Source organism: Sander lucioperca, chromosome 14, assembly GCF_008315115.2.
Source record: "Sander lucioperca isolate FBNREF2018 chromosome 14, SLUC_FBN_1.2, whole genome shotgun sequence".
NCBI classification, from domain to species: domain Eukaryota; kingdom Metazoa; phylum Chordata; class Actinopteri; order Perciformes; family Percidae; genus Sander; species Sander lucioperca.
The window spans coordinates 6705743-6771699 of NC_050186.1; the positions used below are offsets into that span (position 1 = coordinate 6705743).

The 65957-nt window shown below is 41.4% G+C and overlaps 2 protein-coding genes across 2 annotated transcripts; one reads left to right on the forward strand and one right to left on the reverse strand.

The window, feature by feature from the left end:
• Nucleotides 1-3622: 3622 nt before the first annotated feature.
• On the forward strand, nucleotides 3623-19259 carry reep5 (receptor accessory protein 5). The gene is made up of 5 exons (XM_031282161.2): nucleotides 3623-3863; nucleotides 4119-4212; nucleotides 15227-15365; nucleotides 16429-16597; nucleotides 18937-19259. The coding sequence occupies exons 1-5, from the start codon at nucleotides 3746-3748 to the stop codon at nucleotides 18984-18986; spliced, it is 570 nt and encodes a 189-aa protein (XP_031138021.1). The 5' UTR covers nucleotides 3623-3745; the 3' UTR covers nucleotides 18987-19259.
• A 5247-nt stretch (nucleotides 19260-24506) lies between these two features.
• On the reverse strand, nucleotides 24507-58949 carry chd1 (chromodomain helicase DNA binding protein 1). The gene is made up of 35 exons (XM_031282170.2): nucleotides 58897-58949; nucleotides 57715-57922; nucleotides 56133-56243; nucleotides 54883-55079; nucleotides 54436-54710; nucleotides 52732-52957; nucleotides 50896-50996; nucleotides 50606-50784; nucleotides 49677-49801; nucleotides 48288-48504; nucleotides 47282-47371; nucleotides 45998-46188; nucleotides 44548-44736; nucleotides 42388-42550; nucleotides 40254-40406; nucleotides 40009-40080; nucleotides 39766-39915; nucleotides 38862-39010; nucleotides 38139-38235; nucleotides 37580-37675; nucleotides 37291-37467; nucleotides 36206-36366; nucleotides 35785-35826; nucleotides 35564-35697; nucleotides 34067-34205; nucleotides 32150-32300; nucleotides 30880-31002; nucleotides 30066-30209; nucleotides 28707-28955; nucleotides 27311-27436; nucleotides 26702-26880; nucleotides 26339-26438; nucleotides 26191-26242; nucleotides 25856-26102; nucleotides 24507-24756 (listed from the first exon to the last, which is right to left on the reverse strand). The coding sequence occupies exons 1-35, from the start codon at nucleotides 58947-58949 to the stop codon at nucleotides 24507-24509; spliced, it is 5316 nt and encodes a 1771-aa protein (XP_031138030.2).
• Between the last annotated feature and the right edge of the window lie 7008 nt (nucleotides 58950-65957).

Below are 65957 nucleotides of genomic sequence, written 5' to 3' on the forward strand. Positions count from 1 at the left end.
ATCCCTTGGTTTTACACCAGGGCTATGATGACATTTACTCTCTTACTGGGATGTTTTTTGGACCGATTGTGGCAGAATTGCTGTGGACAAAGTAACATTACACGCGGCGATACACTGGTAAGAGCAAATTAGGTTTAACCATGTATCCAGCTAATTTAAATAGCTCACGTTACTGTATTGGGTCAACAGTTAACTTCAAATGTTGTTGCAAATGTTCCACCAGAACAAGTTCCTCCCTGAGACTATTTAGCAGAGCCACCATCGCTGCGTCCGGAGCTTAGCGCCGCCCAAGACCGTTGTGATTGGTTTAAAGAAATGTAAACAACCCAGAGCGTTTTTTTTTCTCCTATCCCAGAATGCATCTGTGGTGTAGCCAGACCTTACTCCACAGCACTGTGGAGATAGAGCTGGCAATGCTAGACCATGAATACCATGGAGCTCTGATGTTGTCCAAAAACTATTAAAAAGGTCCCATATTGTGAAAAGTAAGATTTCCATGTTGTTGTTTTGTTTTTATATAAAGCAGGTTGAGGTGCTATACTGTGAATGTTTCAAAAAGCTCAATCCACTGAGAAATGCCTGTATTTAGAAAATGCTACAGTGCCATTACAGTCATTCCCCGGTTGCAGTGATGGTGCAGAGACTCCGAGAGCGCAGGTGTGGAAGACCTGTAAACACTGACCAATCAGAGCAGACTGGACTTTTTCAGGAAGGGGGCTTAAAGAGACAGAGAGTTTTAGACTGAGGGGGAATAGAACACAGACAGACAGTATAAGAAATGTAAATACGTGTTTTTTGAACATTGAAGCATTTGTTTAGTTTCTTTATTCACACATAACAAAAATTTAAAAGATATATAATATAACAATATATAATTTGCAATGGAATGTTAAGGAGAATTGCCTAAAAACCCTCCAGGGGCTTAAAAAGTGGCCTTTTCCAGGCAGCACATTGCAGGAAATAACCTGTGCAATAACCTGTGTGTGCAATCAATAATTGCACACACATATCAAGAACACTAATTCATACTATATGCATGTAAACGCCATGTGACATGGCCTAAAGTCTTCACCGGACCAAAGGAGAAAATAAACGCACATAAAAAGAAAGAACACCATACAGGCAATAATCATAACAGGCCTTCAAACTTGTATGACAAAGTAAAAAGTGGTTAGTTATATATTCAGTCCATATGGAAAATATTGGTTGGTTATAAGAAGTAATGTCAGGGCTCTTTTAAACTGAAATGTAGACATATTCAAAACATTTAAAAAGGCAGAGAATTCCAGATTTTGGACCCTTGTAGAGTTTACTAAACTCATATTGGAAAGTACAGGAAATGTATGAAGAACATGTATGCAAACATGTCATGAAAAGGAGGAAGGGGTGTGTTCAAGGAACTATGAACAAATAAACCATTCTGGAAATGGTTCACTTAATAAAGCATGTAAACCCAGATATCAGTATGAACCTGAAAATGTAAAATAATATGGGACCCTTAAACCAAAAGTGCTGTCATCAGAATTCTCCTCACCAGAAAAAAACAATGTCAGTGAAAGAAGATGCTACAACCTGCAGCATGTTAAGGTTAAATAATTGCATTTATGCCAGCAGAGTTGTATTTTGCAATGTCATCAATGCAAGTTAGGGCGTGGCTGCAGAGGGCTCAGTGTTCATATGACATCATATGTACCCTAATTTTAGCCTGTCAGGAGATATTCCTCTAAGGTAGGCAGTCAGTTCTTCAGCAGCTCTAACAATCCTTAACCTGACCAAGGTTACCTAACCTCAATAACCCATAACCTGAAGGATTTGATGGGCAGAGTTTTTTTGTGAGAGTACACAGTGTGGGAGAACGTAATGCCTGTAAGACTGAAGTCAGGGCTAAAAAAAAATCCATTTCTCTATAATTATTGTGCACCAGCTGTATCAAGCTAGAAACAATTACTATAGATGTACGAGACCACATTTACTTCCACTAACCTTCACAGTAAATATGCACTGATATTCATGGTGATACTTCTGTGAGAAAGGTGTCGGCATAGGCGTGTGTGTGTGCGTGTGGGCGTGTGTATGTGTGTGTGGGGGGGGGGGAAATAAAGATGTGATTTCAAATGTCATGTCTTTTATGTAGATTTAAACGTAGGAGCTTGTGGCTTTAACAAGGTCTCCTTCTGTAATAGATTTGTTGTTCAGATGCACAGGGTTCCTTAAAAAAACATCCCACAAGTTGGTGATGTTTAGAATATGCAGAAAGTTTTGGACAATAAATACAGGAGAATAATTAAAAATAATGACGACATTTGCACCATAAATTGATGCAGAAAAGGCACAAACTGTTGCATATAAATTCACCAGAATGCAGGAAATGTGTTTGATGCTCACAATTTTCTGGCGGAGGACCCCCAGACACTTCATGATTACTTTTTTATCCCGTTTGAATTGAGCAATGAATTAGGCCTACACATACAGTGCTCAGCATAAGTGAATACACCATGCTAAAGTTGACTAAAAAGAGGAATAAAAAAATCATCTTATGGAAATTGATCTTAATGCCTTAATTAAAAAAACAAATGAGGAAAAAATCCAACCTGTTGGATTATGGTTATTATGGGATACATGGTTTTATTTCAGTTAGCCTAATAGCTGGTTTGATTTGCATTGAGAGATGATTTTATGGAAAGTACCCCATGCCAATCTCTAGGTATGGTGAAGGGTATGTGATGATGTGGGGGTATGGTGAAGGGTATGTGATGATGTGGGGGTATGGTGAAGGGTATGTGATGATGTGGGGGTATGGTGAAGGGTATGTGATGATGTGGGGCTATTTTAATTCCAAAGGCCAAGGGAACTTTATCAGATCACCCGACGTTAGCATCCCATTGACTGCCATTCATTTTGTCACTTTGACAGTGAATAACTTTACATCTGAAGCGTTTAAAGACTCTATTTGTCCATTGTTTATTTCTAAAGAAACACAACAATGTATAAAAGGCTCCATTACCTTGTATCTCATGTTATGGCTCCGTAGCAGACGTTTTTATAAAAATAGGCTAACGATTGGGTCATAACCACGAGACTTACTGTCTCATAGTAGAGGAATTACCGTATAGTACAGGAGAAGCTTGCAGGCAGTTTGGACTTATATTAGCTGTTTAAGTTTAATTACTAATGTTAACTAGCATTTTAGTGAGCAATAATTAGCCTGTGTCTATGTTATCTCCTTACATATACCTACGCTCTCCGTCTCTGCTAGATTGGGAATGATTGAGATTTCTCTTGGCACAGCTACCAGAAGACTTCCAACTTTCAGACAGGTTGCTCACGTCACATCTACGTCGTCTCTCCCAGTTGGAGGCTGCTCAGTAACGCTCAGCCATCACCGAAAAGTACTTCTAATATCCTTCACTGATCTCCGTCCAGAGACACAGGATCTGTTGGTCCAATCTTATATACTGTCTATGCTCACAGCAGATCTCCTCAAACCAATGGGTGACGTCACACACGCTCTGTCCATTAATATTTACAGTCTATGGTTTTAATTGACTAAGTGATTTTCAGTAAAATTCACAACATTAAATAGACCTCGTGCTTTTATTTTGAAACTCTGCAGTTGGGAGGCTGTATTGTACATCCGGTCTGACTCGACGCCTCAGAGCCTAGCGGTATATTGGGTTGCAGGCTTGTCGCAGTTTGACTCTGAACTAATTTCGCAAGCAGCCTCGCTAAAGAAGGAAGTGCAGCCATGGCGCAGGGGCTCAAAGACAGATTTAATAAGTTCCTCCATGAAAAGAATCTCATGACAGATGGGCTGGCAAAAGTCGAGGCGAGAACCGGAGTAAGCAGGACGTACATCGCTCTGGGTGAGTGTTGACAGGGGCGGGGATGGAAAAATAGATGAAACAGCGAGAGAACAAACGCACCTCAGAGGCAGGAGTCGGCTTCATTTACATTTCGTCATAACCCAACTAGAGAAATTAAACATGGTTCTTGATTTGGTCAGTAATAGCTCTTCATACACAGTCTATGAGTAATAGTAGAAGTTATTTATTTGAACTGGGCAGTAGGCTGTAATATATATTTGTGGGGTGATAAACATCTGGTGTGATTTGTTCCAGCTATCGTCGTCATCATCGCAGTGTACCTGGTCATTGGTTACGGAGCCTCCCTGCTGTGTAACCTCATCGGCTTCCTTTACCCAGCATACATATCGTAAGTGTCTTATTCTTAGCACTTCTGTCAAGGAGGGGCCCCACACACACACGCACACACACACACACACACAAATCCATTTTAAACTTTAAATGAGTTTAAAACCATTTTAAACTCATTTAAAATGTATTGCTTGGTTAAGGAAACTTAAATCTGTCCACTAAGTAGAGCTGCAAAGATGAATCAATCAACTGTTAAAGTGATCATATTATGCTTTTTGGCTTTTTCCCTTTCCTTTATTGTGTTATGTATCTTTTTTGTGCATGTAATAGGTTTACAAAAGTGAAAAAGCCCAAAGTCCACCCCCCAAAGGGACTTACCATCTCCAACAGAAAACACTGTTCACAAACTGCTCCAAACAGCTCTATTGTAGTCCAGCCTTTACTTCAGAGACAAACGTGGTCACTTTGGAACACACGTTATAATGCTCGCCTAGCTGCTAGCATGGCACGCCCTCATACTCTGCTTCTGACTGGCTAGTAGTCCTTACCTAGGTACTGTCAGGGCACGCCCTCATACTCTGCTTCTGACTGGCTAGTAGTCCTTACCTAGGTACTGTCAGGGCACGCCCTCATACTCTGCTTCTGACTGGCTAGTAGTCCTTACCTAGCTACTGTCAGGGCACGCCCTCATACTCTGCTTCTGACTGGCTAGTAGTCCTTAAAGAAAAGAGGAGCTGCAGCAATGTGCAGTACAACAGACAGAAATATGGTGTTTTTTATAAATTAAACCATGTAAACCTATTCTGATATAACCTCTAAATACAATAATGAACCTGAAAATGAGCATAATATGAGCACTTTAAATTAATCGGTTTGAGTAATTTTTTTAATGAAAAATATCGGAATACTTTATTGATCCCATCAGGGAAATTATAGTTATATATATAGTTGCAGTTGCTCACAGTCAAATTCAAGGTAAAATAAGAGTAATAAAAGAGCAAGTCAATAATGATTATGTGCTTATTATGCTTCATCGAGTGCTTCCGGGATGACGTACATTTGTCGTCCAACTCGGAAGATAGCATCATCCTGGTTCCCTTGACAAATAGCCAGTGGGATTTTGGATTACTGCAGAAAATAAGCTCTGTGGCCAACCAAAGTTCATGCTACTCCAGAGTTTTGTCCAGCAAGATAATCTTCACAAATGAACTCCACTTCTATGATTTCAGAAGTGTAAACGCAATCACCAGAAGCGAAGAGCTAACATTAGGTTATAAAACTACACCACAGTAGCATGACAACGCCACCACCCAAGGGAGTAGGTTTAGTTTCAACATGGGGGTGCCTATTATAACCGGGGGCTCTGGGGATTGTCCCCCAGAAAAGTTTCAGCATCAAACACTTTATTTCCTACACTCTAAGAAATAAATCCGTAAAATAACAGAAAGGTTCTGGCAGCTTGTTACCTGGACTTTGCCTCGGAAGTAAAAATGAGAAGAATATGTGTACCTACAGTTAAAATACGCAACATTTTCTGTTAGGCCTTTATAAAATTCTCTCATTCAAAGCTGCTCAGTTAGTAAACTTCTGAAAACGTAAAAAAAAAAAAAAAAAACTTCAGAAATGCTGAAAAAAAGCAACAAAAACATTGGAAAAAGTGCACAAAGGTCCAAAAAAAAGCGACAAACGTCAACAAAAGAAGTGACAATGTGGACATAAGCTCCACTTCAAGACAATCATATTTTTGAGGGGGACAACGTATCCCTTTGCATCCACCCTGAAATCTATGCCCATGCCGACACCTCTAGCTTCCAGCTGATTTCACGTGTTCGCCATGATGGCGTTTGTAGTCTCATTTAACCCCTTGCTAGCAGCCGCCTTTTTTAAGACACGTACAACCTTTAAAATTCAAGAGTTGGTACTGACATGATTCATGTCGTAGAACAAAGTGGTAAACTCTCCTAAGCTTGTGTTAACCACAGACCTTATTTCCGCCATGTGACCAAAAACTCATGGGCTTTGAGACGAGGGAACTGGAAGTGCAAAAATGCTGACTCATTGACGACTCATTCCTGCAGCGCTCTATTGGCATGAGTGTAACAAAGACAGTATTTCCCCAGCGTAAAATAAAAAAGAAATAAAGAGTCGGGGCGGCCGTTAGATCACCTGGTAGAGCGTGCGCCCCGTGTAGGCTCAGTCCTTGCCAGTGGCCCGGGTTAGAGTCTGACCCGATGCGCTTTGCTGCATGTCATCCCCCTCTCTCTCCACCATTTCCTGTCTCTCTTCAGCTGTTCTAAATAAAGAAAAAACATGTATATTTATAATATTACTTTATAATTATTTATTTATTACTTTATAATTATATTAATAATAAATAAAAAAGGAAGGGAACCAAAACCAAGAAAACAGCAGAAAACAATGAACACTTGCTCTGTGTTTGTTAATGTGTGTGTGTGTGTGTGTGTGTGTGTGTGTGTGTGTGTGTGTGTGTGTGTGTGTGTGTGTGTGTTCAGGCCGGACTTAAACATTGCTTTCCTAACTTTGTAAAACAAAATGTAACCAATCAAACAAATATACATTTAATGAATTGTTATTAATCATTACAATAAGACTGCACCAGCAACTTGGGGGGGTGGGGGAGTATCTTCAAAATTAACAGGAATCACAATTCAACTGTAAACTTTTTAAATGCAGCAACACATTGGTCAAAACTTAAACAGGAATTTAAATTCCAGCATAGATTATGATTGGACCTATCAGGACTGTGTGGGCGTGGTCAGACTGATTGATGGACATCTTCCCAAGTCTCATTTGCTTTGTTGCATCTGTTAGGGCGGGACAAATGACACCTCTGCCATTCTTATTGGTAGAGGATTTGTGACCTAATACATTTCCATCCAAGCTCCGGCCCACCTTCAACCTGTGCAGAGTTTAATCAGCCAGAAGAACTGAAAACACCTGTGTGGGTGTTCAGAGGCTTTGAAGGCTCAGATAGTGAACAAGTTTGAACCTGAGTAGGTGTATTGAATACAGCCCTGCCCTTTGATGTTACATCACTAAAGACTCCAGAGTAAGACCAACCCTGCTGGGCAGTTGTGTGCAAGGTTCCCAGATAATAGGCTTGTTGGAGATGAGCGTCGCCTCGCCTGTAAAGTGGAAGAGAGCAGGCGGCAGCAGCCGGGGCGGGGACAACAAGCCGCGGTACAGTCTGACAGTTTCCAGCTGTTTCCAGCAGCCTTCAGGCTGAACAGGAAGTCACAGAAACACTCACATCCTGTTAGGTCCTATTCCGATTTAATAAAATGTTATCAGACCCATATATCAGCCTGTACACAGTCTCCAGTTGTTTTTATTATGACAGAGTAGCTCTCAAAATGCTCTACATGTGATCTGTTACTGATAATAACAGACTGGAGATGATCTGTCATCTGATCAGATTTAGTCTCTCTGACTTCTAAATGTCACTATCAGCCACACTACATGTGTTCTTATAGAATAAGCCTTTAAATCAGACAAAAAGCAATTAAAATCCCTCTGATTCAAAACCAATAAAAAGTTGATATAAAACGTCATCATGTTGAGTCGATTCTGAACCAATCAGCTGTTAGATCAGCTGAGAGCCAGGCGTTTCCCATCATGCCCTGGGTCTTGCAGTGGGTGGAGAGCAACTGTGGCGCCTGGCTCTATAACCTGCGGCCGCCTTGATCTCGTGAGTTATCGTTTCCCATGTGCATGACGTCAGACCAAGTCGGGATCAAGTCGGACACAGATCTACCCAGCATGCATTGGACGCTGATTGCCAATGATCGATTCTGCGCAGGCCTGGCTCATCTCCATCGAACTTTCTAACATGTGAAGCAAACTGTTTTTTGTCATCTTTTCTTATCATCTCTTACTGGATCCTCTGATTGATATTGGGTTGGAATGACAAACTGCCCTGTCCCTAAAACAATTACCATTATTCAGGAAATTAAGACTACATCTACACTACTACGTTTTGGTTTAAAAAGGAATATCTTCTGCTACGTTTCCCCCTCTCATTCCCCCTGCTCTGGCGTTTCCCCCTCTCATTCCCCCTGCTCTGGCGTTTCCCCCTCTCATTCCCCCTGCTCTGGCGTTTCCCCATCTCATTCACCTTTGACAACACCGACACTGATGCCAACGTTTCTCCTCCTGATTGGGTCTTATCGGTCACGACGTCTCGTTCTCTGAGACTAAAGCTACTAATGTTACCATGGCAACTACCAGCAGTGGGCGGAGTCTACACGCTGCCTACTGTTTATGTCCAGTATACCAGAATGTTGATGAGATATGAGGTTTGGGCGTGTTAGTTTAAACAGAGATCAGTTCTTCTACTGGAGATAAAAACACTTGGTGCACGGAGATCACTTTTGGATCAAAACTCAAAAAAACAACCAAAAACGTAGAAATGTAAATGTAGCCTAAGTGTCTCTTGATTTGTGCATAGGGCCGCTGGCAAGGTGTCCCTTATTTTTGCACATTGAAGGTGGCGACCATAGTAACCACACTGCTGTGAAACTAGAGACCTTAGTATTTCTTCACTGTTCACATGCTCCAACATCTTTTCCTGACTGATATATAACTTGTGGCACCCAGACAGCCTAACCTTTCCCTCCGGGGCCGGTACGCCGAGTTTTGAAGGCAACAGACGGGAGTGTTGAGAGGATCTTGCGGACAGTTGAGCCGTTTGTCAGTTCTGGTAGTTGGACTATTAAAGCTGGCAGTGTGCTGTACTTAAACACCATGGGAGCCTGTGACTGAAACAGAGAGGAGCTTTTATACGGCGACACACAGGCCTCAGGGAGAATAGAAATGCATGATAAAAAGACTGCTATTAGAAACAAACTTCAAGCGAAAAACTAAATACTGCTTACTGATAACCATTATTTTAATAATGCCGCTGTGTTTTTGACAAGAGGGAAGGTTAACCATAACCAACAGGAACTAGAGAACAGGAAACCAGCGTGTGTCTCTGTAACTCTGTATGTTGTATACTTGTAACTATTAATATGGGCTCTGTTGAAACAGCACACTTGGTGTTTTAAATAGCCGTGTTAAGAAGAACAACCTTTGTAAGGAATTTAGGGACTTATTTTAGCAAAATAACAAATGGCACAAAAACATTGGCCTATAAAAAGTCAGAAAAAATTCAACCCTTTTTATTATCGTACACTTACTCAAAGTAGATGTAAATACTCTAATAATAATGACGAGAATAATGAAATGGATATTTGTACATGTCTACAGTTGGCATACTAGTTATGTCCATCATATAATTGAGTCTAAATATAATTAATAGTCACAGTGATGGTACAAAAGTATAATGTGTCTGATGCAATAAGACATGTTCTGCTTGTCTGCTTCCACTGTTACACATCGCTGTCCTGTTACATAACTGTCTAATCGCAATATTTTTAGGTCATAGCGTTTTTTTTCTTTAGTCGCAATGAACACTAACATTACCTAAGGTTTGACTGTTTATGATAGATATGCCAAATTGTAATTATATAAGTGATTATTGGTCGGACTGTTGAGCCCACCATTACCACCCACCACCTTTTTTTCAGAGGACTATATCATTTTATTATTATGTAAATTGTTAGGTGTTGACACGCAACACAAATGAAAAAATCATAAGTAAAGAAACAGTGATGACCATTTTGCCACGTAGTTTTGCCAATAGGGATGACTATTTTTTTCCGCTTTAAAACGCCTCGTTCTGCAAAACGTTACGTTATCTGGTCATATAACAGTGATATAGAACCAAAAGATGTATCCTGGGATTCACTCAGAACTTTTAAAAACAAAGTAATAAATAAATACATATTTGTAAATTTGACTGAAAGAGACTATATTGTTAATCGAAATTATTTCTGAGACAGTTAATGTACAGCAACATTTGGAATTGTTCCAGCTCTAGCGGCGCTTTCTTATAGTACGTGTCCAAATACACGTTTTCACGGATGGGATTGTCCCGCTTCCCAGCATTGCACGCTATTGAGCTCGCCACCATTTTCTCTTCACTGACCACTGACAAGCAAAGAAAACAGATTCCGCCCTCCTACAACTGCGATGCCTGCACCTGATTGGACGAACGCGTCACGTGGGGCTGGCTGCTCCCGAATTTCAAAACCGACCATAATGGCGGCTCGTTCAGAATGCGATCTCTTATTTTACGAAAATAGTTCACTGAAACGTGTTTCTGAAAACATTTTAAGCGAGAAATAGGCCATGCAGTTGCTGAATCTGTCTTCATGTCAGATCGACAAACACAGGACTTTCACCCAGGAGACCGGGGTCCCGTTTGAAAAGAAAAGGAAACTTTTGGGAACAAACGGAGCTACGTCACGTGGTAACCTTCAGGAAGGGAAGTGACGTCTGATTGGAACCCAAACCTCCATCTTTTTATCAACTTAACTCAGTAGTTTTGGTGTCTAAACCTAACCAAACTGGGACCGTTTCGCAACGTTAACCACGTGTTTAAAACCGCCACCGTTACCTTCTCTGGTGTAGATATGAGGTCATATTTCCTGCCACCACTAGGGCCGCTAATTTATGAAACGCTCCTGTGGGTCGTATTAGAGAGGAGGAACAAACGACCGATATGGTTGTATGGTTTGGAGGGGGGGGTTGTGCCTTCAAATGGCTGCAGGGAGTTAAAGGGCAACTCCAATTACACACTTTATGCTCCGTTTCATGGATACTACTCGGCCCAAGCAAACAGTGCTATAATGTCTTCTGTGGCTCCGGGAAGCTTGGTAAATTCTGAGAAAATAACCCTGATGATGTCATAGTGATGTCATGTCAAGATTGAGCGTGGAGACACATAATAGGAAGCCTGTGTTACAACCTGGAGATACACACGCACACAGCCTGAAAGATGATGGGTAATGTGGTCAGCTTTCACTTCACCCACATCTCAAAAGGAGTTTTTAATCAGTAACTATCAAGGTCATAGTTAACGCTGAGTCACCCGCGGTCCCTTGTCAGTCTGCAAACTGTGCGGTAGTGCTGTGGAGTACACCTTTATTTACCTTTCAGAAACATCCCAGGAATGTTTAGTTCAGCACAGCGTGTCACTGAAATTGGTACTGCAATGGAAATGAACATTTGATGCTGCCCTAAATGTGTCAACTGGTTCGAGAGCTTTTTTAATCTTTTACTTCAGTCATTTATTAATATGACATTATACAGCATGATACCATGATCGCAAAACCAAATTATGATCAGATAATTCATCACATGATTCCCTCATTCAATCATCTCATGATCAGATAAGGGAAGTTACTGTCAGGAGCAAACCAACTTGTCTTTGCACTGCCTTATTTTAAGAAAGAAGCTCTTTCTTAATCTTCCTCTATGAGGAAAATCTATTTCTTTGCCAGCAGTGTAATGTGATGTGCTTTGGCTGTTAAATGTGCCACTGCAGATGCTTACAGTTTCCAGTTTGCTGGGGACATAATGTATTACAGAAACTTCTTAAGTCTGGAGTTAAGACAAGAAGAGTCTCAGTTAGGATTTTTCCCAATTTGGTATTACAGAAACAAATCCTAGCTAACTTTAGGAATCCCATCTTATCTCAGGTTAGAAAATCCTAAATACTCGATCCAACATCGCTTATCAACTTACAGCGTATGTAAACGTTACGTAGCAACTCATGCCACTACTAACATCTCGCCGAGCTAAACTTTTCAATTGTAACTGTGTTTGCCATTGAAGCATAAATTCAAACTAGGGATGCCAATTTAGGTTTTTATTTCTTAACGATAGCTGACCCTCTTTGACCGATCATCTGTTAACCAACAGTCAGCTGACAGCTTGTTGGTCGCAGGTTTGGACATACTTTCTGCGCGTCTGTGGACAGCTGTGGACTGGTACTGGTCACGCAGCCACATTGTTGCGTGTATGCATTTTTGTGGACACATGCAGCCGCTTTCCCAGAATGCATCCACTTTCACTTCGGCACGGCCGGTTCAAATCCGCAGCTGTCCGGATGCTGAATGTATGTTGGAGCCTTTCTCCTCCCCATCCACCGACGTGGGCGCAAGTGACACAAACTTAGCAGGAAAAAAATGTAAAGACAGCTCAACAGTTATCTTAAAGTTCGGAGAGTTAAAGATTCTGGGAAGTTGTTTAATGCACTTTTCCTATTTTTAGTTAGGATCGACTTAGGAACTGTTTACCTGTTATGGCTTTTTTCCTAAATCAGGTCTTAACCCCTTATTACCATGGATACCAAACAGTTAAGATAGGAGCTGCAAGATAAGAAAAAAGAATCTGTAGTACGGCCCCAGGACTCACACAGGATGTTGATGGTTTCAGCTGAATGTTCTTAGTGAGATGAGGGTAACCAGTGTTTGGTTGTTGTGTACTATAAGCATGCACGCAATATTGTGTATCCACAGTAAAGAGAGTGGATTCTTTCTTTGAACAGACCTACATGCAGATGCAGAGGCACAGGTGTGGATGATAAATAACTTGCCAGTGCTGTGACTCGAGGTCTTGTTCACAGTAGAAGAGTAGAGAGGGAGGGGGCCGAGGCTGGAAGCTGCTCTAGTTTAGTTTGTGCAGAGGATCAGTGTTACAGTATATGCCTCTGTTTGACCACAGCAGTGAGACTTTAAAGCAGGCAGGGTTCAACCAACAGCTGAATGTGCAGCTGTTATGAAAGTCATATCATAGTTTGTGTAGATGTTTCTGAGAGTCTGTCTAAAAAACGGTGGCAGCCTGTTAAGCCCAATGTGTGGTCCTGCGGTAAATAGACGCCGTAGGTACGTGGAGACACGGACCCTAGCCTGACGTGCACCTCTCGCAAAATGTAACTACACGCACGTCGCTCGGCCATGGCTTGGTAGCGTAGCATTTCCCCCCCGACTCATTTCCTGGTTCTCCTTCTCCATCAACAACATGAAATCAAGGAGAGGGTTAACTTCTCCTGCTCCAGATTTCCCACCGTGGTCAGAAAGAACAGGGGAGACACTGTGTTTCTCTCACTATGACTCTAGAGTCACTACTCACTCTGAAGATAAAAAAAAACACACACACACGTTTCACTATCTTTGTGGGGACCAGTCATTGACATAATGCATTCCCTAGCCCCTTACCCTAACCTTAACCATCACAACTAAATGCCTAACCTAAACCCTAACCATAACCTAATTCTAACCCTAATCCTAAAACCAAGTCTTAACCCTCAAACAGCCCTTTAAAGTTGTGGGGTCCAGCATTTTGGCCCCACAAAGCTGTCCGGACCCCACAAGTATACTGTATTCCCGGTTTTTGGAACCCACAAATATAGTTAAACACGAACACACATACACACACACACACGTCGGCCATCTGGTACTCAAACCTGTGAGACTGACATACTGCAATTTACAGTTGACATGAGAGGAACGATGCTGAGGTTCAATTTAAACCAGGAGAATGTCACAGTTTGGAGAATTGCAGGTTAGGACTCCAGTGAAATATTGAGGAAAAAATAAACTCACAGTCAGTTCATTCCAAAAAAGCAGGAAAAAAACAGGGACACTAGGAAACAGGCAGAGCTTCTTGGCACCAAGTGACGACGAACTGACAGCAGACAGAGGGAGCACACAGACTGAATTCACAAGGCAACGAGGGAGGAAACGACAGACAGGTGGCAGGAGGGCTGATGAACAGGTGAAACGCATCAGGGCGGGACATGCCAATCACAAAGGGAAAACGCACAAGACAGGAAGTGAAACAAGACACGACACAATGGGAAATGAACCTACAAAATAAAACAGGAAACTAAACAAAACCCAGGATGTACAGGCATAGATAGCATGGGAAAAAATCTGTGATAATAACACATAATAAACTTACAAATACACAATCACTTCTGTACAAATGTATACAAATCTGTAGGAGGCAGACAGACTAAACTAACTCAGTCAGGAGTTCTGTTCTGTCAAAGAAGAAGAGTCCTTGCTACAGATGAAACATTGGAAGAACTTTCATTTCAGAAAAGATTGATTCTTTGGATGTCTGCGAAGGGCAGTTGTCCTGTAAACATCGTAGAGAAGAAGTGTCCTGAGCAGAAAAGCGGCAGCATTGGCTCATTGAGTTGCATGATGTTGGGGAGGGCTCGTCGGTTAGTAACAGCTGTATGTTGTAAGGGTTTGACTGCGGCAGCGGAGATTGTGTTCTGCTTCCCATCTCTCACCAACAGTCATTTAGTTAGTCTTTCATCACTTCAGAGGTGACAGATGAGTTCAACTTCAATTCAGTCTCATTTTGAAAAATCTTTCTTTCTTTCTGGTCTACATATCCCTGCCTCTGCTGAATTATTTTTATCCCGGGTGGGGAGAAAATGTACCCCCCTCAAAGTGATTAATGCTACTTCACCAATAGACCATATAAATACCTAAAATAGAAGTATTTTAAACTAAGTAAAGGGCTGTCTATGGTGCCATAGAAAGATCAAATCGGAGCAGCAGTTGCTGGTTGTATTTAGCCTCTACAGAGCTCCAGGACCCCGCCAACAGGTGACTGTGAGCCGGCTACAGGCACCGCCAGATGATGGTGCTTTCAGGGGCCGTGGTAGTGGAGTTTAGACAGAAAAAGTGAGCATCATGCGGCCATGACAGTTAAGTTTAGGCACCAAAACGACCCGTTAAGTTTAGGAAAAAGATCTGGGTTTGGATTAAAACTCCCGAGGAACGAATGAGAGTTTGCTGGGTGAAAGTATTTTGTTTTCACTGTGAAGTGAACTCTGCTCTCCGACTTAAAAGCGCTGTGTTTCACGTTGACACCACGTTGTGTTATTTCATTCTGAGATTATTTTCCGTTGGATATTGAAGTTCATAAATAAGTGTTTTGGCATGGCTGGTCGAGTGGCTCTATATCCATGGTGGTATTAGAAGGGGGATTTCATTCTTGCATGTTTTGTTTTGTTGAATGATCAAAAAACATCCCCCCCTCTGCTTTTTTCACAAATGGCACCCTGTGGACGACCACATGCTGGGCGACATTTTCAAGAGTGTGGTTAATGTTGACTTGACCATGTTGTTCTTCTCTCTTTCCAGGATTAAGGCCATTGAGAGTGCCACCAAAGAAGATGATACCAAATGGCTGACCTACTGGGTGGTGTATGGACTCTTCAGCGTGGCAGAGTTTTTTGCTGATATCTTCCTCTCCTGGTTCCCGTTCTACTATATGGGAAAGGTAATCCAGCCGGTGTATTTTCTGTGTTTCAGTCAATGTGTTGTGCTGACAAATTGATTCATAAAACTACTGATACATGGAGTTGAGTGGGCAGCATTCCCCTGTTGATCCTGATATCCTACCTGGGAGCCGGAGCCGGAACCACTCACTGCAGTGTTCATGTTAAACAAAAACGTCTATCTCTGTAGCGCAGCTAAGTGTGCCTGGAGTCTGACAATGGACTCTGACCATATTGAGCACCGCTTCACACTGTGTGTGTGTGTGTGTGTGTGTGTGTGTGTGTGTAACTATGTTCGTGGGGTCCAAAAACTGGGAATACAGTGTACTTGCGGACAGCTTTGTGGGGCCAAAATACTGGACCTCACAACTTTAAAAGGCTGTTTGAGGGTTAAGACTTGGTTTTAGGATTAGGGTTAGAATTAGGTTATGGTTAGGGTGAGGGTAAGGGTTAAGGTTAGGCATTTAGTTGTGATGGTTAAGGTTAGGGTAAGGGGCTAGGGAATGCATTATGTCAATGACGGGTCCCCACAAAGATAGTGAGACGCACTGTGTGTGTGTGTGTGTGTGTGTGTGTGTGTGTGTGTGTGTGTGTGTGTGTGTGTGTTTTCTCTCAGTTCTTAGCAGAGAAAACTAATCAACATGTGGAGGGCGGAGCACCCTGAGCCTGTGTTTGCTTTCAGGGACGGGCCATGTATGTGATAATCAGAGAGAGAGAGAGAGAGAGAGAGAGAGAGAGAGAGAGAGAGAGAGAGAGAGAGAGAGAGAGAGAGAGAGAGAGAGAGAGAGAGAATGTGAATGATTCAGATTGCAATCTGGCCTGAAAAGGCAAACCTCTCTCCATCATGGTTTCATTTTTTGTGTGTAAAATACTCAATAGCAATCCACAGCAAAATGATATGCTTATATATATATTCCGTTGTTACCCTTCACAATACAATAACAGCCCAGCTTAAATTCACTCAGCATTTTGCTAATCAGCAACTCAACAAAATCTAAACTAGTTTGACCTGTAATGTAACTGTGATGTCCCGTTTTGATGAGAGACTCTTGTCTTCTTTCCCAGGGCGCCTTCCTGGTGTGGTGCATGGCTCCGACTGCCGCCAACGGATCAGTCGTGATTTATAACCGGGTCATTAGACCATTTTTCCTCAAGAACGAAGCCAAGATTGACGACGTGGTGAAGAACCTGAAGGACAAGGCATCAGAAGCTGCTGACAAGTTCAAAGATGAGGGTGTGTGAAGCGACACGTTGTGTAGTGTTTACTGTAACTACTGGAGTTTTAAGTGTAAGGGGAACAAAAATGGATCACAAAAAAGTCAAACAACTGTATATGAAAATATAACATTAACAGTAGAATAGAAAGAGAAACAAGAGTGTGTAATAACCCACGGGTTAAACACTTTGGGACTTCCTGTACATTCTGCTCTTTGCACAAATCTGCAAATCTCAGAACTCAGTTTTTGGCTGACAGACCGAAACCTTCAGTGCGTTTACATCATGGATGTATTAAGAAAAGGTTTACGTGCACAGCAGTAACTGTTCAATGAATAACCGGGTTCTGCCGGTTCTCCCCGTATCCATGAGCGGGGAAGAATGGGAAGAACAACAGGAGTAACTCTACCTCCGGTACAGTAGGTGGCGCTCTGCCAACGCACAACTGGCTTTTTCTGCCGGTTGACTTATGTCAAAATTACACTGACCGGCCACTAAATTAGTAAAATGTAACAACTTAATGTTTCATTCACACACACTCTTGTCACAGCGTAGGAAAGCACAGTGCTCTCGCAGGACGACTGACAACTTGTTCGGCTCATTATATCTGTAACCCTCCCGGCCCAGCCCCAGAGATGGACAATCTGTTTAGCCATCTCCCGGTTTCCGCTGCTGCCTCAGCGGGGAGTAAAACAGACGGCCCGCTGATACTTTTGTTTTATAGTATCATAGCAATGACTACAACTACTACAACTACGAGAAGGGAGGGGCAGTTGAAACGTGCATACACTTAACCAGACCATGCTCCATTTAAGGTGTAAACATGCAGGAATCCCCCGGTTACTGAAGGAGTTCTCTAGGTCTGTTAACCGGGTTATGAGAACTCTGATTTTAACCGGGGTAAGGTGTTAACATGGCGTTTGAAAAATCTGTGTTTTGTATTACCTTAAAGGTGCACTATGAGTTCCTGCATGGTTTCAGCGCGATTTCATTTTTGTCTCAAATAGTAGGCATCTCTCCTTGATCTGCTAGCTGCCTGGCCCCTGAATACACTGTGAAAAAGCCCAGAGACAACACAGGGGTCGTAAACATCAAACAGACACTAGAGGCACAGGCTGTGCACCAAAATACAACAAACCACGTTCCAGCCAATCATCGACAAGATGGTTGGGGGAGGGGATGGGGGTTAGTGACAGTTAAGGCAGCTACACACAGAGCTGACGGCCGACCGTCGGCAGAAAAGCCAGTGTGACTGATCACTCTCCCCGAGTTGGTCCAAAAAGTGCCTCGGAACACACCGAAGAGACGAGACGTAATACGTCTCCATAACAGCAGGCGGCGCTAATCTGTATTGCCCAAAAAATTTAAACTGGCAGCTGATTGGACGAACGCGTCACGTCGGTCTACTTCCGGATTTTGGATTTTTCAACCGGCCATTACTGCTGACTCATATCGTACTAAAATAGTTCACCAAAACGTGTTTCTGAAAACATTTTAAGAGAGAAATAGGCCGTGCAGTTGCTGAATCTGTCTTCATTTCAGATCAACAAAGGTCAGTTTGAAAGATTTACGTCAGATTTTGAGAGGCTTAGGCTCACGGTCATCCCGCTCACCATTTCCGGGTGAGTACCGACTGCCCTGTCTCTGACTGAGCATGTCAGATCAGCCCAAACGAAGGCCGACAGCTCCTCGACTGACGACGGCACGGAACACACCGAACAGACTCGAGTCACTGACCTCACCAGACTGTCAGACGGACGATTATCGGCCCGGTGTGTAGCTGCCTTCAGTCAGTTAGTCATGACAGTTAGGGAAACATGGGGGGAGGGGCGAGCCTGCTCTGTTTTGTTTGGAATTTACTTGGAACGTCAACAGAAGTGACGTCATGCAGGAACTCATAGTGCACCTTTAACCCAAATATAATCGTTTTATTATAGTAGTAGTAGTAGTAGTAGTAGTAGTAGTAGTAGTAGTATTTAACTGCATGTAAACGCACTGACTGACGAATACAAAGAGTTGAATTTAAGACATTTTTATATTTATTTCATCTACAGTTTAGCTGATGTCAAGAAACTCAACATTTCCTGCGCCGATATTTCACATTAATTCAATTCAATTTTATTTATAGTATCAAATCATAACAAGAGTTATCTCGAGACACTTTCCAGATAGAGTAGGTCTAGACCACACTAAACAGTAGCTTAGCATCAAACAAAAAGGCCTCAAAGTAGAAGATCAGGGTGTTGGTAGCTATCCGACTCTACATAACAAACAAGCCATCTGACTTGTGTGTGTGTGTGTGTGTGTGTGTGTGTGTGTGTGTGTGTGTGTGTGTGTGTGTGTGTAATTTGTCCACAGCCAAGAAAGCCACAGCAAACATCATCTTTGAGGAGAAGAAGAGCTCCTAAGGCGGAGGCTTCCTGTCCCCAGCGTCTCTGGAGCCCACTCGGTTGCAGAGAGAAATGTTGCCTTGAAAATGTTTGTTTTGTATGCAATCTTAATCATCATCCAACCTGTATTAGATGTTATACATGTCACGTGGATCAATTGAAGCCATTTCCCAGCTCAATTTACTTATTTAACTTTGCCTTGTTGGATGGCTTTCAGAGAACTGTCTGCTGGCCCTGACGCGCTTTAGGAACCAAATAAAAAACAACTCAAGTGGTTCTTTGATTCTTTCACTCTCTCGTGTGTGATTAAACTGAAGAAAAGACTTGCTGTGAATAGTGTGCAGCATATTTACCCCAACACCTTCTTATAGACCAGGGGTGTCAAACTCATTTTAGTGAATGGGGCACATCTCCCATCTCCAGTGGGCCAGACCAGTAGACCTCTCCAGACAGATCAGAAACTTGATCTGCCAGAGTTTCTTGTCAGCTTGATGTTGAGAAACACTAGTTGCTTCTGCTCCGACAGCGTTCTAAGGCCGCTGTTGGAAAATAATCATGTTACGGACCTGGGAGAGAGGGGTAATATTTAGAGAAAAAAACTTTCTAAGATTACATTTGTAAATTTACAGAAAAAGAACTTGTATATTCTCTGAAACTAAAATGGTAAATTTGGAATTGGAATGAATTACTTCTACTGCAATTTTCACACTTTGCAAAGTCATCCAGGGCCGGTTCTGGCCCACGGGCCGTATGTTTGACACCCCTGTTATAGACATTTTCATTTACAGACATTCTAAAGTTTTTGTTTATTACTAAAAAAGTAGGTTAAGAAAGGTTGTTGCATTTCAGACTTTTGGAGTTGGGGCCTACTGTAAACGGCATTTACAATTTAAAGCCAAAAGACATTCTAGAAACATGCTGCATCTCTTAATGCTGAGAGGACAACAGAGACGGCTAATACGAGGTTCCACTGTAGAACAGACAACATCACTAAGGACATGTTGAGGGCTCCTATGTCAAATTCAGACAACAAATTAAGACTGCCACAAGCACATTAAGTTTTTCTCTGTTACTTTGGCACCATCTGCAAATGGCAATCAGTTTTCAGAAGCGTGTGAAATTCTCACGTCTATTCCCCATTTTCTCCTAATCCATGCATTTCGTGCTGCTGTCACACAGATTTCAAAGGTGTAATACAATTATCGTCAGTGATGCATCGAGTTAGCAAAATGGATCACACTGATTTTCTATTGAACCTTACTCTCAGACGTGTTCATTAACAATCTGTGTAAATGCTCATATGCAAAATACTGCAGCCGACATGACTTTGCAAACACAAATGTTGGCAACATCCTCAGAAATCTGTGCAGTTCATCACAAATATAGTGTACAAGTGCAGGTGCACTCCTTACAGGAGTTTTAGGTCGATACCACATGAACTTAGTCTGGATCAACGGAAGTACATTTCCAGGATAAAGCCTGATGTCCACTCTCTCTGTGTGTTGCCATTCTCAAAATCCCACCACCACGGAAAACAACAACAAACTTCAAGATACACGCTGAAAATGTCAAGTTTTAAGGAAAATTTGGATTGTGCAACAGGATGCGGGGTGCAAATGTTCCATCAAAACAAGTTCCTTCCTGAGACTATGTTGCAGAGCCAGAGTCAGTCTACGAAAAGTCTGTTCACTCCCTATTAAGCCCCATTGTACCGAATGTGGTTGCAGTTCCACCAGAGTTCCACTGGGGGTGATCACGGTCCAGTGCAAAATGAATAATGAATGGGAGTCTATGGAGCTAGACGGCTAAATGAATGGGAGTCTATGGAGCTAGACGGCTACATTTGTCTCTTTCGCCTGATTGTCTTTGAGAAATCTCAGATTTGATTGTAGTTTTTGCAAGTTCAACATGGATTATAGGTCGAAAGTTGAATGAACGAGTACTTATGTCCTTTTGATTTGTTACAGGTTGAGTCGTTGTTGCCCATAACACGCTAGCATTCTGCTAATGAATGCTGATTGGTCAGTGAAGGACAGTGTGTATTTTCTTAGCCTCCCCTTTCGAATGCAACATTTAAATTACTAGACAAAAAATGATATCCTGAGAAAAGTGGATTTTAAGGGGTATAGCTCCATAGAGTCCCATTCATTCTGCACACCTGTGAGCACCCCCATATGGAACCAGAGTGGAACTGCAACCAGTTCAGAAGCCTTATTAGACATTCTCTGGCAGAGCAACCGTCGCCCAAGACGATTGTGAAAGAAATGCAAACAACCCAGAGCGTTTTTTTCTCCTATCCCAGAATGCATCTGTGGTGTAGCCAGACCTTACTTCACAGCGCTGTGGAGATAGAGCTGGCAATGCGAGACTAACGTATACTGGACATGGAGCAGACAGATGTTTCAGTAAACTGGATGTATTGGTTCGGACAGGGACATGCTGCACAGCTGGATCGATGAGTGGAGAGCATTTCTCCACTTCAGCCCTCTGAAGCCAAAAAGCTATCTCCCGATTCATTCACTCAAATGTCATGACAGTGACATACAGCAAGTAACAATCTAATGTAGATCTTTAACAGGGGGGTCTGGGGCCCTCCAAATTATTGTTAATTTTTGAATGTTTTTTTCAAAAATTAAGATGTCTCAACATTAATCCAACATATTAGCAAATATAAATCCCCACTGATGATAGGCATACTGTAGGTAAGGTAGTCAAGGTAGCCATGCACAGATCCTGCTCATCCTAAAGATTCACTGTGTTACATGTATGTTTAACATTAAAACATAATTTAGAAAATCATGCAATTATTTTTAATAGCTTAGTATTCTATGCACTAAAAAGGTATGTGTAAAGGCTATCGGCTACCCTACACGTTATTGTAGGCCCGGTTTAATATGCAACTTTATTTATACAATATTAGTAGTAGGGGGTCCCTGCTCCGTCTCTCATTCACTTACTAAAAGGGTAACTACAGTTTTTTTCAACTTGGACCCTATTTTCCTATGTTTTAGTGTCTAAATATAAATATATAATAATATGTCTAAATGACATTATATTGACATAAGAGATCGCTGCAGTCTGCAGCAGAAAAACAAGCTACAATATAATTCAATTCAATTCAGTTATTCAATATAAGTTAATAGAACAATTGTCCATCTTGGATGTACGTTCACAAAATGGCTCGTTTTGCCACTGAGATTAATATTGTGTCTGACAACATTATGGGAAGGATTTCTGAGGAAGTCGACCTTCCTGGTAAAAAGTAAGATCCTTTTTTTAAACATAACATCCGCGAAATTAGGTTCGCTAAACCCACCAGACTCCATGTAAATAAACAGTAATTTTAGCATCGTAAAATACACTTCATTCAAAGTCGACAGAAACAAAATAAAACTGTGAAAAGCCGTTTTGGGTCGTCTTTCCACTTTTTCAACCATCACAACTCCAGTTTTGGTTGAAATAAACACATAGTTTACAGATTTACATGTGTAATATATTATATATGCTGGCTCTATACACGCTAAAAGTACTGTTTTTTTAAATGGAGTCTGGTTGGTTTAGCGCTAGCGACTTCAGAGCTGTTTCTGGTTAAACAGAAATGTCTTAAAGAGGTTTTAAAAGGTCTATCTCTGTAGGGATCCTTTCCATAATGTTGTCAGACAAAACAGAACTGTTAGTGGACCAAACTGATGCTGAACATTAGTCCATAGGGTTACATTGCAGTCTGTGGCTGCCGTTAATACTGGACCAATTTCAAAGATTGTTGTTCCATCAGTCAGTTACACTACCCACAAAAACATAGAAACATAGGGTCCAGGTTGAAAAAAAACAAACAAACAACTAACTTCCCCTATAAGGGGTCCTTGGTTTAAAAATCATTAAAGATCTCTGATCTCATGGAAAGTTCTATGCAGCGATTGGATCTTAACAGGTGTTGGTGATAGCGTAATAGACCTTTTTCACGACAGCACAGGTGTATTCAAAACCATTCATGATGGCTGCATTCCACTTAGGAGAGGTCCTGGTATTGTGCATGCTGACTCACTGAAATAGCTCACTGGGACACTTGATGGAATTGAGCCATCTTTTTAAGGTTATCAATTTCAGCTGTGCTTTTCCTACTATGACAAGTCAACATGTCTGCTGTGAAGAAGGTCCATGAGCATCGTCCACACACGCCTGACTGCTGGCACAATCAAAAACGTGACACTGTGTTGAAGAGAGTTGGTACGAGTGAGTACAGTGATTGATTTTTAATGGCTTCATAAACAACTATATAAAACAGTTCATAAAAATTCATGCACTTTCAGTGTAAATTCATTTTGAAATATAGAGGAAATCTATGTACAACAGTGTGAACCGTAACAGTGACTTCATTCAGTTGGGTGGTTCACCACAAATATACTTGGCTGCATAGAAACATTGACATTATTGCCTACGTAGAAAAGAAAACTGAAAGGTCAAGAAGAAAAAAAAAATGATGTAAAAAGTCAAATTTATTTAAGATCTAACAGGTGCTTCTATTGAAAGACAGACTGATTTCAAAAGTCAGTTCCTTCCAACTTGCTGATTTTCAACACCGAGGCAAAAGAACTAAGCACTAGTGAATAAAACTGAGTATCATTAAAGAACTTTCCCTTTACCAAAAGTTACATTCTGAAGCATTATCATGAAAGAACTATTATACAGAAACTGACTCGTAGAACGACAAAAAAGCCTGAGTTGATGGGGGGGAAGTAGAGTCATAACAAATCCAAAAAAGCCTGAGGAAAAAGACCACTGATTTACTATTTTACAAAATTTACAACAGTATTATTAAAGGGAAAAAAAAAAAAAAACATGATACACCTCGCTCTCCAAAAAAACCCCAATCCAGGTTATTTTTTTTTTACAGCTAAGATATGTTATTAAATAATTCACGCCTGGTGGAAGAAAAAGAAAACCTGCTGAGGAAAATGAGAAACGCTGTGAATGAGGTACTTCAGGAGGTGAGCCTGAGCCCGGACACCTTTACATCGACGTGATTTGTGTGACAACCGACTTCTCATCGAGTTAACACTTAAATAAGGTAGATAATCACAGTAAGCATGATAGAGAGACAGAGACGCACGGACAAACATAGACAACAGTCATATACAGGATCCAGTGTCATTGGTTGGTGGGGAATATGAGGCAGCACTCAGGGTCAAACTGTGTCAGTTTTTCCAGAATTTAAAAAAAAGTTTTTTTTTTTTATAAAAATAAGAAAACAAAAAACAAACAAAAAAAAAACAACTCCGCGTTCTGTGGAACACAACGATGCAGCTTTAAACTCTTTGATAGAAAAATATGCTTTGATTTATTCTGAATCTGCTGCCTGTTTGAGCTGCTCCCTGGCGTTCATCTCCCAGGTTCCCGAGATGAAGGTGAAGCTGAAAGCGAGGAGATGCCAGCCATGCTGAACTGACTGAGGCTTCCGGTTGGAGTCCACCGTCCCTGTAAGGCATCTGCTGTGTGCTGGAGTCTATGGCTGCTACTAGCAGGCCCGGGCAGCAGCCGTTATGTCTTGCGGCTGCTCCAGATCTGCTCCGGTGTGCTCTTGTGGTCCGACGAGTAGTCGAAAGGCGAGCGGTGTCCCAGGGGCGAGCGCGAGTCGTAGGGCGAGCGCTGGTCCCGGGGTGAGCGGGGCCCGCTGGCCGAGGCCTGCCAGTCTGAGTGGTAGCGGTAGGACGAGCGGTGGTCCGAGTGGGAATGGTCTCTGCTGGAGCGGAACTCTTCCAGCTTCCTGTGCTTACCGTCATTGTAGTATCTGCGCACACACACACACACACACACACACACACACAACAGGGCAACAATGAAACTTAAACATTCAGAGCCATGGGCCTAAATTTCATCTAACATCAAATTTCTTGGGAGCAATTATTGAAGGGGACACAGATAGATTAGCATAGGAAAGCAAATTTACATACTGTTTTTTATTGGATTATTAGTTTTTAATAATTTAATAAGCACAAAATATTAAGGTGTTTAAGAAGAAGTTTTTAAATGTTCCACTGAATCCGTGTTATGAATACAAAACTGCATGAAGTCAGTGATGTTGAATATACAGTGGTGGTGTAACGGACCGGCCCTACTGTTCGGCACGCATGCGAACGGCGGATAAATTGCAAAGTATAACCATCATAGTGTGAAATAGAGTTTAACTGCTACACATGATCAGAGGTAAAACCGTGCGGTAGGGCGCAGGGCAGAGAGGCAGAGCTGGTATACGCCATCATTGCTTCGGTTGCTCCTTTAAAAGATCAACGGCAGTTGAAATAATTTAAACTTTGAGTGCAACGCACGGCAGCAAATCTGAGTGGTGCGCGAGCGTCCCAAGTTGTCTCCACCACTCTCCACATAAAAAAAACAACGGCACAGCCAGCACACAGCGGTTATACCGCGGAGCATGTATAGGCTGCTCTATGTGAACGGTGTGCAGCAGCCTCTGTAGCTTATTCAGTTAGCGGGGATTACAATGTTGATAAAGCGGTCACAACTGTGGTTAGACTTTTCAAAAGCCCTCGCAGACGCAGCTTGCGGCAGTATAATAGAATGATGAGCCCAAAGCTGACGCAGTTTTCATATCTTGTGCTCAGATAACAAAGACAACACTTGTGGTCAAGTGTAGTCGGATGCGAAAGCCCCCTTACTGCATTATATTCCATTATATTTTACCTGCACCAGAATTTGGGGTTTTCCTTGACATAAATTAAGACATTTCAAAAACATAAAATGTATCAGAATGCAGGAAATGAAGTCTTTCCTGGTAGAAGACCCCCAGACCCCACGCTTTATATGTGTCATCGTCTCCCCCCCCCCCCAAAATGCCCATTCTGTTCCTGAGAGCAGCATGTGTCCCTCACCTGTCCTGTCTGTCTCTGTCTCTGTCCCTGTCCCTGCTGTCTGGTCTGTAGTGGTCTCTGTCTCGGTGGTCTTTGCCGTTGCTGAAGGAGTACGGCCGTTTCCGGGACTCCCCTCCTGTGGTCTTCCTGTGGGACTCCGAGCTGTGTCTCTCCTTGCTGCCGCTGCTCTCATGGTATCGCCGGTCCGAGCTGTAGCTGTCCCTGCTGCTGTCGTCCTGGTGAGAGTTGTCCTTCAGCCTTTCAATATCTGAGGACCGAGCCCGCAAACAAATCAGTACACAGTGACAACTTGCTCATCTTGTTCTCTATGTACAACAGAGGGAGGCTGAATGTACCTGCATGCTTATAGCCGTGGGGGTTTATACTTCTTGTGTTCTGCTCCATCGCCTGAGGAAAGAATCGTCGTCATGATGGATTTCTAATGTCAGGAAAGGATGTCATACTGTAATCCAAATGAAGAATGACCATAGGGCCTTCACATACCTGGGCGTTCTCTTGTCTTTTCTTGATTGCATGCTTATAGAGTTTATGTAGTTTCCTGGCGTCAAACTCAGTGAATTTGGAAACAAATATCCACAGGTTTCTGTAAAAGACAAGCACGGTCTTAAACACGGTAAATGGATTTATAAAGCGCTTTTCTAGTCTTATCGACCACTCAAGCCACACACACACGAACAGCCAACGGCTTCGACATGGAGACTACTGTAATTCAATATCATTTAAAAAATTCCAATACCGGTACCGTGAATTCGATACCAGTTTCTAAACTATACTTTGACACCAATTTTATAAAAGTAAAAGAAGTTCCAACATTACGGCACATATCTTATTCATGTGTGTACTAACTTTCTCCACTGTTTGATCTGTTCAGGGTTTGAATACTCCTTCAGACACTCGGTGATGTGGTCTCCGATCTTTATGAGACACTGTCTGGTGTGTTCCAGCTGCTCGCGCTCCGACAGCCCTTTCTCCGGCCTGTCCAGCTGCTTCAGGGCTGCTTTCACCGGCCGCATCCTCTCTTTACACTGCAACGTTCAAACAAAGGTAAACTCCAGCAACTCTAAACCACAACTTTATTAAACCATTTGGATGCATGTTGAGCCTGACACGGACAACCTCTTGTTGGGTGCTACATGTGAGAAAAAGCAACTCTGGACAATGTCTGCACCGGATTCTCTGCATATCCTTCCAGTTTGATATCATGTGAGAAAGACACTTAGAATAATAATCTGAGTCTGTCAGCGGCAAAACCAGTACCGTTAGTGGACGCTAACTGACGCTGAACATTTGTCCTGTAGTGTTACATTGCAGCCTGGTTCATGGCTGGCGGTTACAGCGTTTAATACGCTATACAACATACAATACATACTTACAACTGTTTGCTGTTTTGCCATAAGCTGAATATTTAACTAAATAGATTTTCTATCTGAAGATTTGGTTATCAGTGAAACATACCACACTGAAGGTCCTCTGGTCCAGTTCCTCAGACTCCTCAGATAATGGCACATTCTCTCCACTTGCTGTAATATGGACCGGCACATCAGAGACTTTCTTGGTTCGTACCTCAGTCTTTACTTCATTCTGATGAGAAGGATTTGAAAATTAATTCCTAACCAAACCACTGTCTTTTTTCCGTAACTTACTTACGCCAGGAACACACCGCACGCTGAAGCTCAGTGAATAGCTGTGAAGTGTAGATTCATGCCTGATCGCGCACCTGGCTGTTCACACCAGACGTGCAGTTCTCCGCGCCGGTCACAAAGCGATCCTTCTCTCCACTCTACAAAACGTCTCTCTCTCTCTGTCTCTCTCCCTCTCAGTGAGTGTGTGTGTGTGTGTGTGTGTCACTTTATCTCTCTCCATGTGCCTGATTGCGTGTCTCGCTGGAGACAGCTGAGAAGTCAAGACATCCAAAATCACCATAAACTGGGGAGTTCTCTTTCCATCTGTGTGCACCCTTGTCCCAGAAATGCTTGTTACTAACCTAGCTCTGGGGAGTTTACTCCCTGGAGTCCTTATGTTTTTTCACCCAGCATATTTTCTTGGATTAGGATGGCACCAAAATCTTGGTTGCAGCTGTCGCCGTGGTCCTGCTACACTACCTGCTACGCTCTGTGGTGCCCTGCAGTGTCCTGCTGAACCCTGCTGCGTCCTGCTATGCTCTGCTGTGCCATGCTACATCCTGTAATGCCCTGCTGTGCCCTGCTATGACATGAACTACTACGACTACCATTTGTAGTCACTGATCCATTATCTTTGTGACCATTATTGCCACTGTTCATCACACCCCCAACCGGCACCGTCAGACACCGCCTACCAAGAGCCTGGGCCTGCCGAGGTTTCTTCCTAAAAGGGAGTTTTTCCTCGCCACTGTCGCACTAAATGCATGCTCTTGGGGGAATTACTGGAATTGTTGGGGCTTGGTTAACTATAGAGTGTGGTCTCGACCTACTCTATCTGTAAAGTATCTCGAGATAACTCCTGTTATGACTTGATACTATAAATAAATTGAATTTTATTTATTTTGTAAAGCATCCCGCTGCACTGTGGCCTTCCTGTATGAGATTATCTGCCTGGCTTGACACATTTTGGAGCAAATAGAGGAGACGATGATCGACAAATGATTGCTGCAGCGCGTGGGCCGGCACGGCCGCTCTGTGCCTGATCGCAGCCGGTGTGGCCAACAGATTGAATAACATGAAAATAGCTCCACTTCTTGGCTATTCAGCGTGTGGTGTGTTTCTGGCGTCACACTGTCAGGCTTTAACACAATTAGCAATTCATTTAATGAATCACAACTATGGTCCATAGCAGTAAAGCAACATATCACATTAGACATTTATTATTTCACCTTTTCCATGCTCTCGTCCTGTTTATGTACTGCTTCCAGAGGCTTTGTTTCTTTTTTCTCTTTTGTCTCCTTTGTTTCTTTGATATCCCAACTTTCCTCTTTCTCTTTTTTGATCTCTTTTTCTTTAATCTCCCCCTCCCCTGATGAAGAAACTTCCTCCTGCTCAGGCTCCTCGTCTTCGTCCTCCTCCTTCAGCGCCGCCCTGTCCGCTCGGCCCCGTCTGCTCGCTGTCTTCACCGGCACCGCCTCCTGAAAGGGTCCAAACACGTCACACACACTTTCCCAATCTCTATTCCAGAGATCTTCAACAGGGGGTCCTCAGAGTTACTGCAGGAGGGCCGCGAAATTATTGTTAAAAGTTTTTGGTAAAATTAATATGTCTTAACATGAATCCAATATATTATTAGCAAATATAAATCAGCTTATTTGTGAAAAAAAAACAAAAAAAACATGATTGATACTGCCCTATAGGTAAGGTAGTCACTAAGGTAGCCATCCAAAGACACAGTTTACACAGGATTCACTGTGCCACATGTAGGGCTGGGCGATAATTCAATATGATAATTTATCGTCTTTCAATCGTCTATTGTGATGAAATCATATGGAGATATCGTGATTTACAATTATGTTGTCTAAATTGGTGATAACAAGCACACACTAACTCAATGTTCTCAATGTTTGTCCTCCAAATCCTGCCATATTTTTAATTTTAATAGCTTAGTATTCTATGCACTAAAAAGGCTTTAGGCCGCCCTACACGTTATAGTAGGCCCAGTTTAATATGCAACTTCATTTTAAATAATATATGTAGTGGGGGGTCCCTGCTCCGTCTCTCTTTCAGTTAAGGGGTCCTTGGCTTAAAAACCAATAAGGACCCCTGTTCCAGTCAATTTAGAGAAGCACTCTCCTTCTCTCCCTGTTTTACATTAGTTCGCTGTAATTTCATTTTCAGTCACATTGTTATGTTCTTTTTTATGTACCTTTTCTCTTACTTGCCTGTTTCGGACTTTATTTTGGGATTATTGTCAGTTATTTATGTATTTACATTCTGTTCCCCCATTATTTTACTTAGCTATTTAACCTGACTTCCAGCATGTGTCTCCTTTTTTGTGTGTGTACTCCAGACTTTGTGTGTGTTGAAGTACCAGCTGTTAGATGAGGTTTGGGGGAGGGATATACGGGCATGGTCATTTTTCATAGCATCTTCTCTGTTACTTGTGTAATGAAATAACTAAAATAAAAAATATTTGAGAAAGAGAAAAAAAAAAAGCACGCTACACATCCACTCCAAACTGACAAAAGGAAGCATTCATGTCATGCTAGGCAAACAAAAGCAGTACGAGTGGCATCTAAATGTACCTTTTCCTCCTCAATTTCGTCTTCATCGTCTGACCTCTTGTCCGATGGGGGATCGGAGGACGTGCTCTTCAGCACCTCTTCGGTCTTCGCTGGCTTCAGAGTTTTGCTCTTTTTACTTCTTGGTTTCCTCTTCCGTGAGTTGGCCTACATACATACAGAGTGGGCATGGTAGATTCTGGTCGACATACATTCTAATATATCTATATTATAGATTACATCAGGGTTCCTGCAGGTTTCACCAAGTCAAATTTAAGACTTTTTACGACCTTTATGAATGAAAATTAAGACCTATATCACAACATAAAAGTACGACAAAATGCAGAGTCACAAAAGTACCTGCAAGGTAAATAAATGTATTCAAATTGAATAAAAGCCACACAGAGTCATAATAATCTATCTATCTATCTATCTATCTATCTATCTATCTATCTATCTATCTATCTATCTATCTATCTATCTATCTATCTATCTATCTATCTATATATATATATATATATATATATATATATATATATATATATATATATATATATATATATACACACACACAGCAGATTATATTTGGACGAGCATAAGAACACCACCACCACAGAATTTGAAAAAAAAAAAAAAAAGCATTTCAATGAGCATTAGAGGTAGCGTTACACTGACGTAGGAAAATGTAGACCTGTTTAAAATGATTTAAGACCTAGAACACAATACTTCAGCAAATGTAAGACTACTGAGATATTTTTTAAAACCCCGCAGAAACCCTGATTATAGATGACGTTACATTGTGGTTAGAGATGCAGAGGGAGTTGTGGTGTAGACTTACTGTCCCTGCTTGTTTCTGTGCTTCTTTTTTGGCCAGGTCCTTGCTTAGCAACTTGATGAGGTAGTCTGCTCGGGTCTGGAGCTGTTTGGCTTGGGGCTTCTTGTCTGGGTCGTCTGGTAGGAGCTGATCAACAGTGGACACGGTGAACAGTTTAGAAATGGCTGCATACAAACACATCCAGGGTTCAAAATTCACTTTTTCGTTCACCAGCCAAGTGGCTAGTGAAGGTTTAAATCTTACCAGCCACTCAGTACTGTAGATTACCGTTGTTTTTGGTCTGGTGAGTGAAACAAATCTACCCGCCACTTGCAAATTTTACCAGCATTTGGCTAATAGATGGTGCTAATTCTGAACCCTGAACACATCACACTCTTACGTTAGTTTTCACTGGCTTCTGTACTGACATTTGAGAGGAAAACATTATTACAAAAAATGAATTAAACATTTTTGGGCAGGGGCAAATATATTTGGCTGACCTGCCCAAGGTGAATATGGGAAACACATATTTATGTATAGTACAACTCTGTTAACTAAAACAATAAAACTGCAGAACCTGAAGCCTCACAAATAAAGTTCTCCACAGTATATAGTGTTTATGTAATATTTAAAACGAGACAATAGGATAGGACTGGACGAAATTCAGAACCTCTAATCGACTCAATCTTTCTATGTCATTTCACTTTTTTTAATCCTGTTAATACTTCCCCACTGTGTGTTCATGTACTTCAGTCACTAATTCGGCCCCATCCAGTCTGCAGCATGGAAGCAATGCGGAGGAGAAGCCTGCATTCACACACTGTTACGTGTGTCTCTGCTGTGTGCGTCCTGTTGCATCCTGCCAGTAGGCATTTGACTGTGTAAAGGCTTTGCTGACTCATGCCCCGGTCCTGGCTGCGCCTGCATTCAACCGTCCGTTAAAACTATTTGTTGATGCGAGTGATGCAGAGGCGGGTGCTGTCCGTCTTCAAAATGGAGATTATGGCGTGGAGCACCCGGTCTCATATTTCTCCAAGAAATGTAACCAGCATCAACGTGTGTATTTCACAATTGAAAAGGAGGCTCTCTCGCTTATTTTTGCTTATCTATTATAAACGATTTAGAAGACAAGAATTTTGACATGATGATGATTATGATTAATTGTAATCAAGGTAAAATGTTCAATTAATTGAACTTGATTTTAGGTAATATCGTCCAGTCCTACAATAAGCTAGTACCCATGATCCTCTATGATCACACAAAAAGATTAGAAAAGTAGTGTGTCTGAACTGACCTTGTGAGTGAGGTTGAGGTCTGGATCCATCTTGATCATCTCCCAGCTGCCGTAACCGTACTCATAGATTCCTATGAGGAGGCTGGAGTCGTCCTCCTTCCCCCACTCAATGTCAAAGTGTGCTGCCTTCGAGTGGCATGGAATCATATACCTATTCAAATACACACAATTCAAATCTAGACACTCAAATAGATTTGGTCATGTCATGTTTAGCAACAAGGCTGCTTTATATACAGTACCAGTCAAAGGTTTGGACATGCTTTCTCATTCACTTGACTGGGAAGGCGTGTCCAAATTTTTGACTGGTACTGTAGAAAACATATTGGGATATACACAGACGAGGGCTGCTGCTGGACAGGGATTTCCCCTGCGGTAATTTAGGGTGGCTCCACAGCGCTGTATTATTGCAAATACATTTTTCCTGTTAGTGCTATATAAATAAGCTTTATTGTTAGGCTATTATTATGTATTGTGTTGCCTTCAAAACCTAGTATATGGCGGGACTGTGTATGGTCTATATGCTTTATTTTGGCCAAATTCTTAGAGGGATAGTCAGCAGTGGTGTCTATAATGTGAATATAGATATTACATCTTCATGTGTATTAGTGATGATGACAGTATTTTTATTATCATTGCGATATGTGTGATCACAAAAGGCCGTCTGATACCCGATGAAAACAGAAAATAATTTTTTTAGGGATGGGTACCGAAACCACCTCTTTCAGGGTATATATGCTAAATCAGATCCGCTAGACTTGTCAAGGTCAAAGGACGTGCCTCGTGGCCGGCCTAATTCTGCCTCTGACTGGCTTACCCTGGAATTCCTACCCTAACCAATCCCCGCTCACCATGCCTAAAGCTACCTACGTCGACCGTTCTAGCAGATCTGATTTAGGATCTATCCTTGTTTAGCGGTAAATCCACATGGCTAATTATTATGCAATGAGGTCATCGGCCCTCAGCAGAGGAAGGAGGACAGGAGAAATGACTGATGCTGACTGATGTCTGATTCTTCATTCTTTCTAACCTTCCCTCATTACGACTTTATATAGGGACTTTGCTGTTGTAAACATTACTGCAGCTGCTTTACAAACAACATTTAGTTTCAACTGGAAAGTGAAAGTCAAACTTAAGTCCCATTGGCATCCTTGCAATACTTTGACGGTTCCATTTTAAAGAACACACTCCTTTTAGTTATTAGAGTAGTTTATCTTTCAGTGGGTTTACACCGGCCGCTGCCTGCTTCCTTCTTCCATGTTGAACAATTGTGCTGTTGCAGCAGTCGTTGATTTTTTTTCTGCGAGGTGCTTGCATGAAACCCCACTGATAATCTATTAGAACGATATATTATACGATAAAATTATCCGATCCTGATAAATGATCAAGTATGCTTCCCGTTTACCAACCCTTTTGAGTTTCCTGCCTGCTGTTCTCCTGGAGTTTTAATTCCACCAATTTTTACATGATGAAATATCAAAACCTGCCCATATACTATATTTATTTAGAAATAGCCTCGTGTCACTGCTGTGTGCGATTGTTTTTTTTCTAAATTACATAGGCCTACTTGTTTCACACATTCATTTGCGTCTGAAGAGAGCGACAGCCTCTTTTTCCTTATGCAACAGTTATTTTGTATGTATATATTTTTCTTTATTTATTGTTTATTTCATTTCAATGTTTAATAGGTTTGTTCATGTATGCACCATTCACCAAGGCAAATTTTACACACAGAGTTTTGAGGTTATAGGCGGGAACATTGCGGTTGTGGAGATTGCTGCTATGCCCTGCGGTCGGCGTGATAATAGTGCAGTATTTTAATATTGCCGTTACCGCGACAGCCCTAACACAAACCAATACAAAATAAGCTGTGATGGCCAAACCTGTCCAACAGAAATGATGCAGTGTCAGGAAGCTTACTTCTTTCTCTCCTCTGGGTCAGCAGGAATAGCCTTGTGGAGTGGGGCCAGCTCTTCCTCATGGGAGATAACCAGCTTGGCGTTCACCTGAACTCCAGAGATCCTGAACGTGGGGCCCTTTACCTTCCCTCTTCTTCCCCCTGATCATCAAAGTGGAAAAACAACAGTGCAGTTTCATCAAGTATCACGCATTTAATCTTGTGAAAGAAAGGCAGTTTAAGAATACTTTCACATTTTGAAGGGGGGTTGGGGGGCAATGTCAATGTACAAAGCCGATTTAGGGTGTCATGGTTCGATTCTCAATTTAAAAAAAAATTCAGCACTGAACTATGCCATTGTTAGACTTAGGAGTCTTAAATTTGTAAAGATAAACAGATCATCTGTGTGTTATCAAATTCTTCTTTAAAGGGGTGGTTCAGAATTTTGGACATAGGACCTCATTTCTAAGTTAGCCAGTGTGTTATTTATCAGTGGAGACCGTTTAACACGTTTCATCCAGTCCTTCCAGTTGCAGAGTTAGCTGGTGCTAGGCTAGTGCAAGTCAACAGTATCTGCTAGCCTGACACTAAAAACAGTCTGACCCACTCCACAGTACACCCGAGGCAAATACATTATAACGCCAGACTATCGATGTAAATGTCTGTTGATAGAATAATGTTAGGAATAAAACTATCCTTGTATCGCATTACAGTAGTTATACTTTGTTCCCTGTAGTTGGTAGTAGGAAAAAGGCTACAGCAGCAGCGGACTGATATTACCTAGGCTACCGAGGAAGCCGGTTTCCATGACAATCACGCAGGTTTATTTACCTGCCACTGTCACTCATTGCTACAGAAGCAGAGTACATTGCACGAAGGAATCAACAAGATTCAAGAAGACTTTTCTGTCAGCAATTACCTAAAGTTAGCGGTTAGCCCAACCAGGTATCTACCAAGAGTGTAGCTATACCGTTAGCTAACGTCGCCACTCTCCACAATGCATTGAACTGTAACTGCAGGCAAAAACATCATTTTTTCATGCACTGGTCAATTTTGAGGTTATGGTCCATTTTTCTTTTATAACATCTCTTCTTTGAGACTAGTGTGGGGGGGGGGGGAGGAGTCCTAAATACACATTTAGATGTTTATTTTACTACACTTTGTAGATTTCTCCTAAATTCCCCAAAAGTTAGCAGTTAACAGATTTTCTGAGAAAATTCAGCAAGTATGGGCTTGTTATTATCAATTCAGACGATGTAATTATATATCACAATATCTCGATGTATGATTTCATCACGATAGGATTCCATAGAAAGACAATACATTTTCATATTTAATTATTTCCCTACTTAACAGACGTCGTCTCCCTCCCACCTTCATTCCAACCCCGAATCATCAGTGGAGAAACTCCCCTGAGTCCAATCACTGCCCCATTTTGTTCTAATACAAAATATACATGTACAACATTCTCATCAGGGGCTGATGGAATCTTTAAGCAATAAAAAGATGGGTTTGGTTACCTGACGTTTTCTCTGGTCCGCAGGGGTTTTCTCGTAGTGTTCTCACACAGCCGTTGTGAACCGTCTCTGCCAGGCGTTTCAGGTCATGTTCAGACTTATCCACGAGTTCGGCATCACGCGCAATAGCGTCCAACCTGAGTGACGAATAGACGTTGAGCAGATGTGTGGCATGTTGTTTTGTTAAACTGTTAAAAACGATAACAAAATCTGATGCAGCTTACCTTTCAAGTGGTCCTCCAAATTTTTTGTAACTCTTGACAAACCTGTAAGTAGTTCACAGAGATGTTAACAGGAATATGTGAGGAGGATAGATAGCCACATTATTATGCGTATTGTCTGATGTGTATTTTTTTTAAGATAGTTTTTTGGGCTTTTACGGCCTTTAATTGACAGAATAGCTTGAAGACATGAAAGGACGACATGCAGCAAAGTGTTATGTGTACTTTAATGTATTTCCATATTTGTAGTGTATTGTGGTTTTGTGATACTGGAAGCTGTATATTTTAATTACATTGTACATGAAATGCCCAACTAAGGACAAGAGTTGAAAATTAGCAATAGCTATAAACTCTCATCAGTTTCATACTCCGTATTGGAACTGTGGAAAATTGCATTGTCTCTATAAAATAAAATTGTATTAACCTCCGGATCTCAGCATCGCTGAAGCCCTTGATATTTTCCCGCGGAATAGTCCGAGGCCGTCCTCGTTTCTTTGGCCTTTTCCGGTCTGAGGGGGAGTCGCTCTCAGACCCAGAGTACCTCCTGTTCCTGCTCTGCCGGCCCTGACTGGCGTTAAAGCTGATCTGGTAACAAAAAGCAAGAAACTTGCCAGGAAGTTCAAAAACCCAAAGTGCGAATAGCACACAAATGATGTTATTCTTTTCCCAGAAAAACCTAAATCATGAGTCCTTAGTATACAGCGGCACTCCCATGCTAAAATTGATTAAAAAAATCATCTTTTTGAAATTGATCTTAATGCCTAAATTTAAAAAAATTACCATACCTAGAGATTGGCATGGTTTTATTTCAGTTAGTCTAATAGCTGGTTTGATTTGCATTGAGAGATGATTTTATGGAAAGTACCCCATGCCAATCTCTAGGTATGGTGAAGGGTATGTGATGATGTGGGGGTATGGTGAAGGGTATGTGATGATGTGGGGGTATGGTGAAGGTTATGTGATGATGTGGGGCTATTTTAATTCCAAAGGCCAAGGGAACTTTATCAGGATGCATAGTATCCTGGATCCATGAAATAACTGGCCTTTAAAAATAAAAATCTGCCTGGCTCTATGGGAATTTAACATAGGGGTGTACTTACTTATGCCCCCTGTATTTTAAGGAAGAACATTTAGTTATTTACAATACATTATTCATTCACAAAGAATACTGGTGTCCTTAAAGTTTGGATTTTTCCACAGTGCCACTGTAAACTAGCCTCGGGAAGGAACATGTTTTGGTGGAACATGCGTACGTTCAAAAGTAGCTTTAGTAGTTTTAGCAACAGAAAACTCAGATTGGACAGATAGTCTAGCTAGCTGTCTGGATTTACCCTGCAGAGATCTGAGGAGCAGTTAACCATAGTCCTCACAAATCCACCAGAGGTTAGAACGCCAACACAAAGAAAGAAGAAGGTGTGGGACATCTGGTGGAACCTCTGGCGGCACCGGAACTATTCCGTAAATTAAACGTTGTTTATATAGACTATATTTGGCATGACTGTTGTGTACCTGTTTGGCACAATTCCTCATGCGTGGCAGCAAGTAGATTTCCTCTAGCTCCTTCTGTTTCTCCTCCTCCTCCATCCTCTTCCTCTGCTCCTCAGGAATGATGTCGTCCCAACTCCGCAGACTACGCTCCGAGTCAATGTCTATTTCCTCCTCATCCATCATAGAGAAGTTGGCTACCTGCACAATTCAGGTCATAAACAACTGTACATGTTAAATTGCTGAAGAACAAGAGCATCATACATTTAGATATTGTTCCCAAAAGAAAGAAAAATATTTCTTGTTTGTATACCTTGAACTGAGACAGCAGTTCTTCCCCCACTGTGGAGGGTCCAGGGTCATTCTCCCTGGTCTCAGCTCTTTTGAGGATCTCATCAATATCCATTTCCTACAGAGAAGAAAAGACCATGACATGCTTCTCCAATGTATTTCAGAGAAAATGTGTAATTATGTACATACATAATTTAGTAGTAGTATAGAGCTGGGCGATATGGAGAAAATCAAATACCACAATATTTTTGACCAAATACATACCGATACTGCAGCAATATTGTAGGGTTGACTATTGGTGCTTTCACAAAATATTAACACAGTGAGTTTTGATAAATAATCACCAATTATGTAGATATAATGACTAAGTGGGTAAAGACAAATAACAGCCAGAACAGTCTGGTAAGTTCAGACAATGACATCACTTTACTGTAATGCAGCCTTTTAAACCAGGAAAAGACAACAATTGTGTGAAATCACAATATCCAAAATTTAAGACAATATCTAGCCTCATATAGTATATCAATGTCCATATAAAATCGATATATTGCCCAGCCCTAGTTCAGTATTTAACTACATACCTGAGGCTCCTGCTCCTCGCCCTCTGGCTCTTTAAAAAGCTCCTCGGCACCAAACTTGAGGATGGAAGACAGCTCCTCCTTGTTGAATGGTGCTGAACTGTATGCAATAAAACACACTGAAGTGAGATGACAGCAATGTGTAGCAGCAACCTTTAAAGGGGGAACAAGCACTACAGATGAAATCTCTTGATTTGATTTTTTTGGGTGGAAAAACGACAAACTCATCAGTCAATAACAAGGTGGTCAATAGGGTTGGGCATCGTTTTGATTTTAACATTTCTGATTCCAATCCTGATTCGTCCTTTCAATTCCGGTTCTTATCAGTTCTCAATTCTTTGAGGGCTGGAGTTGAAACGGGTCATATGCTTATTTTACAAATAAGAGGAACATTTGATTTTGGGCTTTTTCTACATAAAATAAAGCCAGACTAGAGCGCCGCTTACTGAGCTCCATGGCTGCAACACAATAAGCGCCTGGAAGTACGGCGGCTGCTACGGAAACCAAAACTTGCGAATCTTAAATTTGGAACCGCTGATTGGATTCAATACCAAATTTTTCCAATACTCATTTTTTCCAATCAATTACAATAACAAACAAAAAAAAAAGATCCCTAATTTGGAACAGGTTTTCGATGCCCAATCCTAGTGGTCAACAAGCACAGACAGTTTAGTTCAAGAGGGGCCAAACGGAGGAAAGCAGCAGAATGCGGCATGCGTTGCTTGCCTGGAAGGAGCAGAACCCGTATGGAGGACAGTTTTCCCTGTAGTGTCCATCCTCTGAATGACAAGGTGGTCCAGCACCATTTTCTTTTTGGCCCTCTCAATGATTTCCTCCTCCACTGAGCTCTTTGTCACCAGACGGTAGATATTCACCTGCCAACCACAAGGAAACAGTGCCATATATAGTATACTTTGTATATCAGGAATAAAATTTGAACACATTCTGGCAGTGAATTTAGATAAGGTAGATCATTTACTAGGGATGATATATTTTCACCAAAAGAACGTGTACACGCATCTGCATTGGCAGAACAGCCAATAGAAACGCTCTCTCCATCTCTGAAATGACCTGTGATTGGCCAAAGTCTCCTGAGACGACTACATTTATTAAAGCCTGAAAAATAGAGGCAAGGAGGAGGTAAAGAAGTCTAGCTTTCTCTCAGACAACTTGAATTATGTGCTGAAAGAATTTTATGGACAAAGATAAATGCCTCCCCCAGCCTAAAGTAAAGTATCTAAGGACTGTTTTTTCCTCTAAAATAGTATCCTACCGTGGGATTAGTCTCATCACAGTCATTAACGTATTTTTCCGCAATCTTGAACAAACAATTTCATCAGTAGCTAGGCAACACTAATGGTAACAATCTCAGTTTTCTCTGCCAAGTGGAGCTGCAGTTTTTAGCAATGCCAAATAACATTTCCTGCCACTGCTTCCCTATTTCCGTGTTCCACTGGCTAACTATGCTAAGGCTTTTATTGTGAAGCAGCTACAGCTTCCTGTAGCCACAGTCAACATGGTGTTACTAATTGCCAGTTCCATGGTGCGTGGATGTAGGTGACAGTTGGCATACAGCCGCAAAATACAGCGAAGCAAAGATGGACAGAGGTTTGTGACAGTTGTTGCCTACCTGTCTTTTCTGTCCGATCCTGTGGGCTCTGGCCTGGGCCTGGAGATCATTCTGGGGGTTCCAGTCCGAGTCAAAGATGACTACTGTGTCAGCTGATGCCAGATTGATACCCAGACCGCCCGCACGCGTCGATAACAAGAAGCAGAAATCCTGGGCGCAAATGGAGGTTCACTATGTTACAGTCCTTACTTATTCAAACGAAACACAAACAGCATTTACTGGATACATATAGGTACAACTTACCTCTGAGCCCTCGGCATTAAAATGATCCAACGCCTGCTTCCTCATCTCCCCTTTGATGGAGCCATCTAATCTCTGCACAAACGTATAGCATTTAGAATTCAGGAATTTATAACAGAAATATGTAGATGGGATTTCATATTTCTCTAGTTAGCTGGAGCTAAATTCCAGAGAGCTTTTATGAAGCATATTTGTGTATGTGTGTACAGTATATGTCTGATGGTTAAATGAGAACAGTGTGGAGCTACCTGAAAGAGGAACTGTCGGCCCTTCAGGTAATCGGCCAGGATATCCAGCATCCGTACCATCTGGGAGAAGATGAGAACTCTGTGGCCTCGCTCCTTTAAACGCACCAGCAGTTTGTCCAAAAGAACTAGCTTCCCACTGCAGCGGACCAGTTGCTGTGGGAGGAAAAGTGTTAACAGGTACTGGTCTGTCCTCTCCAAGTGACATTATGAAATCAATATACACTTAACTGTGTTTATTTGGAATGCAAGAATCACGCTCATCTTCTGCAGGTACAGATTTTAAGCCTTCCCCCACATCCCAACATACACTACCGGTCAAAAGTTTGGGGTCACTTAGAAATGTCCATTCCACTCCATTACAGACAGAATACCAGCTGAGATCAGTTGCATTGTTTTTTTTAATCAGGGCAGCAGTTTTCAGATTACATTATGTGCTTACATAATTGCAAAAGGGTTCTCCAATGTTTTGTCAGTTAGCCTTTTAAAATGATATCAGATTAGTAAACAGAATGTGCCTTTGGAACATTGGATGAATGGTTGCTGATAATGGGCAATGTAGATATTGCATTAAAGATCAGCCACTCACTCAGATCAGCTGGTATTCTGTCTATAATGGAGTGGAATGGAAATATGTAAGTGAGCCCAAACTTTTGACCGGTAGTGTACACCCACATAACACAAACACAACCTTGCTGTGACCTCCTGCATAGAATGAATTTACAATTTTGAAATTAAAGCAGCTAAGTGATCAAGCTATGATCAAGGTGATGATTTGTTAATGTCTTGACAACTTGTTTCTGCTGCCCCAAGTGGCCAAACGAATACAAAATCAGTTATTGCAGGTTTAATACAAATGTAACAGCACAACTACAACTGAATGAAGACCACCCGACTAAAGAAAAGACATTTTTATGAAACATTCGGATTCAGGGAAAACAAGCAGAGGCACTAAATCACACAGCACAGGCCACATATTTAATAGAGGTGGGGAAAAAACGGTTCGTCGATGCATCATGATTCTCTCTTGAAAGAGTATGTCTCGATGCAGAAAAGCCAAATACCAGAAATGTAAGCCACTGACTCCAGTCCTGAGCAATCACAGCTAATTACAGCCAACTACTGACATAAGCGATGGATTACATTCTAGGAAGCTGGTTCTGTTTTTTTTTTTTCTTTAAAGTTAATATATTTTTTATCTACACTCATCTAACCGATTTCACTATTAACCGTGCCAGCCGACATTTGCATTTACAGTAAGTGAGCTGACGATAATGTTATTTTAAGAGTCTCTGCAACAGCTCAAATAATGTCAGTGCTGTTACTACTTAATGTGACTTTCTCTTCTTCATCCCCCTATAAGGCTGCAGAGTTCTCTTCGTCCCATTTGGTCCTTGGCAACATGCTGCGCCATCTCCCCATGACATGATGCATTTTGTCCAGCAGCTTTTAGACACACCAGCTAGCAGGGCCGTTTCTAGCTTTTTGATAGGGCCAACTTCTTCTTAAGGCCCAGACGCACAGAGCCGACGGCCAAACGTCGGCAGAAAAGGCAATTGGGCTGATCAGTGGTCTCCCCAAATTGGTCAAAAAAGTGCCTCGGAACATACCAAAGCAACGAGACGTAAAATGTCTCCATAACAGCAGGCGGCGCTAATCTGTATTGTCACTGTTGTTGCCATCTTGGCCTTTGTTTGTGGTGTGATACCAGTTTTATAAAATAGAAAGAAATGACAACATTACGGCACAAATCTATGTATTTATTTCTCAGTGCCTACTACGTGAGCCGTCTCTGTGTAACAGAGTTTTCCTGCGTGTCTCTACGACGTGTAACGTTAGACAGCCAATCACAGACATTATTAGATCTTGGTAGAAGCATGCTGCATGCTGATTGGCTCACTGACGCTGATGAGATTAACTCCTTAGGTATTTAAATTGGGTATTGAATGACGAGGCATTTTTCGATACTGGATACTTTAGAGGCAACTCGGTCGGTGCCTACGAAGTATTGAATTCGGTACCCAGCCCTAGCCTACACTCATCTCATACATGGCCTCTCTGGAACCCAGCAGACGGAAATCCGTCGTAGCGACGCACAACTTGAATTCCTGAACACAGTAAGATAAAGTAAACAGACCTGCAAGGCTTCTGCTCTGCTGAAGAACTCGTTGTCCTCTGGGGGCTTGATAAGGTAACAGTGGTTACAACACTTCTTCAGCTCCATCATGATGTTCAGGAAGCCCGACGTGCTGCCTTTGGTACCTTTGCTCAGAGCCTTGTAGTTCCTGGTCAGGATCCATCTGGTCACAAACACAAGACACACACACATTACTGTACTATTCTATAAATGATGCCCAAATGTCTAGCAGTAGAAGTAGATTCACTAGAAATGTCCGCATCCTTAATAGACTATAAAATATAGACGTAGCCTCCGTGATGTCACCCATAGGTTTCTGAAGAGCCAAAATGAAGCTCAAAGTGGGTGGCTCTCCGCGGCCCTCGCCATCTTGGCAGTGCCTGACTTCGGCTAATCCAGAAATGGGCAGAGAGGTGGAGCGTGGATGGAGCTGAGGCAGGCTGAATGAAGCCTACAGTCTATGTTCGCTCCCTGTGACGGCAGCCACCTGTCACCCAAAGCCTGAATACAATTTAAAAGGGTGAGTTATAAAAATAAATTCACCACCGCCCACAGTTGGAACATGAAGGATCAACTTGGCTAAGGAAACCAAAACCGTTTTTTTGTACCAGACTGTAAACATGTTTAATTCTGCTGTAACGTTGGGCATTATAACATGGGGATCTATGGGGATCAGAGCCAGCCTCAAGTGGCCACTCAAACTACAGTTTTTGGCACTTCCCCATTGGCTTCATTTTTCAGCACTGGACTGATAATGAATATGATGTTTATCTAGCCATCTATCTAATAAAGCGGTGTGTGTGTGTGTGTGTGTGTGTGTGTGTGTGTGTGTGTGTGTGTCTGTGTGTCTGTGTCTTTGAGGGGAAGGTAACCTGCACGTCACAGGCAGACGCCACCTGCAGAACGCTTCCAACGTTACATGATTGCTGGATATACCAAACTAACTTTTCTTCACTTTCCTGGAGCACGAGCGGATAGCATACAGGAACATCGCAACTGTTGTGTAAGTTTGCCTCTAACTTTCACCACTTCTAACTTATTACGTTAATACCGCTGTTAAAAAAAAGCTAATCATACGCCTATTACCAGGGTACCTGTAACTTTACGCCTATAATGCATATTTTCCTCACAAAACCCGAAAACCTGGCAAATATATTTATTACAGCCAATAGATTACTACAATCACAATAAAGTACTCGACGGGGCAACAAACTTCGACACAACACCGAATACTTTAATGTATTTAACAGTCTTTCCCAACGGCTTTGACTTTGATAGTTTTGCGGCATTTTTACTGGATATAACGTTAACAACCAAACTTTTCTTCGCCTTCCCGGAGCAACAGCTGATTGCTTACATGGACATCGCACGAGAGACAAGACAACGCCGCCGTCATTAAACTGTGGCGATATCATGCAATATCGTTGACGAAAAAGACAACACTACAATGTTTTCTCTGGAGCTAAATGTGAGATTGTCTCTGTAGGCTACTCGCTCCGGTTCTGGTGGTTGATTAACGCAGATATGTGCTGATTAGCTCTCATAACGGGCCAGTTGGGTAGCACACTGCCATGAGTCCATGACGCTAATGTCTGGTTACTCCACATTACATTGTCATTGTGATATTTTCTGATTACATTCTGAATCTGCAACGTTCTGTCAGGTAAATACAATGTCTTCCTCTGATGTAGAAGTAGTCTACACAGTAAGTCAGTAGTAGGCTATACAGTGGAGTTGCATATTAAGTGGTTTGGGGTCCTTCTGTAAGTAATGTTGGGGTACAATTTGGTTTTGATGAATTCTACAAGCAGCAATACCATAGGCCAAGTAATCGGCCCGTTCCAAACAGGCACGTTTTCAACGGGCACTTGATTAGTTTCTTTTCTTTGTGTTCATTTCTAGAATTGGTTGACAATACAATACATGCATTTATAATGTATATTATTGTCAAATATTCTTCGATAGTTATTCTTATCCACATACATAAGGTCTATTTTCATTGCAGCTCCAAAATTCACTATATCGGCCGCAATATCGGTAATCGGTGACTCTTTCCCCTCTCAAATCTGCATTGGTCTTCAAAAGCCCATATCAGGCCCTAAAGACAAGAAATCAGTGTTTTTTTTGTTTTTGATTTAAAGGGCAGTGTCCAGCTCTTACTTGTAATACTGTTTCTGGATAGCACTCATCTCCACTCTGAGGATCTGCTCCACTTTGGCAGGAAGAGATTTCTCCACATCCTTCTTGACTCGGCGCAGTAAAAAAGGTTCCAGCTCTTTGTGCAGGCTGGCGTAGCCTGAGTCCCTGCCTTTACCATGTGCCTCCTCAAACAGCTCCCAAGAGTGAAACCTTAAGAAGCAAGACAAACAACACACATTAATGGTGGTGTAGCAATACAGTCAACTCATGGCACACGATAATGGACTAAAATTCCTTATTAATTTCCCCCAAGAAGCAAAATGTGCAAAAACTAATTAGGTTTCATCATTCTTATTTTGTACAAGGTGCTTCATAGGTTTGTTTGTATCATAAATAATATCATGATATACATGTTTGGAAAAAAGATGTTAAAACAGTAGTTGCAAACATTTAGCCAGTGACCCCTTAAAATGAAGTTTCCTTGTAACCCAGGTCTCACGTTGCATGTGTCTATGAATTTCTCCATCTCTTTTGTCAGATTCTCATTTGAATAATTGAGGCTTAAAGAGTAAAAACTGTCCAGTATTTTACAGGAGAAAAATCAAAGATAAGAAAAGAGGTAAAACAAAAAGAATACAAATCTGTGTAGGAGAGCTATTAATTCTTCTTAGTTAAAAAGTCTAAAAATTGAAGCAGCAGAACCAGACATATTGTCTCTTTTATTCCACGAATAATTCTTCCTTGCCAAAAAAAATATTATGCCTGCCTTACCCATACCTGCAAACTCAGAAGGGCTGAAAAAGGTGAAGAAGACCGCAGTAGGTTTTTGAAACTCCCGAAATTGTAGGGCTCGGCTAACTTGATGGGGATTAAATTATTTCATTGTTTCCAAATGTTGACCGAATGGATCAAATTCTGATAGTTAAACAAGTCATTTCACGGGGGTTGTGACGCTCAAAAAAATGTATTTACTGATTTACAGACGCCGCTTGCCATCTAAGTCTATGGGACAGAGTCTTTTTGGGCTCCATGGCATCATGTGACGCACACGGAAGTTGTAATTGCCCTGTTAGGGCAGCCGTCACTCTGTTTGTCGCTGTTAGTAGAGAATCCAGTCTGCTGTGTAGTTGATAGACTTCACTGATAAACTACAGAATTGCACAATAACAATCGGCTTCATGATCATAGACAGTTTTTGTATCACGTCTCACTTCAGTTTTTTGTTTGTTTCTCTCTTTTAAAAAAAAAAATGGAGGCCTGCAAAACCAATCAAGACGTTCCTCTGGTTGGTTTGTGTCACGTTGAAGATGATGTCACAGCAGTTTCAAGTGGCATCGCTATGACGATCAGCTAATTGAGGGGGTACTATCTGCAGTGGAAATGAAATCGAGAAAAGCGAGTCAAGTTGCACTGAGCCATACAGTACCATGCAGTGAGTTAGTATTTGAGTATAACAATTGATATGGCCTACTTCTCGGGCATAATGAAGTGCAGCAAGGACCAGAGCTCTTTCAGGGAGTTCTGCAGTGGCGTTCCTGTGATCAGAAGCCTGTGATTGGACTTGAAGTCCATCATGGTCTTGTAGAGGAGGGAGTCATCATTCTTCAGTCGGTGCGCCTCATCCACACCAATGAAGGCCCAGTTAACACTGCCTAAAAATGACTGTAGACACACGTTACAAGTTTTACATGTACTAATATTATACTACACAGTTTTAGAACAGACCTTCACCATTTAATGTGTGTCATAAATAAAATGTGATTAATTATAAATGAGTAGGGTTGGGTACCAAAATTGGAACCGGTTCCTAAACGCAAGGTATCTACCGGACCGAATGACAGCGCAGATTTCAGCGCCACTTAAATGCCTGTGCTGTTCTCTGGTGCTCTGAAATGGACGTTACAGGCAACAGAAGCATCGCTGCATGTGACACTAGTAAACACTACACTTGGCAGCCGGTAATGTTAGCCTACCGTTAGCTAGTAGCTGGCCTAGACATGTTTAAAATGCTGACAGCTAAACGCTGTAACATGTGGGTTTATTTCACTGGAATAAATTTTCCACTGCTGCAGTCAGAGAAACAACAACGACGGGACTTAATGGTGCGTTCAATTGCACCTCTTAAACTCATGGTGCATTCAATGTTGTTGTAATGTACCCATCTGCCATCTTGGTTCTTTGACTGGTGAAATAGGTTATTGTTATTACATTTCTTTTTTTTTAAATAGATTATTTAAAATTTGACCATATGGCCTTAGCAATAAACAAGTTGTTCTTTGCTAATCCTTTTCTTTAAAGTATCGGTCCAGGCACCGGAAAAAAAACAGGGCTGCACGAAATGAGGAAGATATGCGATAACGTTGTTAAATATTGCGATCATGATATTACCTGCGATAAGTAAACAGATATTAAAATGTACTCAGTTCTGCCTTTTTGCTGCTTTCAGTATTCTGCTAAAATACAACAAATTGCTTGTTGAATTTAAAACAAATGAAAGGAAATAATTTCCAACAAATTGAAAACACTGAATTGAATATAAAAGCCAACACTAAAAAAGAACGAAAGTTAAATTTTAAAGTGCAGTCTAGTGTCTATTGAGATATGTCGCAGTCCTGCGATGTGTTCATTGCGCAAGTTGATAACGCGATGACGATAAAAAAATGTGCAGTCCAAGAAAAAACCCAAACAATACCCAACCCTAGTGATAAACAGCAGCACAGCCCACAGCCCATGATAAAGTCAAGTAGCTGCTGACCTTGTCTTTGAGAAGAATCTCATATGTTGTGAGGATGATGTTAAGTTTCAGTCTCTTGTTGTGGACATGCATCCACTCGTGTGTCCTGATCTATTAAAAGAAAACAGGTAAAAAGGAAAAAATGTTGAGACCGTCGTTAACAAACTGATGCCTGTGCTGCTGTATGTAGAGCTGGAACAATTCCAAATGTTGCTGTACAATTGTCTCAGAAATAATTGTGTATGTATGTATGTATGTATGTATGTATGTATGTATATATATATATATACACACATATATACATACACACACACACAGTGCTGCTCATAAGTATTCATACCCATGCTAAAGTTGACTAAAAAGAGGAATAAAAAAATCAGCACTGTATATATATATATATATATATATATATATATATATATATATATCATGTGACCCAAACCTTGCAGTTAAAGAAACAAAAAAAGAAAAGACAATTAGACATTTACAGTGGTGCTTATAAGTTTACATACCCATGCCAAAGTTGACTAAAACGGAATAAAAACATAATCTTTTGGAAATTGATCTCAATGCCTTAATTAAAAAAATTAATTAATAAATCCAACCTTTAAGGACACCAGTTTTCTTTGTGAATGAATAATGTATCGTAAATAAATAAATGTTCTTCCTTAAAATACAGGGGGCATAAGTCAGTACACCCCTATGTTAAATTCCCATAGAGGCAGGCAGATTATTATTTTGAAAGGCCAGTTATTTCATGGATCCAGGATACTATGCATCCTGATAAAGTTCCCTTGGCCTTTGGAATTAAAATAGCCCCACATCATCACATACCCTTCACCATACCTAGAGATTGGCATGGGGTACTTTCCATAAAATCATCTCTCAATGCAATTCAAACCAGCTATTAGGCTAACTGAAATAAAACCACTTTAGCATGGGTTCATAAACTTTGAGCACCACTGTATGTAATAATTGTTACAGGCCCGTCTGTATGTATGTGTAACAGGTGTTGGAAGCACCATACCATGTTCCTGCTGCTGATGTCTCCCAGGTAGACCACAACATTCATCAGAGGGGCCCAGAGCTGGATTTCTCTCTGCCAGGAGGTTAGTGTAGAGAGAGGCACAACCAGCAAGAAGGGTCCATACAGTTGGTGCTCATGAAACAGGTAGTTGAGGAAGCTAATTGTCTGGATGGTCTTCCCTAAACCCATCTCGTCAGCGAGGATGCAACTGTTGCCTCTATGAATGAAAACAGAGCGGAAGAGAGAAGTCGCATAAGATCAGCTTTTGGGCCTGCTACACACTACTAAACGATGGATCATGCAGCATATGACCATCGGAAAAATGCAGGGTTCAAAATTAGCACCATCTACTAGCCAAATATGCAAGTGGCTGGTAGATTTGTTTCACTAACCAGCCAAAAAAATAATGGTGATCTAGCTCAGTGGTGCCCGACCTTTTTTCCTTGGCGCCCCCCCTACTCATGTCTAAGAAAAACTGAAGTTGAGGTAACTCTCGAGATAGATCCTTACTTTCTTTTTTGATACAGAGTAGTTATCAGCACTTTTACGTTTCTCCGCCATGTTTCATTCATAAAATAGTGATGCCGTGGCGGCAGGAAAAACGAGGATTATAGCAGCTAGCAGCTGACCTGATGACAGCAAGGGTCACAGGTTAAGAGGTCTAGGAGGATTGGCCTACTAAGTAGCCTGCCTACAATTTCCTCAAACCAGATAAAGACTTGCGCACCCCCTGTGATCTTTGCCGCCTCCCTGAGGGGTGCCCGGACCCCAGGTTGGGAACCACTGATCTAGCTGGTCAAATTTGAACATTCACTAGCCATTTGGCTGGTGGACAAAAAAGTTCATTTTGAACCCTGGATATATTACATTTATATATTAGGTGCCACTATGAGGGTTCCCACACCATCTTAAACATCAAATCAAGGACTTTAAAAAAATGACTTTCCAGGCTAAATTCCCTCGAATTGAAGGACCCAACATGGTATAGTTTCAGACATGATTGCATGGTACAACACCGATATTTTTTATGAGAACTAGCAGGCTTCACAAAAGCTCACAGACAAGAATTTCACCTCTTTCTGTTATGGCAGACTATCTGGCCTATTGCCTTCTCTAACACAGCAGTGCAGAACAACACATTATTATTTACTAACGTTAAGTAAAGAAAGATATCAAAAAGAACTCCAATTTCTATTCTTGCACAAAATATATAAATTCAAGCACTTTCAAGGCCATGATTTCCCCCCCCTCAAAGACAAAAAACTTTCAAGGATTTTAAGGACCCATAGGAACCATGCACTATTGCTTGGCTGGGATCCTGCAAAACCCTGATTACTATGGTAGTTTTTTTCCAGTTGAGAATTAAGGATTGCTTAAGTCAAGTCATACTTGCACCAGGAGTGGGCCATCCAGTTCAAACTGTCCAACTGGTAGTCTCGGAGCTCCAGTCCATCCCCTCCTATGTACGCTGGCTGCTTCTTCATAGGCACAAACCTGGGTCTCTGTTTGAGCACCTACAGGAAAGAACAGCAGTTGGTGAGAGCAGTGTTTAAGTCAAAAATAACGGTTCAGTTTATTTAAGACTGGAAACTCCACAGCGCTGCGGAGGAGGGTCTGGCCACACAGCACTCTTGGATGGGAGAAAAACGTGCTCTGGTTTATTGGCATTTCTTTAAACCAATCACAATCATCTTGGGCAGCGCTAAGCACCGGATGCAGCGACGGTGGCTCTGCTAAATAGTCTCAGGAAGGAACTTGTTTTCTTGGAACATTTGCACCCCGCAAAAGAAAGCACCCCATACAATATTAAATTAAGTTAACTGTTGACAATACAGTAACGTGAGCTATTTAAATTAGCAGATATATGGTTAAACCCATTGGCTCTTACCAGTGTATCGCCGTGTGTATTTTGTCCAACGAATCCAACCAATTAGTCCCAAAAACATCCCAGTTAGAGAGGAAATGCCGTAAACATAGTCTTTGTAAATCTTTAAATCATTCTCCGAACAAACAAAGCTGGCCTGCCTTATTGCACCATCCAAAGTTTCCTTAAAACTGGCCATTTTCAGTGTGTAACGTTGCTCAGAGGTTCCGGTTAATGTTGCTCGATCTGACCGAACTTTAAAGTAAACACAAAGAAAGCGGAAATTGAGATACATCCGGCAAAACTTTCGGGCGGCACCGGAACTGTCCCGTAAATGAACCGTAGTCGATAAAGACTACACCAAGCTTGACTAAATTAAAAACTATCACTCTCCGAGGGTATAACGCATTACCAACGTACTGCCACTGCCAATGGAGACTTGGCATTGTATTACCTTGCAGTCTCTGGATGGAATGGTCTTGGACTGGTTTCTGCACATGTAGTCGTCGATGCATTTCTGGAACTTTTTGCCGATCAGAGCACCATCTTCCCAGCTACACTCTGAGTATGGCAGACCCTGCCACTTGCACAGGTAGTCTGGGTAACCAGCAGCTGACTTCTGATTCGAATGTCCTGTTCAAATGAATTCAGACCCATATTTAGTCAAACAAATATAGCATCAAATGTATTCAGAGTAAAATGCTTCATACACAAAACAAGTGATGCATCCTGTAGAAAAGGTACCTATGATTCGCTCAACAAGCTGGTACTGAGAGTGCAGGTCATCCATCATTTCTTGCTGACAGTTGAAATACTCTATATCCTCTGGTGAGGCCGCCTTTAACCTGGGGAGAGGACAAAAAGCATTTCAAAATAAGCAATGGTCTGCATTCCATTTCTAATCTGAGTCCAACAACAACTATTTTTCAGAGGGTACTAAATCAAATTTTACATTTGACAAATTGTTATTTTTATCATAAAAAATGACCGGTTTAGTTCCCTGAAGAGACTAGAATATTGTTCAGCGTTGCGGCAAAAAAACAGGGTAACCCTTTATGTTTTTATACCAACTAAATGGTCCCGCTGAAATAAATGACGCATCTGTTTTTTTCATTGCTCAGGAGACACTGCAGTGACTTAAATGTGATTAAAATCTTAACCAATGAAAGTGGACAAAATTGTCACATGGGGCAGAGGGTCCCTGAGGGCTATTGAAGAGGTTTCATGGGGTCTTGTGCATGACAGTAATGTCAGTGGCTTACACTGCCAGTCATAATGATTGAATACAGGTTCAACTGGATGACATGTGTGTTTATGTACACGTAGCTATTCTGAGACATTACTTGAACTATTTTTTAGTAGGTATGTTAAGGCTCAAATGAACAAAATCAGTCTAGAATAGTTAGTAGTAATAGTTTTTTTTAATGTCTTACTTCTTATATACAGTACCAGTCAAAGGTTTGGACACACATTCAAGTGAAAGGGAAAGTGTGTCCAAACCTTTTGACAGGTACTGTTTATGTATGCATATGGATATAAATGGTTAGGTTTAGGTATGGTTTAGGATTAGGATAGACTTTGATTACTTGCGTTTGTCACGTTGTTGTCATGTATTGTCCTAGTAGTCATTCCTGCTGCTCAGTGATAGGGCTGCACAATTAATCAAATATCACAATTGCAATTTTGGCTTCCCACAATTACATGAACATAATCGACTGCGATATTGATGACGCAAAGTGAAGTGTGTGCTCCGCTCATAGAAAACTCTGCTGCATATCAAATCAAACGCTTCCTAAACTAACAGCATACCTCTGGAAGGACTCGGCCAGTCGGTGTAGCGCTAGCAGCAGCAGCATTCACTGTTGAATGGCCTGAAAACAACACCAGGCTGCTACAGTATAACAACAAAGATCTCTACAAACATCAGACCGTTTGGTTATAACTTGACTTGACTCAGCCAGACATTTCTCCGTTCTCGATTGAGGTGGTTGGCATAGCGTCGCAGTGTTTCAGAGTTTACACTGTATAAATTAGCCCGCGGCTAGTGGATGCTTTGCTAGCGGCTAGCTTAATCCCGCTTAAACGTGATGAACTTTTCTGTTTAACATTGCTGAAACAGAGCAGCTAATATTGGTAGTGAGAGAGTGAGTGAGTGTGTGTGTGTGTGTGTGTGTGTGTGTGTGTGTGTGTGTGAGAGAGAGGAGAGAAATGCGACGGTAAATGACACACTGAGCTGTAACATGAGTCTCCGATTTAATGGAAGGCTTTTACTATTTAATGGTTCTTGTTAAAATCAGATGTCACCATATTCTTCTGTCATGATGTGCTTCTTTATGAAAATATCTTCACAATTAGATTTTAGATATAATCATGGCTAAAGGCAAATAATAGAACAGCTAAGAGAAAGTGACATCACTTTACTGTAACGCAACCTTTAAAACCAGGAAAAGACTAATCTTAAGACATATTTACGATATCTTAAATCTACAACGATATCTAGTCTCATGTCACACTATCGATATATTGCCCAGGCCTATGTGTAGGACTGTGATCAAATTTAATAAAGCAGGAAGCTCTCACCATCTCTTTTTCTCCGATTCCTTCTTCTTGAAATTATCCAGTTTCTTCATGCCCTTGACGTTCTGTAACTTAAGTGTCTCCTCTGTCTCCCAAGTGTTGTGGATATGGGCCCAGTTCTTCCACTTTATCAGATACTGGATATCACCAGCCTCTTTGTTGGGATTGAAGTTGACATTGGGGTCCCCGTCTGCTTCTACAGCGTATACAGTGGTTATACTTCCTGTTGCTGTTAGGAAGAAATAAAAGAATATTGTGTAACATATTTATTTTTTCATCCTTAGAACTGGGCTAAAAGAAGGTGAACAGGATGTTCAATCTGTTTTTGTCACACCAAAGCAGAGATGTGGACTTGAGACTTGGACTCGAGTCACTGTTTTGATGACTTGCGACTTGACAAAAAAATAAATGACTGGAGAATTGACTTGGACTTGGTAAGTTAATGGCTCGACGCCATGACTTGACGCATGATGACTCCAATGACTTGCGTGTATGCATAAGTTTGAATGTCATCTGTTAAATATAAAATGTAATGTCTCTTTCGGTCTAACTATCAAGTACGCTATGCAGCTACAGCAGAGCAAACTGTGAACCGTGAATGGACGATTCAAAAAGCTCCTCGATATGTAACTTGATGTCATGACTGGATGACTGGCTGTCAGTCAAACTCGTTGCTATGGCAACACGTACCATCAAAGACCCCTGATGAAGCCTCATTAGTCGGACCAGACCAGCACAATGGCTGCGTCTGTGCCACGAGTAAACGCTTTGGGATGTAAACATTTCATGCAAGAAGAAAAAAGCAAACTGCTGAATGCAAGACCTGATCATTAAACATTTCAGAGAGCCAGACTACAACCTCAAACTTTGACCCCAAAAAAATAACTCAAGACTTGCTTGCGACTTGGACCAAATTACTTTAGACTTACTTGGGACTTCAGCAAAGATGACTTGGTCACAACACTGCACTAAACGATCTTCCTGGTATCGCCTGACTTCCCCTAAAAGAATGGTCTAATCCCTAGGGGCGTTGAAATTAATCACTGCATTGGACGATTCTGCATGGATGCAGTGACAGACCATAATCGATTATTGACAGGCAACATTTTTCCAGTTTTCAACTGTCCAATTTTGGTGAGCTCGTGCAATTGTAGGCTCATTTTCTCATTTTATTTTTAGTGGGGATGAGTGGTACCCGGTGGGGTCTTCTGCTGGTGTAGCCCATCCACCTCAAGGTTGTGCGTGTTGTGGCTTCACAAATGCTTGGCTGCATACCTCGGTTGTAACGAGTGGTTATTTGAGTCAAAGTTTATCTTCTATCAGCTTGATCACTCGGCCCATTCTCCTCTGACCTCTAGCATCAACAAGGCATTTTCGCCCCCCCAGGACTACAGCATACTGGATGTTTTTCCTTTTTCAGACCATTCTTTGTAAACCCTAGAAATGGTTGTGTGTGAAAATCCCAGTAACTGAGCAGATTGTGAAAATACTCAGACCAGCCCGTCTGGCACCAACAACCATGCCACGCTCAAAGTTGCTTAGATCACCTTTCTTTCCCATTCTGACATTCAGTTTGGAGTTCAGGAGATTGTCTAGACCTGGACAACACCCCTAAATGCATTGAAGGAGCTGCCATGTGATTGGTTGATTAGATAATTGCATTAACGAGAAATTTTAAATCATCAATCTGAGCCCCGTGTTCCTTACCTCTTTTCCTTCCTATCCTGCAGTCCATCACTCTCTCCAGTGTTTCAAACTCATCTTCCTCAGGCTGCGGGACATCTTCACCCAGGACCTCCACCAGGTCGTCTGAATCCGTCTTCAGCTCCTCGTCCTCCTTGTAGCTGACGTTGACGGTGGCCTGCCGCCGTGGCCCCGCAGACGCCGCCTTCTTGTAGTTCTCATCCTCATCATCAGAAGAGGAACACTTCTGGGATTTCTTCTTCTGGTTGCTGCTTTTCTTCCCATTCCGAAAATTCATCCTGAGACATGACAAGAGGTGAAAAATGATAATACACGTGCCGAGTTAAACTCGCGCCACTCTGTGTTCCTTTAAAAGATCATAGGTCATGTGATCAATACCTTTACAGCTGAGGTGAGAATAATGTAACCCTGTGTACCCAGGCAGCCATCAAACAGCTACTGTCCACTTACTTGGTTGGAGGCTTTCTGCTTTTGATTTTGTGACTAGGCTCGTAGTCTGATGCCGTTTCGTCACTGTTGTCCTCCGCTGAGGAGTCTGATCCAGAACCACTCCCAGATCCAGAGCCCGACCCAGAGTCAGAGGAGCCTGAATTTCTTCTCTTTTTGGATCCACTTGATGAGTCGGATCCATCGCTACTTGACGAGTCCTAGAGTAGATTATTATCAAAGAGATACAGTTCATGTATAAGCAGATAGCACCTATTCATTGTGCAACTCCAGTTACAGATGTCACAGTTATGTAAACTCAGGATTTACGCCAGTGCATTGTAACTGCTTGATATATTTTCTCGAGGGAGAGATTATTTTATTAGATATTTGTTTATATAATGAATCAATCTTAATATTGTGTTAATTTTCATAGTTTGTATATATAGTAAAGTTGTCTTACTAAGATGTCTTAGAATCTAATTTAGTTTATTGTTTTTTGTGTTTCCTTCATATTGCTTAATAACTTTTGTTTTCATATTTGCCGTACAAATAGATTTATATAATTAATATAAATCATTATAATATTGCATTAATGTTCATTTAACTGTTTGTGTTTTGTCCAAATATTTGGACAGATTGTATGTTGACGCTTTGGCAATATTGTTATTGAAACTTTCATGCCAATAAAGCCCCTTTGAATTGGATTGAATTAAGAGAGAGAGAGAGAGAGAGAGAGAGAGAGAGAGAGAGAGAGAGAGAGAGAGAGACAGAGAGAGAGAGAGAGAGAGAGAGAGAGAGACAGAGAGAGAGAGAGAGAGAGAGAGAGAGAGAGACAGAGAGAGAGAGAGAGAGAGAGAGAGAGAGAGAGAGAGAGAGAGAGAGAGAGAGAGAGAGAGAGAGAGAGAAAGAGAGAGTCTGAAGTTTGCAGTACAGTGTGTGTACAGTTTAGACTATTAGTCGGTAGTAAATGCTTCAACTCCTATAGACCCAAGCTAAGTTTCCTTGTGTGTGTCTTGCTTGCCACCTGTTGATTACAGTGAAGGGGGTTGGCCCCTAAGTTAGGCCCAGGCCCAGGCTTACTTAAGGTGGACTGACCTTTAAGTAGGACTAGCTATTCTCATGTTAGCGACAAGCCGTTCCTCAGAGTTTTGCTCAGCACCGGGCCTTACAACTTCTCGGGGGGGAAAGCCTGAAACTAATGACATCGCTAACGGGTGTTGATTAGTTCCCAGTCAAACAGCACAGAAAAAAAGTGATCATTTTAAACAAACCTCATCCGATCCACTATTTGAGGAGCTTTGTCTCTTTTGCTGCAGCTGCTGCTGTTTCCTGAGCATAGCAGATCTTTGCACTGCAAGGATACTTGGGTTGGACTTCCAGAACTGCAGTGAAAGAGTGTAGCGGTTAGCCAAGAATATGTCAACAGGTTAAAAAGTCTTTCACATGACTAGAGTCGACCACTGTGTTAAAGGACAATTCCGGCGCACCCACTCTGTCGCTCTCTGGGACATGTTTTCATGCTCATCAAATTAGTTTTTAGCTTGCAAGACGCTAGCATGGACAGCCGATTAGCTTACAACGCTAGTATTCGGGGCACAGGGAACGTAAAAACAAAACGCTATTTATACCACTAAAAAGGCTCAAAATATCACCAAACTTCAAACGGTAGCATAATGAGGGTGTCAAAATGCAACTGAAGCATTGAGAACTTTGTAAGTGTACAGACAGTTTATTGAACGAAGAGCTGCGGGAGCTCCGTGAAAGGGCTACGAGAGAGAGAGAGCTACCGGTAGTCAATGCCGCAACACAGCCTCGTACTTGGGGAAACTGGTGGTGTACCTGTGGACATTGTGAAGCTATGGCCACCCAACAGGAGTGTCTGTGTTGCAGGGAGTGGGATCAGATATATTGAGCAAACTGCTTTTGATTTTAGTTTGCATCGCCAGCTGTAAGTCATGACTGGTTTCCAAGACACATGTAAACATGGACGCGAGTGTCTTTATAATCTATCTTTTCAATAAACTGTCTGTACACTTACAAAGTTCTCAATGCTTCGGTTAACATTTAGGGACCCTCACTATGCTACCGTTGAAGTGTGGTGTTATTTTGAGCCTTTTTAGTGGTAGAAATAGCGATTTGTTTTTACGTTCCCTGTGCCCCGAAAACTAGCGTTCTAAGCTAATCAGCAGTCCGCACTAGCGTCTTGTAAGCTAAAACCCCAAAACAACTGTGTGCCACTACCTGCTCCAAAACAATGTGTCAAACTAGGCCAAAGGTCAAACCATCTGAACTCTTAGTACTGCAACCCTGCGTGTTTAAAGCAGTTCCCCAGTGTTAAGCACTCTGATGCTCATTATATTGTATATAACAGCAGCTTTACACAGTTAACACATAATGATCAAATATCTACATGTCAGTTTAATTACATTAAGGGCTGCACAAGATATCGATTTTAATCAACTGGCGCAATAAACACATCGCAATAGGCTGGGACATATCGCCAAAGAGAGATTTTTTGTATTAGTTCAAAGAAACTATCAGTGGAAAACTGCAATTTATAATGTAACTGGCACTTTTTTTTTGTCGTGCCTTTTATATTGAATTCAATTTCCAATTAATTCAATAAAAGAATGTTGGAAATTATTTCCTTTCATTTGTTTTAAATCCAACAAGCAGTTTGTTGTTTTTCAGAATACTGAAAGCAGCAGAACTGAGAACACTTTATCGGTTTATTTATCACAAGTAATATCGTTATCGCGATATTCAACAATGTTTTTGCATTGTTTTCCTCATATCGTGCAGCCCTAATAACAATTATATTTGTTTATTTTCATTGAAATCACATTTCTTTACCTCAGCTCCATCTATGTTGGACTTGTTTGGCGGTTCCATCTTCTGCTTGGACTTCTCTGTGTCAGAGTCTGACGCGCTGCCAGAGTCTGAGCCACTACCTGAGTCGCTGCTCCCTGATTGGCTGCTGCTGCTCGAGGAGCTGGAACTGGAGCCTGAGGCGGACCCTGATGCAGAGCCGGATCCAGAACCGGATTCATCATCAGAATTACTGTCACATGTAAAGAGAAGAGTTAATAATAATTAGTGAATCATCCACAAATCAAATCAGTTTTGCACACTGGACTCTAGAGCCGACCCAAATGATTCAAAGCTTTGACCGTTGCCATGGTAAACAACGTCCAAATCAGTATTCAAATGCTTTGTTCTTGGTTCTTGAAAGTTATTACACATGCATTACCCCAAAAATCGCCCATGCAATAAGGAATAGTAATCCTACATGTTTCATTATGCATCGACATTAATTATTTTTAGTTAATATTCTATGGCATTGTGCACAGATAAACACAATGGCACATATACATTTAAAGTGTAGCATGCATGTAGCTTATTCATTTAGACAATGACAGGCGGCCCTACCATTTATTTATTATATAAGACAACCCTGTTAATGCAGCTGGAGTGCCACCAAAGGGGAAAAGATGTCCAGCATGAAAGTTTAACCTTGCACAACTTCTACCACAATGTAACCCAATGTCATCTGGCAATGCAATGTGTTAGGCAAGTATAAACATGTGCAATTGCAGATTTGAGTTAAATGACCTGGTATTAGGCTACTTCCACAGTTTAACCTACAACCATTAAGATCAGGAGCTTTTCAGAATAGTAAAATTCTGCCTCAATGCAGTATATACTGCTGTATGGTGTACACAACAGTCTTGTACGAAACAACAATACTGTAAACAGCAGTGACATACTTAGATACATTAGACCATCACTTTATAAATGACACATTTGATTGTAAACAAACTGAAGATGGCAGTGTTCCAGACACAGAAATAGGAGACAGGAGGTAGGAAGTATTTTTGCTCCAGTCTAATGGGTAAAAATAAGGGGCCAGATACAAAGTTACATTCCGATATATTATCAGCTGAGATGACACTTCAATAAAAACAAACAATTTGAATCACTACATCATCAAAACTGCGCGGCTGTCTTTTTGGGAAAGATGAACAGTTGATTTACCTTGATTCTCCGCTACTGTTGCTTACACTTTCATCCTCGCTTCGTCCAGCCATGTTGAAGTCCAACAGATAGACTCCCCCCTGACAACCTGTAGTATAAGGGTCCACGTGGTTAACCTGTACCAGATGATACACATTAACAACATTAGAAAATACTGTCTGTGAAAATGCCAGGACTGTACCTTCAACGTTGACTAATTTCAGCAACATTATGCTTTTCCAGCAATATGTATTAAGAGGATCTGATAAGTGTGGTTGTTAAAATTCGGCACTACATGAAAAATATCACACTGTAGGTACAAATCCTCATGCTTACAAAGGAAGATGCATTTGCAGCCCAGTACACCATCCCTGGCCAACTTTAGCCCCTGCATCAAAGTTCAACCAATGAACTGTCCTTGTGGAGCTGTCAATTCACTTGCGCACGAGATATGTTTTTATATGTGAAAATTAATTTATGCTCTACGTTTTAGTTCTAGGAGAGGTTAACTGTCTGCGTAGCTCACCAAAACACTTATTTTTTATGGATATGTCAAGTTGAAATCAGAACAGACGAGATGTGCGAATGGCTGCAGCTACATGTAACGTTAACGGACTGTGAACTTAGCTGTTCCCTCACCGCAGAGGCCTATCAGGCCCGCGGAGCAGCAGCGGCTTTTCACATCCACACAAAGCCCCGTGACCACTCTAAACACTAAATAACCACTATAACCAAAGCCAAGCCCCAAAAAATGTCTTATAGTAAACAGACTCATGCCAATCTCGGTGTCGTCTAGTCTTAGTGTTGCTGCAGTTTAGCTTGTAGCTAACTAGCCAATATCGGCTAATGACGAGCTATTGGCGGGGTAGGTTGGCAGTAACGTTAATGTATGCAGACATGCCAAGGCGCCAGCCAGTATTCCATCTCCGAGCAATCCAGTCCACTATCGTGTTAACGCCAGCGGTTTGATTGAAATGATTAATAATGGCCACTTTATTGCTAGCTACATGATTATGATGACTGTCCCCTATAACCATAACCAATTACTGTTTGCTAGCTAGCTCTTATGTGTTGTGCTAGTATTATGATGTCTCTGCGTTACAAAATCATAACAATTTAACGTTAAAAGCAAGCGTTATAATTCAACATGTGCCGCAACAATGTGGGTCAAAAGGTATATGCCGTGCCAGGTTCGGTTTGTTTTACGTGGGTTCAATAAACATGAAGTGAGAAGGGTGATAGCCCAGCGTTTACTGAGGTTGCCAAGGAAAGTAGCGTTGGCTAGCGCTATGAAGCACGAGGCTAGCACGGAAGCTAACAAAATGACAAAACTTTACGCTAGCTAGCTAGTTCATCTTAGCAGGCAACCACTGCAATGAGCCCTTTCCGGTTATAGCCGCTACTCGGCGTTCAGCCGTCACCAGTATTTAACTAGCTATGCAAATGAATGTGCAAATAGTGGACCATAGTAGAGTGCTTAACTTATTTAGTACTCATTATTAAACCCACAACGTTAGCTAACCTAACTTCAACCTCTTCCATCTTGTTTTCATTCGCCGCTCACTTCTCGCGGCTTTTACCACATCAACATGCAACTTTTGCTTCCTTTCTCACTCAACTAGCTAGGGGATAAGTAACTCCACGTTCTATGTTACCTGGTGTTATTTTATGTTACCTGGCAAACTCCAAGGAAATTGTTGTTTAAATCCGCCTTTCCACTTCAGAGGTCCTTTCTTCTTTTATTTAACTAGCAGCTGCGCTAGCTAACGCTGCCTTACGCTAGCTAGCTATCTCCCAGATAGGGAGAGCAGCCCCGAACGATTGAGTTCGGTACAAACTGGGGCAATGTTGGTTTTCCTCTACTTCCAAAAATCAAGTAAGTCCCCTTTCCCGATTGAGATGTAATCAATAATAGCCCTCGTTGGTCAATTGCGAATGTAGAAAGCTGGCATTTCAATCCAGGGTCTTCCGACAACCGGCCTCCGCCATGACGCCGTAGGGTTCACTTCAGTAGGAAACCCCGGATAGTGACGTAACGACTGTGCGCCTCTCTACTCTGCATAAGCAGCGAACATCTGGCAGCGAAATGGAATAATACACCGATGTGTTAACTTCAACCCCAACAATAGGGTAATGAACGTGGCTGTGAACGAGGGCAGCCTATTACAGGAGGACAGGTGGGAAGAGAATGGCGTCTTTGAGTCCCGGTGGATTTCGAAACTGTGGCAAGTGAATCGGAGGAAGATCAAAGAGAATGGACCAAAAGTGAGATTGAAGAATGCAAGGGGGAAATAATTCAGGATGAAGTCACAGTGAATTGAAAAGCAAATGAAGGAAATGAGAGTGTATTGGAAAGTAATTGCTGAGTTTAGAGAACATTCCAGTAACAAGTGACAGCCAGACAGATTGTTACTAGCCTATAGGCTTGAACAAGTAAATCCAGTTATAGCCTATGACGTGATGATTTAAATGCTCAATACATTATGGAGAGGAAGGGCAACAGGCTACAATGGGCAAACTGTAAAGGAGCTGATGCATTAAAATGGATTGGATTGTTCAAATAATGGGCAATTTACTATAGGCTTAATTCATGTTAGCAACAGAGTACAGTCAGCTATTGATCCTACCCTGGTTTCCAGCGAATTAGCTGGTGTTAGTAGTTTAGACTAGGTGTCACATTATGACATAAAAATGTAAACATTTTTGTGATTCAGAGTTTGGTAGGATAGATATGTCAGGAATTATAGATGAATGAAACCATTACTGCAGCTGTAATAGCGGGGATGTCCAGACAATTGGGAAAAGCAGTAGCAAAAAGAGAGTCAGGGTGGTACCATGGTGGAATAAAGAATGCTCTGAAGTGAATACATATTAAAAACCAGAATTTTTAGAAAGTATACAAAAGCATACATTTGCTACGGAATGTTCCAAAGTCGTTCTGATAATTTAACAGAAGAAGGTAATATTAGAAGGCAGACATTGTTAGACATCCTATATGGGCAAAGGAATTACTAGACTATCGATATACCCTAGGGCAGGGGTCTTCAATGTTTTTTAAACCAAGGACCCCTTAGTTGAAAGAGAGACAGAGCAGGGACCCCCACTACATATATTGTATAAAATTAAGTTGCATATTAAACAGGGCCTACTATAATGTGTGGGCAGCCTAAAGCCTTTATACATACCTTTTTAGTGCATAGAGAACTAAGCTATTAAAATAATAATAGTCGGCATGATTTTATAAATCATCTTTTAATGTTAAGTGGCACAGTAAATCCTTAGGATGAACTGTATCACTTGTTAAATGTTAGCCAGTCACCCATTGGGCGAGATGCGGCAGTAAAACAGTATGGAACGGTTTATGGAACTGTCAGTGTTTGCATCAATCACATATGAAATCTAGGCTAGTTAGAATCTGTGATTTGGAGACAAATGGTAGAGGATCTTTCAATCAAAATCATCCCCCCACTCACATCTGACATTATGGCTACTGCCTTACCTACAGTATAGGCCAGTAAGCCTGGCATCACTGGGGATTTATATTTGCTAATAATATGTTGGATTCATGTAAAGACATTTTCTTTTTTGAAAAAACTTTAAAAATTGCACTGGGACTCTGACCCCCTGTTGAAGATCTATGGCGCCCCCCCCCCCCTTCCCAAAGATTCTTGAACTTTTTATTTTTTTTGAAAGCACCAATAGTCAACCCTACATCGACATCGATGTTGGTCTAGAATATCGTGGTATTTGATTTTCTCCATATCGCCCAGCTCTAGTACCAAAGTGTTAGGACTCATGATGGCCTCGGGAGTATTCCAGGAGTTGGAGTGCCTTAATAGCGCACCGCAGAAGTGGACAAAAACAGTGTCTGGTATGCTCTCTGCAGCAGATTGTGTGAAGACCACCCTAAGGGCAAAGAAAACTGAATAGAAGTTCCAGGAGATATACAGCCATGTAGCTTTCATATGGAAGAGGATTAAGGCCACATGTGAAAAAAATGTATTTGAGTTCTGAGTTTAAAGTCAAAATTCTGAAACAATTTAAAAACTTTAATCTTAGAATTCAGACTTTTTTTTAATAAAGTCTAATTTATTTTTTTAAGTTTTAAAAAATTCAAAGTTTAAAGTCAGAATTCTGAGATCAATTTTATAAGATATGTCTAGTAAGGGGCCCCTACTGCTAAGGGGTCATTGGCCTAAAAAACATTTTATTGACATGCATGCAGTCTGACATTATCTGATAAGTCACTTTTTGCAGATAATGGCGCAATTTAAAAAAAGAGGAAGGAATATATTGTGCAGAAAGTCCAGGAAGCCATCATTAAAGTTGAAAAATGGTCTCTGATGCAAGGACTTAAATCATCTGTAAAAACAAAAAAATCTCCAACTGTCTTTTATTTTTATTTTGCAAGAAACAGTCAGTGAGGATGTTTGTCTGGAACTTCATGTCAGAGATTAGGAAAAATGAACACTTTCACATTTTTAGGAATACAGTTACATTCATATTGGAAATATAGAAGATAAATGTAAAAAACTATTTTATATCATAATGAGATGCTTGACGGGTATTGCTTGTGGAGCCAATACATTGCTTTAAAATATAAATAAAATATATAAAAATGAAATGTTATATTGCTTTAATCAGATGAGTTGTATGGGCTGTGTGTTCGGTGCTGTGTTGTGGGACAGGGTCAGGTCAACAGCGCTGTCAGCACTTTAGGGGGAAGTTGGGGGAACGCCTCTTTAAGAAGGAAGCAATTATTGGTATATTATTAAGAAAATCTGCAGAGTTGTACACCCCACACATGAAAAGGTTATAAATGTTAGTTGAACTATTTTATTTTGAGGTTTTTCCGTATTTGATCAAGTGCATATGCATTTATTTGTAGGCTTACATACAGGGTTCAATTTGGGAAGAAAGCATGCACAACAAAACATGCACAAATGAAATCCCCCTTCTAATACCACCATGGATATAGAGCCACTCGACCAGCCATGCCAAAACACTTATTTATGAACTTCAATATCCAACGGAAAATAATCTCAGAATGAAATAACACAACGTGGCGTCAACATGAAACACAGCATTTCAAGCCGGAGAGCAGACTTAACGGGTCGTTTTGGTGCCTAAACTTAACTGTCATGGCTGCATGACGCTTACTTTTTCTGTCTAAACTCCACTACCACGGCCCCTGAAAGCACCATCATCTGGCGGTGCCTGTAGCCGGCTCTCAGTCACCTGTTGGCGGCTAAACAACTGCTGCTGGTAGCCGGGGTCCTGGAGCTCTATAGAGGCTCAATACAACCAGCAACTACTGCTCAGATTTGATCTTTCTATGGTACTATAGACAGCCCTTTACTTAGTTAATACTTCTATTTTAGGTATTTAATAGTCTATTAGTGAAGTAGCATTGATCACTTTAAGGGGTGGGGGGGGTACATTTTGTCCCCACCGGGGATAAAAAGATTTCAGCAGAGGCAGGGATATGTAGACCAGAAAGGGGGAAATCTCACGCATCCACCCGGAAAATCACACCCTGCTTATATGAACGCTATTCACCATGAGAGGTGCACACATTATGTAGGGACACGGGCGTAGCGGACACGCGGTACTCCACATGTCAGTGCCCTCTGTCCCCCGCACTTACAACACGTCTGAGTTTTTGTTTATCTTTGTTTGTGCTTGCCTGCCTGCATTCCTCAGGACACCTTGTTTAATAAAAGTCCTCTACTCCTCTACATTTCTGGGTCCAAGTCTTGCATTCCTGACAATATCACTGTCATGTGACCCAGATAATGTAATAAAACAAATACACAGCCTATGAAGTAAACCACGCCTCTTTATTATCATAAAACATTTCTTCTAACTATAGCCCTTCCCCTTGTCATTTTAGTTTTTTATGAACATGTATAGGCTCAAGTTCCAACAACTAACAATTGTTATAATAATAAAAATATGTATATATCCTCACGGATGACTGAGCTTCTCACCCTATCTCCAAGGGAGACACCAGCCCCCCTCCTGAGGAAACCCATTTCGGCCGCTTGTACCCTGGATCTTGTTCTTTCGGTCATGAGCATAGAATACTACGCTATTGAAATAATAATAGCTGGCATGATTTTATGAATCATGTTTTAACATACATGTGGCACATTGAATCCTTATTAACTGTTTCTGTGGATGGCTACCTTACCTAAAGGCCAGTCAGCCTATCATAACAAATCACAAATAGGCTGATTTATATTATGATGGATTCATGTTAACACATTTTAATTTTCTTGGAAACTTTCAAAAAATTAACAATAATTTGGTGGCCCCCCCTGCAGTAACTCTGAGGACCCCCAATGGGTCCTGGACCCCCTGTTGAAGATCTCTGGTTTATATAATCATTTATCACTATTACAATATAAAATGACACACAGAGGTTTTTATTCACTGACCCATCATACTGAGCCTGCTCTGTGATGTTCACTAGCCTTGAATAGTACTGCAGTCCTCTAGATTTATAGTCTGCTGATGATGTCTTCCTGTGTAGCCTATTGCACTGGTTCCCAACCTGGGGCTCCCAACCCCCACTAGGGGTCGCCAAAGATTTTTGATTCTAAGGGATGTAGCAAGCAAGCAAAGTTTATTTACATAGGACCTTTCACAGACACCAGTCCCAAAGTGCTTCACAATCAAAGCAATGCCATCTAATACAGTCATGTAGGCTTAAATAATAGATAGATAGATAGATAGTTATTGTCCCATGAGAGAGATTTGTTCTCACAGTCTGTTTCATGCACATGGCAATATACACAGACAACTACATGAACAGATAACATAAAGACAGGTATATAGACTAGAGATGCACTGAATCCAGATTTTTGGGATTCGGCTGAATACCGAATCCACTGGTTAAGATTCTGCCGAATCCGAAACCGAATACCGAATCCTCCTCCCATCCTCAGTCCATTAACACAGTAAACTCATTAATGAAGTAAACAACGTCCACAGCAGTGTATTTTTCATTTTATTTAATTTTAACGTATTTAAACACCTTCCCGTAATCAGCGGCGCCGTCATTACGTCGACCAGCGTAG

Bases quoted from the DNA above. Each gene is read 5' to 3' on its own strand.
- reep5 (XM_031282161.2), top strand. From the start codon at position 3,746: ATGGCGCAGGGGCTCAAAGACAGATTTAATAAGTTCCTCCATGAAAAG. The intron at 3,864-4,118 runs GTGAGTGTTGAC...GATTTGTTCCAG, and splicing joins CAGGACGTACATCGCTCTGG to CTATCGTCGTCATCATCGCA. The intron at 15,366-16,428 runs GTAATCCAGCCG...CTTCTTTCCCAG, and splicing joins CGTTCTACTATATGGGAAAG to GGCGCCTTCCTGGTGTGGTG.
- chd1 (XM_031282170.2), bottom strand. From the start codon at position 58,949: ATGGCTGGACGAAGCGAGGATGAAAGTGTAAGCAACAGTAGCGGAGAA. The intron at 52,958-54,435 runs GTAAGGAACACG...TCTTCCTAACAG, and splicing joins CAGGATAGGAAGGAAAAGAG to CAACAGGAAGTATAACCACT. The intron at 39,916-40,008 runs GTAAGTTGTACC...ATTTGCGCCCAG, and splicing joins TTAATGCCGAGGGCTCAGAG to GATTTCTGCTTCTTGTTATC.